The sequence below is a fragment of the Ochotona princeps genome, chromosome 17, assembly GCF_030435755.1.
Source record: "Ochotona princeps isolate mOchPri1 chromosome 17, mOchPri1.hap1, whole genome shotgun sequence".
Classification (NCBI taxonomy): Eukaryota; Metazoa; Chordata; class Mammalia; order Lagomorpha; family Ochotonidae; genus Ochotona; species Ochotona princeps.
In genome coordinates this window covers 736,936-804,501 of record NC_080848.1, presented here as the reverse complement: position 1 = coordinate 804,501, position 67,566 = coordinate 736,936, and the positions used below count along the sequence as shown (strand labels likewise).

At 65.0% G+C, this 67,566-nt stretch overlaps 2 protein-coding genes across 2 annotated transcripts; one reads left to right on the top strand and one right to left on the bottom strand.

The window, feature by feature from the left end:
* Positions 1-15,175: 15,175 nt before the first annotated feature.
* Positions 15,176-19,614, bottom strand: LOC131482340 (basic proline-rich protein-like). Its single transcript, XM_058675693.1, has 5 exons — positions 19,543-19,614; positions 19,146-19,352; positions 16,878-17,674; positions 15,500-16,076; positions 15,176-15,400 (listed from the first exon to the last, which is right to left on the bottom strand). The coding sequence occupies exons 1-5, from the start codon at positions 19,612-19,614 to the stop codon at positions 15,176-15,178; spliced, it is 1,878 nt and encodes a 625-aa protein (XP_058531676.1).
* On the top strand, positions 15,781-51,803 carry BAHCC1 (BAH domain and coiled-coil containing 1). Its single transcript, XM_058676718.1, has 28 exons — positions 15,781-16,184; positions 19,420-19,757; positions 31,290-31,469; positions 36,370-36,492; positions 38,199-39,923; positions 40,019-40,124; positions 40,201-40,391; positions 40,477-40,635; positions 40,728-40,894; positions 41,002-41,338; positions 41,837-42,583; positions 44,161-44,360; positions 44,448-44,584; positions 44,855-44,983; positions 46,088-46,199; positions 46,481-46,743; positions 46,950-47,110; positions 47,276-47,577; positions 47,687-47,788; positions 47,865-48,024; positions 48,134-48,248; positions 48,333-48,408; positions 48,496-48,604; positions 48,896-49,015; positions 49,112-49,285; positions 49,372-50,549; positions 50,834-51,070; positions 51,162-51,803. Exons 2-28 carry the CDS (start codon positions 19,613-19,615, stop codon positions 51,366-51,368), a joined length of 7,662 nt encoding a protein of 2,553 aa, XP_058532701.1. The 5' UTR covers positions 15,781-16,184; positions 19,420-19,612; the 3' UTR covers positions 51,369-51,803.
* The last annotated feature ends 15,763 nt before the right edge of the window (positions 51,804-67,566 follow it).

The following is a 67,566-nucleotide window of genomic DNA, read 5'->3' as shown; positions in this document are numbered from 1 at the left end:
AAGCGGGGACAGCTGGCTTGTACTGGGGAGAGATAAATGAGTTCACTTAAAGGACCCTAGACTACAGTCGTGCCCCCAAACACACACCTGCGCTTTTGATGGAAAAAAAGCGGCCCTTCCAGGGAACGGGGACGGGGGTCCCTGGGCGCACGTAGCTTCCTCCTGCCCCAAAATTACTATCCCCGGACTTCTTTTGTTCCAAGAGGGCTTGGGGGAGGGGAGGAGCTCGCTGCAGGGCGGCCAAGCGGCCTTCCCCGACCCCCGGAAAACAGCTCCTCGGCATCACCTCCGGAGAAGGGGCGCCGCCTGCCCAGCACGGGGTCGCGTCCTCCCTTTAAGCCCCCAAGCCTCACGCCCCCGCCGGGGTAGCGAGAACAAAGCGCGGGCGTGCCCGCCCTGAGGCCGAGGCTGGGAGCGCGGTCTCCGGAAAACAGCCCGGCAGACCCGGAGAGTGAAAAGGGCCGGCTGCTTGCCCGGGCCTCCACGGCGAGCCCCGAGGATGGCTGGACGAGGGCCCCGGTGGGAGCCCCCGCGCCCCGACAAAAAACTCGTGTGCAGCGAAAGGCACTTACACACCAGCCGGGTTTCCTCCCGCTCCCGCCCCGGGCGCGCAGCGAAGGAGCAAAACACACCTGCCTGGCGGTGTCCGCTGGCGAGGAGCCCCCAGAAGCCCTCCCCGCCCGGGTGCTCGTCCCGTGCTGACCCTCCCTCCTTCCCCGGTGGCGCACCCGCCGAGCCGGCCGAGCCGACTGTCCGGCGAGCGCGGGCTGCCGGGACCCGGCCAGGATTTCCCTGCGCTGCGACCATCCTGTAGCGCCAGGGCCGGTGCCTCCCTCCGTGTCAGCGGTCCGTGCACAGGCTCCCCACAGCCAGCCACGTCCGGGGAGGCTCCGAGGCCCTAAGCGACGGCGCCTCCGGTCGCGGAGCTTCGGTGCCGGCCTCAGGTCCGGTCTCCAGCGCGTCCTGCGAGGCACGGGCTGCGGCATCCCCGGTGGCCAGCCGTGCCGCGGAGACGCGCGCGGAGCCCTCGGGGAAGACGCGGCGGCGGCCCGCGTGGGCAGGAGTCCCGGGGCGGGAGGGGTGCCGGGCTTCCCGCGCCCCGCGGCCGTCGCCCTCCGGGGGCCCCGGGCCCCACCCACGCGGAGCCCCCAGGCCCGCCCGCCCCCGTCGCGCCGACCCCTCCCCGCCGGGCCTCCAGCCCCGCCCCGTCGCCGCCCGCCGCGGCCGCTGCCTTTGTCTGGACCGCCGACGCGGGCCAATGGAGGCCCACGGAGCCCGGGCGGCCGGCGGCTTGGCCAATGGTGCCCAGGGGCGTGGCGGGCGCTGGGCGGGCGCGCGCGGGGCCGGACGGGGCGCGCGGGGCCGGGGACTCCCCAGCTCCACCGTGCGCTCTCTGCGCCGAGACGGGCTGACCCGGGCTGACCCGGGTGTCCGGTTCCCACTCGGTTACCAGGAAAGCGGGAGGACGGGAGAGAGGTGCGGCACGGCGGCCCGGCGCGCGCTCCTGCCGGGCCCTGGCGCAGCCCGGGGCTCCGTGCACACTGCCTCGCTGCGGGGAGCCGGCGCCCGGCCGTGTGCCCGCGCCCCTTCCCGCCGTCCCCTGGCGGCGAGGGGCACCGCGCGCCCTCGGCCGAGACCCAGGGGCGGCGGCTGGGCAGGAGCCCTGGTCACCCCAGGGCAGAGGACGGGCGCTGAGCGTGTGTCCGGGCGGCAGAGCAGGCCCGCGTGGGGAACTGTCCCAAGTCTCTGACGCCGGGGGCGGCGGTTGCCCCCAGCTTCCCTCGGTTTCCAAACTTGGCCGGAAAGTGAAATCAGAAAGCAAGCAGGGTGGGGAGAGGAGCGGGCGGTGCCCCTCTCACCGACTCCCTTCCTCCTGGGTCGTTCCCAGGCTGCCTCACAGGGCACGGCCGCTATCAGGGAAGGCCCCACTTGTTGAGGCTGGCACGCCAGGACAGTCCAGCTCGTGGTCAGCAGCTGCTCCCCGGAGAAATGACTGGCACCCGCCCCCTAGCCTCGGCTACCTGCTGGGTGGCAGCAGATGGAAGGTGGGCAGCACCCAGGGTGCGGCAGCCTGGTCAGCCTTGCCCAGCAGGATGCAGGGCCCCGGGGCTCACTGGGCGGGAGCGGAGCCGCTGGGCCGAGGACAGGCCCAGGCAGAAGGCAGCCGGCTCTGCGTCCAGAGCGCTGTAGCGGGAGGGCAGGGTGGCTTCCGTGTGGCTGCGTGTGAGTGTGCGGGGCAGGGAGGGACGAAGCCACTGTGCGGGGCAGTGAGACCACGCTGGCCCAGGACACCGAAACGCCTGGTGCTGGGTGGGTGATGGGGAAGCACCCACACACAGGGATCCCGCCTGGCGCAGCACACACAGGGACACAGTGACCTCACCTAGCCCAGCAACCCCCCACACACAGGGACCCCGCCTGGCCCAGCACCCCCCACACACACACAGGGACCCCGCCTGGCCCAGCAACCCCCCCCACACACAGGGACCCCGCCTGGCCCAGCACCCCCCCCACACACACACAGGGACCTGGCCCAGCACCCCGCCCACAGGGACCTGGCCCAGCACCCCCCACACACACAGGGACCCTGCCTGGCCCAGCACCCCCCACACACAGGGACTCCAGCTGGCCCAGCACCCCCACACACAGGGCCATGGGCTGGTCAGAGGCAGAAGCCCCCCGTCTTGGCAGGGTGCTGGCTGGGGTCTCCCTCCAGGTCCTGCTTGTGCTGACCTCTGTGGAGGTCAGGCTGTCCGGGTCTACTGGTGACCTCCCCAGTCGTCCATACCCCCTTATCTGGAGGGGTACAAGCGCCCAGCCCAGTGGATTCCCAGTCGCCCCCTTGACACTATTATTCAGATGTTATGATACAGTATGAATATGTTCAAGAAAAATCACAAAACTATGTTCGTGTTACAAACAAGTCAAAAAAATGCTTTCCAAGAGTCCGCTATGCATCTTGGGAAACAGAGAACTGGCATGCTCAGGGCAGCGCTAGGGGTGCCAGGGGCCCACATCCCCTCAGTACCAGGGACAAGGACACGTCCAGGGGCGGCAGTGTTGGGTGGCTGCCCCCCTGGCCACTCACAGCCCTTGCCTAGTGCCCGCATGTGAGTCCCGGCCCCCATCCAGGAGACCCTGAGGAAGCTCCTGGCTCCTGTGGCTGGCCTGGCCCAGCCCTGGCTGGTGCTAGCATTTGTGATCTCTCTGTCACTCTGCTTTTCAAACATTCTGTTAAACACATTTTTTTAGAAGTTTGGGGAGGGGCCAGCACTGTAGCCTAGTGGCTAAAGTCCTTGCCTTACTGGCACTTCCATGTGGGTGTTGGTTCGTATCCCAGCTGCTCCACTTCCCTTCCAGCTCCCTGCTTGGGACCCTGCGCCCAGAGGAGGCTCCTGCCTCCTGGCTTCAGACTGGCTCAGCTGCAGCCGTTGCAGACACTTGAGGAGTGAACAAGCAGATGCAAGCTCTTTCTCTTTGGGTCTCTGTAAATCTGCCTTAATAAAGTGGACTGCTGGGGTGGGGACCATGGCATTCTGGGACACAACAGTATGAGAAAGGAGAGGGGTCTGAGGTCAGGCATGGGCAGCAGGGGGCACGCAGGCCCTGGAGGGAGGACGCCTGTGCCGGGGCGGGGAGGTGGGAGAATGGGAAATGCGGACCCCGAGGAAGGGGGCAGGGAGGAGCTCGGGCTCCAGGATACAGAACGGGTCAGGGCACAGAGCAGGCAGCAAGCAGGAAGGGCCGGCTCCCAGGGCGAGGTCGGGACCCAGGACCTGCTGCCTGCCACACCGGAGGTGTGAGTGTCCCATGAGGCATCCAGCCACGCCCGAGTGAGCAGCATGGGTCACACCCGTGGCCGTTCCACACGCAGACGTGGTCTCCTGACGTAACAGCAGTCCTAAGCCAGGAATATGTGTGTAGTATACATGTGTGTGTAGTATGCATTTTCATTTGAAAGGGTTACATTGAGGCCAAAGGCCTTTGATCCACTGGGTCACTCCACAAATGATAGCAGCGGTCGGACCTGGGCCAGTCTGAAGTCGGGAGCCAGGAGCTTCTTCTGGTCTCCCCTGTGGGTGCAGGGTCCCAAGGCTTTGGGCCGTCCTCCACTGCCTTCCCAGACCACAGGCAGGGAGCTGGATGGGAAGTGGAACATCCGGGACTTGAACTGGCATCTATATGGGATGCCAGTACTGCGGACAGTGGCTTTGTCTGCTATGCCGTGGCACCGGCACCCTGTGCCCCGAGGGTGAGAGCCCACGGGACTGCACAAACCGCTGCTCTAATGTGTTTCCTAGCCCAGAAGCTAGCTGGGCTCTCAGGGAGGCTACAGGCCAAATTTCTGTCTCCGTCCATTCTACACGTGGGCTGACAGGAGGGTCACAGGTTAGTATGCAGGTGGGGACGCTGCGCCCACAAGGCCTGAGGCTCGCTCCGGGCTGCCAGCCAGTCAGCAGAGGGGTTCTCCCGGCTGCCCCAGGCTGTACCCCATATTGTAGCTCCTTGGCTCCAACTAAAGGAAGGGAAGGGGGTGTGCCTGAAGGTGGTGGGCCAGTGCTGGGCTTCGCATAGTTCCAGGGGACATGTGTCATGTCAGCCCTACCTCCACCCCTTCCTCCCTGTGAACCCCCTCTTTCAAGAGGCCACCAGCCCTGGGGGACCAGCCCCCGATTCCGGCTCCGGGTCAGTGGCCGGCGTGGCCACAGCGGGCTGGTGGCACTGGCAAAAACGGTACTTCTGAACACATCCTTTGGAGTGACAGCCAGCACCAGGCTGCATGGCTTCCCGGCCCTTGCTCTGACTTCAACAACCATGTGGCTCTGGCGAGTTGGGGACCGCATGTTGGCCAAGGGGGTGAGTGGGGTGGTTCAGCTGCAGGGTCAGCTCCAATCTACACACTGAAGGGGCCGGGTGGGGCTCAGTGCCATTGCCTTGACCAGGCCTCCATGCTCAGGGACCCCCATTCTGCAGGCCTGCCAACGCCTAGACGTGCCACTCCAGGGGGCTGCTGGAGCTGAGGTCGGCAACAAGGGAGAACTCAGGGCTGGCACACGGCCCAGTGGTCACTGCGGTGTCCCCTATCTCGGGGCCTGGGTTCAAGTGACCACTCTGCTCCTCACCCAGCTTCCTGTGAATACACAAGAGGTGGCTGGATCCCGACTCACGGGCAGAAGTGCTGGGTGTAGCTCTGGGTCCTGGCTGTCACAGGCTGGGGGACGGTGGACCAGCCTCGGAGGTTGGGCCAGCACTGGACGTGACTTTGGCTGTGGGGGCTGAAGCCACCTCACTGGGAACCTCTGCAGAGCGCGGGAGGCTGGGAGCACGTGGCCCTGGGAGCACTGGGGTTCATTTGTTTGATGGATTTGTCATAACTTGAAAGGCCCTGGTTTATTCACCGACTTCCTGTTCCAGTTCTGTTGCCAACATAACCGCAGGCAGGTTAATTGCATGTCCATCAAGTGCCCGGGAGCAGCCGGACCCGCCCGCCTGGCCCTGGGCAGGCAGCACTCCTCTGGTCCCTGGCAGGAGGTGGCCTGGGTGGGGCTGGCGGGGGTGTGGAGGAAGCGGGGTTCCCTTGGGGGTCGTGGGACAAGAGCGCTCCTGTGGGGGTGGAGACACGTGGGCACAGGCCGGGCACCATGCCAGGGCAGGGGCAAGGAGAGGAGGTGGACAGCCGCGGAGGACTAGGCAGCCCCGAGAGGAGGGCTGGCGCAGGGGTCTGCCGGAGAAGCCGTGGGTGTGCGAGCAGGTGCGCCACAGTCCCTGCTCATTCTCGCAGGTACCCCAGGCCTCTGGCTCGCCTTCCTCTGGGAGAAGGCTTAGTGCCTGCTGCACATCTCCACTCACTGGTGACTTCAAGCCACAAACATGTTTTTTTTTCTCTCTCTCTTTAAATTATTTATTAGAATGTTCGAGTAACAGAGAGCAGGAGCACCAGGCTCTTCCACTCCACTTCACTCCCAGATGGCCATGATGGCCATGGCTACACCAGGCCAAAGCCAGGAGTCAGAAGCTTCTGCTGGGTCTCCCCTGTGGATGTGGGGATGTGCTTTCCCACGGCACTGGCAGTGGGGGCCACAAGTCCTGTGGCCGGTGTCCGAGGGGCTGGCCACTCCCGCTTCCAGCTTCTGGGGGCAGGGTATCCCTCGTCTGTGGCTGCATCCACCAGTCTGGTCTGTCTTCTGAGGCTTCTCCCCTCACTTGTTTCTAAAATCTCGCTCTCCTCTCTCTTAACAGAGGTATACATCTGTTGGGTCTGGAGCCAAGATGGGATGGCACTGACATCCCATCTGGGCATCAGTTCAAGTCCCAGCTGCTCCACTTCCCATCTAGCTCCCTGCTTGTGGCCAGAGAAAGCAGCTGAGGACGGCCCAGAGCCCCTGCACCCCCACGTGGGAGACCCCACGGCCCAGGCTGCGGTGGGCACCAGCAGAGCCTGCACCAGCAGAAGGAAGGTGGGTGTCGCTCCCTGCCTCTCCAGCACAATGAAAGAAATATTCTGCCATAAAAAGAATTCACGCAGAGCTGACTCGAGCTCCCCCAGTAGCATGCAGTCACAGCCGTGTCCCCCCCTGCCCGCCCTGGAGAGGGCCTCTGGAACATGGCTGCCTACCCTGCGCTTCCTGCCCTCCACCCAACCAAGGGACCCTGGCCCCTTTCCCTCCCAGATGTCTCAGGGCCCTGCACTCTTAGCCCTGGGCTCCGAAGGGCAGTGCACACACCACCGGACTGGCAGGGCCCTTTGGCGGTCTCTGGCTCGTCCCCACACCCCCTAACCCGGCCTCCTCAGCTTCTGGATGCACTGGGCATCCTCAGCAGCACTGTGCCCTGGACTCTGGGCCCTGGGCCACCTGCTGCCCTCCCAGCTGTGCTCAGCTCTGCTGGGCAGGTCATGTGGAGGAGGGGCAGCCACCTCTGGCAGGGAGCAGCCAGCCAAGTGGACGCCTGGGGAGGTGGGGGGCAGGGAGCCAGCTCAGCCTCGTGGCTGGGCCAGGCAGGCTGCAGCCAGCAGAGCCACAATGATTGGCAGCTGAAGTCTTACAGAGCAAGGGAGGGGGGAGCCAGGAGACCACCCCTCCCCCAGGCCTGGTCGCTAACAAAGGCCACCGCAGTCAGATGTCGACAGACGCTCCGGCCCCGCTCCCCCCACCCTCCATCACGCCACACACACCGACGCATCAGAAGTGGATCAGGGACCAAAACGTGAAAGATAAACCCCGGAACTTGTAGCGTAAAGCCCTGGAGACAAAGGCCCCGCCAGGCAGAGGCTGTGGAGGAGGCGTCCGAAATGAGAGCTCCCAGACCTCATCAGGGCGGCTGAAGCTAAGCGAAGGACCCCCTGCACCTGCGGGTCTCCCTGGGCCCCCCAGCTCTGTGGGTCAGGAGGGCCGGGCCCATGGGCACAGGGCACTTCCTCTGGTGAGGCCTGGCCCAAGCCCTGGACGGGAGCAGCAGATGGAAGACAGCCTGTCCCCAGGAGCCCGGCCAGGTGTGAGCCCAGACTCCAGGCTGCAGTCAGACGCCTGCTCCCTAACTTGGTCTCTTAACTCCATTTTCCCAGGAATTTTTTTTTTTTAAAGATTTGCTTTTAGGGCTCGGTGCAATAGTGTAGCAGTGAAAGTCCTCGCCTTGAACACACCAGGAGCCCATATGGGCACTGGTTCTAACCTCAGTGGCCCCACTTACGATCCAGCTCCCTGCCTGTGGCCTGGGAAAGCAGTGGACGGCCCAAAGCCTTGGGACCCTGCACCCGCGGGGAAGACCTGGAAGAGGCTCCTGGCTTCAGATCGGCTCAGCTCCAGCTGTTGCAGCGGCTTGGGGAGTGAACCATTGGATGGAAGATCTTCCTCTCTGTCTCTCTGCCTCTTCCGGTCTCCCACGCAGGAGCAGGGTCCCAGGGCTCTGGGCCGTCCTCGACTGCCTTCCCAGGCCATCAGCGGGGAGCTGGATGCGAATGTGGAGCAGCCAGGACTCAAACCGGCTCCCATATGGGATGCCTGGGTCATATGGGGAGGCGTGGCGTGCTATGCCACAGCGCTGGCCCGTCCCAGAACTTCTCACCATGCCTTGGTCCGACAACCAGGGAGGACAGCTTATGTCGCAGACGCGGGAGTGACACACACAGCCTCCTGCTTCCTACACTGTTACTGTGCTGGCACCACCGTAACCAACCTGCCTCTGCCTCGGCTGGGAACTGCTTCTCCCAGCCCAGAGCCACAGCCAGCTGTGGGCTGCCTCCCTGGGCAACCACCCTGCCCTGCCTCCCAGCCAGCCCCCAGGGCAGTGACCACCCAGCCTCCCCACCTCCACAGAAATCCTCCTCCAGTGGCTGGGGCACCAGCAGCTCCCAAGGTTTGTGTAAAATAAAAGACAAAGGACAGGAAGGCCCCTGGGGCAGCAGGCAGAGTGAGGGGGGTTTGGCAGAGAGTGCGGAGCACAGAGGGGCTCTACAGGCCTGGGCAGCCGATGACCCCACTGTGTGAAGGCAAGCACATACACCTGGGCCCTCAACATCCTTTATAGTCTGAAGCAGGGCTTCCGGTACCCAGCTGGGGTGACCCCAGGGGCCTGGTTGGGAGGGCTCAGGTCCCCTGGGGTCTGTACTACAGGGCCTCTCATCTGCCTAGCACTCCATAGGACCCTGCTATAGAAAGCAGAGCTGGGGCCTCATCACCCCACAGGCAGCCTGCCACACTCCCCTTGGGATGCTGGATCTCTCGGGGATAAGACCCCGTGGGGGATATCACCCTTAGGGAGTCATGTTGAAGAACCTGGATGTTTTCTGCTTTTGTGATTCTGCCTTAATGGCTTGGCTGCGGGCTGTGTGAACTCCAGGCCTGACAGTCTATGTGACACCCGGCAGGACACCTGGCAGGTCACGTAGGCAGACCACTCCTCAGCAAAGAGGTACCTGGTGTTTGATAAGATCCACCACCCTATAGCTCATCGATTTGTACTTTTTGATAGTTGCTTGCTTCAAACCCACCAATAGAAGCCTGCTAAATCATGACTGTATAATTAATAGCCTGAAATGTAGAAGAACTGGGGGGCTTGGGCTCTCCCTGTGGCTGCCCCTCCCCTGCCCAGCCATGCTGGGGAGGTGGCTGGGAGACCTAGGTTAACCTAAATAAACCACCTTTATGCCTTAGCACCGACTCCAGACTTGATTATCTGGGGATTTCAAAATCCGGCACAACAATGCGAGGAGCTGGGGGAGCCCCTGGGCCACATCACCAAGCAGCCAGATCCTGTCCCCTCCAAGGTCCTCCGAGGCCCACCAGGCGTCCCCAGCAGGCCTCGGGAGCCTTGTACCACCCAGCCCCTGGGAGTGCTCAGCACTGGGCAGCCAGGGCCTTGGGCAGCTGCAGGAAGGGCCACACTTCAGGTCCCAGCTGCATGGCTTTCCACCTCCCTCTCACGGAGCCTCAGCTTGTCCTTGCTGGGGACACACCTCTGGGGCCAGCTTCGTCCCTCTCATGAGGATCTTGTCCTGTGTTTAGGGCTTACCCAGGGGACCCGGAGGGGCCTCATCAGTTACGCCTGCCAGACTCCTCCAGAAAGGGCTCCCTAGAATGTAGCTTTGGGGGTGCCACCTGCCCACTGCAGTGGGTTCCCAGGGGCCTGTCTGGGCAGCAGGTGGAGAGAGGCAGAGGCCGGCCCAGGCTGGTGCTGCTCTGATGAACACAGGAAGTGAGAGCACCAGGGCCTCCGGGCAACCCCTGCCCCCGACACCCGCGGCAGGGACTTTGCCCGCAATCATGGGATGCAGTTGAGGGACCTGGACCTCGTTGGCCCTAGGACCCAGCTTCCACCTGCATGGGGCCAAGGCAGGAGCTCCTCACTCTGGGCGGCACAGTCATCCCCAGGGTTGGGTGCCTCGGGCATGTGGAGGTGGGCAGGGTCCCAGGTGGCAAGCAGGTGTGCAGCACAGGGTCCCTCCTCCCAACCCTGTTGACCCCACCTGGTTGACCTTTGTCCCTCGGACTTTAGCTGCGGGAGGACTCAGCAGCTGGTCAGGTCATCTGCTTGTCTGTGGCATGGGGGCCTCTGCGCCTCCTACTCAGCGTGGGACCCCACCCCCAGGCCTCCCAGGTGAGGGTGGTGGGCAGGGTCCAACCTCAGAGACACAGAGCTGGAGCCTGGAGGGCCTGGTGGAGGCCCCACTCCCAGCTGCCCCAATCAGGATCTTGGGGCTCTTCTCCCTGCCCCAGGTGGCACCCAGCTTTGGCCATCAGCCTGCAAGGGGAGGGGACCAACACCCAGGGAGACCCTGCTGGGAACTCTCCTGCTTCTCCCACCCCTCCCTGCCTGAGGGCCCCAGGCCACCTGTAGCACCCCCTGGAGTACAGAGGTCACCTTGTTCTCTGCTTGGGGTCCAGGGCCAGGGAGGGGATGAGAAGCCCACAGCGCCCCTGGCCAGGGGTCCAGGTGTGCCCCCCAGGGGCGGCGTGTCAGAGCTTGCCTGCCCTTCCTCAGGCACCTCCAGGGACTGTAGGGCTGCCTCACTGCCAAGCCAGCTCACCTTGCTACTGCTGGCAGCTGCACCCGGCATGTGTGGGGGAGGGGGTGCAGAAGGCCCAGGACAGGACCCCTACACTGTGCTGTCCGCCCTGCTGCCCACAGACAGCCCTGGCCATAGCCTCTGCCCATCCCCTCCTCCTCCAGCAAGCCTGCCTGGATTGCTCTCAAGTTTCCGCCAGGCTCCCAGCCTCCCAGCCGCCATTCACCCCCCCCCACCAAGGATCACAGTTGGGGTCTCCTGTTGTGGGGGAGGGGGCTTGAGGGGGCAGCTGACAGTGGGGCCTGGCAGATCTCACAGTACTCTCTCCTCTCCCCAACTGGCCTTCCTCTCGGCCAGCGCCCAACACTCCTGTAAGGGTTAATCGGAGCCAAAAAGCCCCTCTTGTTCCGACGGCCCTGGTCCCATGGTCACCACGGGGTGTGGGTGCGGACAAAGCCGTGTTGACCCGACCCAGGGCCGGAGGACAGCGGTACAAGGACCCCATTCTCCGTGGCCCAGCTGCATCCCCTCCCCCCGCGCGGCTGACATCAGAGGCGCCGGGTCAGCCAGCGGGGAGTCCCCACCCTAGGGGGCCTGCTTAGCCGCTGGCCGGGTCACCTGGGGCCTGCCCCTGCTGGGGCCGTGCACACAGCTGCAGCTCTGGGCCTGGGGCCGCCAAGCTTGGGACCTGATGCACAGCCCACTCCCAGGGGCTGCCTGAGGCCACCAGCTCCTGGCCATCCGCTCGCGCCCAGGAGCCGCCGCCTGGCCTGGTCTCTGGGTGACACAGCACACCGGTGGTCCCCAACACTCAAGCGCTGGCTCGGGAGGCCCGTGTGGTCAGCCCGGTCTCAACAGTGAGCATCTGCAGCAGGCCCCCAGACCAAGCCCACAGACCCTGGGGGCAGGGAGGGGGCCGACGAGGGCGCCACGCTCACGCCAGAAGAGCCGGGGTCCCCAGACACGCGCGGGATGGGGTGAGGCGCCGGGCTCGCGCTCCCGACCCCCTCCGCCGGGCAGGGTCGCGGCCCCGAGACCCTCCCCGCGGCGCGGACAAAGGCCGGCAGAGCGGGCGGCGCCTTTAAGGACGCGGTGCGGCGGGCTCGGTGCCAGGAGGCGCCGGGTGCGCCCCGGGGAGCCAGGGCGGCGCAGGGCTCGCCCCGGGCGGACGGGGAGCCGCGAGAGCGCGCGGCCGCCACCCCCCTTCGAGAAGAGCGCGAGGAGCCTGGGGTGGGGGGAGATTCGGGTTCCGCTCGTCCCCCATTAATTTTCTGTTTAATGTCAGCGGGCCCCATTGTGGGAGAGGGAAGCGCGTCGCCCGAGCCGTGAATTTGTGATCACGGTGCCTCCGGCGAGCAGGTGGGGCCGCGGGGCTGGGCCTTCTCCGGACGCGGGTCCTCCGCAGAGCGCACCCGCTGCGCCTTTGTCCCGGGCTGCGACCCAGGGGCGTTTCATTTATCTCACACTTGCCTCGGGAGGATCCCCGACCCCCAGGGAAGAGCCCTACTTCAGCAGAGAGCGGGAGAACCAAGCCGCACGCCCGGGAACCAGCCCTGCGCCAGAGGCCGGGTGGGCGTCTGCGCTCCGGGGGTCGCTTGGCCCACGGCCGGCTCAGGGTCTCTCTGCGGGACAAGTCCTCTGGACTTGGGTGGAATTTGCATTCGTGGAGGTCAAAAGGAAACAGATCTATTGAACGATTTTAACTTAATGGACCAACTGTCCTATTGACAAAAGAGACCAGGCAGTGGTGGCCAGCGGTCAGGGGACGCTGCCCACCTCGTGGCTTCTGGTTCTGGGGGAGGGGGCTGAGCCCAGAGGCCCCTTGGACCGCGATTTTTGGTCTGTAAATGGTGTAGGCAACCAGGCCAAGGACTGAGTCCCCCAGAAACACCGGGCAAAGGTGCCCAGCTCCCACCGTCCCGCTGCCCTGGAGAGACCATCTCACGGGCTGTGGAGGACCTTGGCACGGGCGTGGGGCCTGCCAGCTACCAGTCAGTTGCGACTCTGGGCTGTGTGGGCAGTGTGGGACTGCAGGCTGGCCAAGGCCCCAGTCAGACACACTGGGAACACGCCAGATGCAGGTGTCTCGGACAGGAGGCCTGTGGCCAGCTCTACGCGAGGACACACACGCAGAGGCCTGCACGTCTGGCCTTGGCGTTCTGGGCTCTGTCCACTCCATCTACAGGGGTCCCACATAGGTGAGCCTCTGGCAAGAGGACCACATAGCTCCCACACTGGGACCCCCAAGGCCAGCCCTGGTAGCTCTGGCCCCTACAGGAGTAGATTCCCAGTGGGCCACTGAGGGTGGAAGGGGCTGGAGCCCAGGGCCGGCCCCCCCCAGGGCAGGGCCAGCCAGGCAGTGGGTGCTGCCGCTGTTTTATGAAACCCACCTTAATTCACTCCAGATGGGGCCCCTCCTGGAAAACTCACAGGAGGAGCACCCTGAATTATGCGTGCAGTGTGAACACATGGGGTTATATTTAGCCACAAATTACGGAGGCTGTGTTTACCAAGCACCTTGGCCAGCTGGGGGAGGGGGGCTGGGCAGCCTGCTGACCTGGTTGGACAGAACCAGCAACAACACACATTAAACTCGCTCCAAGGAGGGAGGAGGGACGCTGTCTCGGCTGCTCTGACTTGTAAAACCAACTCCCAGATCCTCCTGCCTGCCTGGAGCGTGTCCACAGCCTGCAGGCCGCGCGGTCCGGCCACCTGCACTGGGCGCTGGCTCCCTCCTGGCGAGTCCCCCTGGGCAGTGCAGGCCTCCCCAGGGAGGTGTGACCAAGCTGAGGCTTGGCGAGAGCTGCCAAGGGCAGTCTGGCGGTGGTGGGGGCAGGCCCCAGGGCGGGGGCCATCTCCACAACCAGCCCACAGCCCTGGACCCATGAGCCCCCTCCGCCTCTGGCAGCAAGAATTAAGACACAATTTTTGTCGTCAAGAAATTACTTCTAATTTGCCCTTTGAGTAACGACTCGGGGCACAATGGTGGGACACCCTGTTCTCAGCGGTCACAGGGAGCGCGCGGACCACAATGCCCACACCCCCACACCTCGCATCAAAATACGATTATTTACTGGATGGTGTTGGAGCAGGCCCTCCCCCCTCTGTGCCATCCTCCTGGGGCTGCGTGGCGCGTTACCCACCTGCCGGTGAGTGTGGACGCGAGGGTGCTGTGTGTGCCCGCCCGTGAGCGCAGGGGACACGGCTGTCCTGGAATGTCCCTTTACCTTCCCAGGCCAGGGGGATGCCAGGGGCTTCCCGTCGCCACGCACCAGCCAGAAGCCCGTGCCAAGGCCCACGCGGGGCGGTCAGCGCGCCCCCTCTGGGAGTGGGCGAGGCCGGAAGCAGCCGCTGGGGCCCTGAGGTCCGGTTGTGCTCTCCTGGGCCGGGGGCCTCTCCCGGCGGAAGGCGGCTGCAGGTCTCCACACCACGCTGCTCTGAAATTAAAACCATTTGTTAGCTGAGGACAGCGGGAGGAGCCGATCCAGGAAACCAGGCTGGCTTCCTCCGCGCCCCCGGGGCACCCGGCCTTCCGAAGGGAACGCCGAGCTGCCGAGGGCCAGCCGCCCATGCTGGGCAGCTGCCAGCCGCCCGCTGCCTCCAGCGCGCTCGGCCGTCGCTCCGCGCCCCAACGACTGTTTGCAGGCAGTACTGGGGGGGGAAGCCAACTCCCCAGGTTTGTTTTCAGTGCAGGCCGGAAAAGGCGCGGGAAGGGAGGCAAGGGGCAGGGCGGGCGCACGCAGCCCACGGGCAGGGAGCAGCGCGAGTGGGGGTGGAAGGCAGGGCTCCGCGGAAAGCAGGGACCGGCCGGAGCCCACGCGGGGGTCCTGGCGCACACGCCCCCTTGGAACGTACACGCCCTTGTCTGCCTTCAAGCTGCTTTTGGGGAAGGGGAAGCGAAGGGCCCGGGACAGAACGCGCGGCTTCTCCCGAGCGGGGTCGGGCGCGGATGCGTGGGAAGCGGGCATAAACCCGGTTCCTCCGACGCGCGGCGGGGCCGCCGCCGCTCCCGGAGCCCAGGGCGTGGGCCGTGCGCTCCGCGGGCCTCCCGCCCCCGCGCCTAATCCAGTCGCCCGGGGCGTAGGGAATAGCCGCGTGCTAATCGGATCTCCGGGCGCTCGCTGGGATGGGCGCGCCCGCGCGCAGGGTCCCGCCGAGTCAGGATCGCGGCGCAGCACGCGCACCCGGGGCCTGCGCCCCTTGCAGGGCCGGGCGGGCCGCGGATCCCCGGCGCTTACCTGCGAGCCCGGCGCGTCCCGGAGGCCCCCCGGCCCGGGTCCCGGAGCCTCCGCCCGCCTCCCCCGTCCTCTCCCGAGTCCTTTGATCCGCGGGGCTCTCCGCCGCACCTCGGCTCCCGGGCTGCCCGGGGTCGGCCCGCGGGGACCCTCGAAACCGTCCCAGCTTATCTCCTTTCATCGAGCGGCCCCGGGCCGCCTTGAAACCGCGGAGCCAGTAATTGCTTTTTTCGGGAGGCCCAGTGCGGACTGGACAGCGGCCAATCAGCGCCTTGTTTACACCCGGTGACTGACAGCGCCCTGGCGCCGCGCCCGCCAATGCGCGCGGCCGGGAGCGGGAGGTGGGGCCGCCGGCTTAACTCCATCGTGTCCCCGCCGGAGCGAGGCCACGCGTGGGCCGGGCGTCGCTGGGCTTCTGCCTGGTTGGATTTCCTCATCAGGACGGGGAATAGAAGTCCGGCCCCCTTCGCCTCCCGGGCTGGACCTGCACGGCCCGGCGCCGCGGAGGAGCGGACACCCGCTTGTGAGCCACAGTCCGCAGCCCGTCCGCGGAGCGCGCTGCCCGTCCGGCGGACCGGGAGGCGCGGCCGGTGGCGCGAGCGTGCAGGAGCGCGGCGTGGGGGAAGGCCACGCGCGTTTTTACCGCCACGGCGGTTCCCGCCTAGTACGCAGGTGCCGACGGAGAGGGCATCCCTTCCCTGAACCCTGCGGTTCGTCCGGGCGGGCTGGACGGCCTGCGAGCCCACGGCCGGGCACGCGCGAGCCGCTCTGCCCGGGGTGGTCCGCGGGGCCGTGGGGCAGCAGCGGCCCAGAAGCCTGCGCCCGGGGAGCAGCCGGGGCCGCCCCGGGGGCGCTGGGAGGGGAGCTCTGCCCGCTCCCGCCACCTGCCAGAGGCATCCCCATAAAACAAAAACCAGGCGTGTGCCGCGTCCGGGGGAGCGTGCGCCCGCGGCGGGACGGTCAGCGCGCCGGACTCGGGCAGGGCCCGGGCGCGCGCGCGCCCCCGCCCCGCGCCGGCCCCGCACCGAGGTGCGCAGAGCAGCTGCGCAGTGGCGCGGCTTGAATTCGGCGCCACCGGGCCCGGGAGTCGCCCCGCGGCGGCCTGATTGGCAGCTGGCTGGCCGCGCGCCCGCCTATGGCGAGGCCTGTTTACGCCGAGCGAGCGGCACGAGCGCCCGGGCGCCCAGGGCGGCGCGGCCAATGAGCGCGCGGGCTGCGCGGGGCCGAGTGGCACGAGCTGATTAGTATGCGGGGCCCGCGGCCGGCCGCGCTGGGCTGCAGGTTTGCGCGCGGCCCCGGACGGGGCGGGCTCGAGTCGCCTCCGCCGCCGCGGCGCGCTTACGGTGCGACAGTCAGCACGCCGCAAGTACCGATAGGAATACAAAACAAAGTCACATTTTCTGGGCCCTTTGTATTGCATTCAGTTGTCCAGGAAACAGCCTCCAGTAAGTAACTCAAATTGCTTTCATTTTTTAAATTATTTTTATGATCTCATTTTCTTTTTAAATTTTGGTTTTGGGGATTTACATTTTTTTAAGCAAGTGAAATTCAGGATTGTGATGTGAAGAGATAGCTATGTTCCCTTTTAACATTTTTTTTCCGTTATTATATCAAGGGCTTTTAAAAAAAGATGGACTATAAATGAGCGGTTTTTTTTCTTGAGAATGTGTATCGATCGGTTGCCGCTGCCCCCCACCCCCACCCCGTCATGCGTCCTGTTGGAGCGCTTGTTGTCTCGAGCGACACCGGCATTAAAAATAAAGAATGGAGAGAGGCCAAGGCCGGCCGGGCTGCGTCCCCGCGAGCCGCGCTGCTGCCGGCGGGGTCCGGGCGCGCCCAGGTCCCGGGGGACGGAGGGCGACCCCCTCGCTGCGCGCAGGGAACGGCCCGGGTCGTCCGCCCGAGCGAGGCTGCGAGGGGAGGGTTGGGCTTTAGCTTCGCACAGCCTAACTCGCGTTCGACCTTTTGGGAACATTTTCTTTTTTTTTTTTTGCCCGAGGAGTGTGTGTGGGGGTGGGAGGGGTAGCAGAGGGTGCCGAGCGGGGCCAGCGTAGCGGCCCGTTTTCGGGGGGCCCCTGCTCCCCAGCCTGCGCTGCGGCTCCGGCCCCTGCCCGCGTGGCGGGGCTCGGCTCGCGCACCGGGCGGCCGCGGCTCCGTTCCGCTGCCCGGTTTCGTAGGGAGCGGGTTCCGCGGCGCCCGGTGCGCGAGCCCGGTGCGCGCCTGCCTCGGGCTCGGCCGGCAGCTCGGTCGCCGCCCCCCAGCCGCGGAGGGGCCTGCGCTTGGGTAACGGAGGCGAGAGAGAACGCGTCGCGGGACTCGAACGCTGGGAACAAAGCCGGCCCGGGGCAGCTCCGCGCGGCCAGCGCGCCTCAGGCCGCGGAGGAGGCGGGGGTCGCGCCCCGGAGAGAGGCCTGAGCTGGGGGTCCGGCCCTTCTGGCACGCGCCCCTGGGCGGCTCTGGGGCCGGCGCGGGCCTCTGCCCGCCGCGGCGCTCGCTCCGCGTCCTGGCGCCGGCCGGCCTTGCCCGGGGCTGCGGCGCGGGGCGCGCCGGGGTGGGGGGCTTGGTGTGCGGCCGGCGCGCGGCGGGTGGCGACGCCGCAGCTCCGGGGCCTGCGGGACTCCGGGGCAGCTGGGGCGCCGTGGCCGCGCGTTCTCGTCTTCTGCGCGGCCGGCTCTGGTGTTCCAAGCACCGGGGGGCGGCCGCGGGGCGCAGCCTCTGCTCGGGCGAGGGCGAGGACAAAGGAAGGTGCCGGAGAATCCCGGCCGGCTGGCAGGGCCGCAGCCGTGCCCGCTGCGCGGGAAAGGCCCGGCGGGTGCCCGGGGGCCGCCGGCCGGCTGGGGCGGCCCGCAGGGGGCGGGAGATGACCGCGGAGCCGCAGAGCCCGCGTCCCAAGAATCTCCAGCGCCTTGCGCTTTCTGGACGACTTAGACGTCTCCTTCGGGCGGAAAAACAAACACAAAGCCAGGAAGAAATCCAGGCGCTGGGAACAAAAGCTGCGCGGCCCGGCCTCCCCTCGGAGGCCGCCGGAGCCCCGGCCGCTCGCGGCCCTCGGCGCCCTTTGAAGCCCCGGCCTCCCTGCCGCCCTCCCCTTCCTCCCCGCCTTTGTCTGCGCCGACCTGGGCAGCCCCTGCCGGGCCCTGGCGGCCTGGAGCGCGGCGCAGGCCCGAGCGGCTGCAAGCCGGGCTGTTTGTTGGATCCGGGGAGAGTCGGATCCCCAGAGCAAAGGGAGCCCCAAACCCCTTTGTATGCAGCCGCGAGACAAAGGGGACTCTGTGTTGGCCCGTTTATTTACAATGCAAAAAGCTCTCCGGATAAATATTAAAAAAGCTTATCGGCTGAGCAAATATGTATTCACTTAATACTTTATGTTTTCGGTTATAGATTAAATCAGACACAAAAAAGCCTTCAAATAAGATGTTGTAGGACCTGGAGCGTAACATGGAGCGATTTAACGTAGTGTCCGTCGCCGTGTCGGGGCGCTGGGAAGCGCGGCGAGGTCCTGGGTGAAGCTCCCGGGGACGGAGCCCGCCTGGCGTTGGAGGGGGATCCCCAGGAAGTGGGGAGACCCCGCGCCCCAGGCCCGGCGGGGCTTCCCGCAGGGCGGGGGTTGGGGTGGGTGCAACTGGCCATCCTGGCCGTGGTGCTCGGTGCTCGGCGCCCGCAGCGAGCCGGGCCCAGCTCCGCCTTCCGGGGACGCCGGTGGGGCGCGAGGGTCCCTTGCAGGCGGCCCTGTTGGGGCCCCGGGCGGTCTGCGGCTGCCAGGGGTGCTGGGGGTCCAGGCTCGGCTCCACGGCTGCAGGGCCGAGCCGGGGGTCGCGAAGGTCCAAGCCACGGGGCGACTGGCCACGGGAGAGATCCCCCCAGTGTCCGTGGCCTCTCGGAGAGGTGGAGAGAAGGTAGTTCCTGAGTGCCCCCCTCCCAGCAAGCCCCCAATTCGCAGAGGGAGATCTTGGGCGAATTTGCTTGGGGGGCGGGGTGAGTGTTGAGCCTCTCCAGGAAGCTCGGCGTGGGGACAGCGAGCCGGGCACTGCGGCGTGGCGGGCTCAGGTGATGCCGCGGGCGCGGGGCGCGGGGCCACCTTGTCCTGGCACGGGGTGGGGGGCAGCGGGCCTCTATGGTGGGGGGCGGCGGGTTCAAAGGAATGGGTCGAAAGACGCATGGGGGGATGGGAGAAGGGAGGAAAGGAAGGAAGGTTATTAAAAAAAAAACCTCTTTAAGTTGCAATCAATAAAATTACTCGCTTAATTAGCATGGTTCTTGGGTTAAGGCAGTAAAAGCCTGGACCTTGGCAGGGGCGGGGGAGGCGAGCGTGGCCCCCAGGCCTTTTCCTCCGAGACACCTCTGGGCAGCGGGGGAGGGGAGAGGGTGTGAGTGTGTGCGCGCGAGTGTGCGTGATGGCTTCGCACATTGGGGTTTTTCTCGCCCGGCGGAGCCTGCAGCCTCTTCGCCAGGGCGCCCTCAGCGGAGAGACGCGAAGGGGCAGCGGCGAGCGGCGCGGCCGCGGCTTGCTCGGCCCCTCGGGGCCCGCGTGGCTCGGACGGTGCGTGCGCACGCGGGCCCCCCAGCGCCGGGCGCTCGAGCCCCGCCGCGCAGCCCTGGCCCGCGGGTGGGGGCTGGGGCGGGGACCCCGGGGCGCGCCGAGCCCCCCAGTCACCGAGTCTCCTGTGCTTGCCTCCGCAGAGACCATGGACCCTCCCGGCGGCCTCCCGCTCGGTGCGCGGCCGCCCGCCGAGGACCCCAGCCCGCCCGCGTGCTGAGCGGCCCGCCGCCGACCCCCGGACGCCCCCCGCGCGCCGCCCGCACCCCGAGCCGCCCCCGGGCCCCGGCCGCGCTGCTCCGGGGAGGCGGCGGCGGGTCGGGGCCGGGGCCCGGCATGGATGGCCGCGACTTCGCGCCGCCGCAGCATCTCCTGTCGGACCGCGGCAGCCTGGGACACCGCGGAGCGGCCGCGCAGCCCCCGGCGCACTTCCAGCCGGGGAAGTATTTCCCGTCGCCGCTGCCCATGGCTTCGCACACAGGTCAGTGCCCGGCCGCGAACTGGGAAGGTCCGGGTGTCGGCGCGCGGCCCGCGGCTGCTTGGAGCGCGGCGGCTTCGGTTTCACTTCCCGCCCCGGCGCCGAGCGGCCCCGCGTCCTGCCAGGCGCGCCCCCCTGCGTCCCTCGCGCCCTGCTCCTGCCGGATCGTCGCGGGTCGGAGCGGCCTCTCCCGGGGTCCTCCGAGGTCTCAGGGGCAGCCGGGAGCCGGCTAAAAATAAAGCCCCGGGCCTCCGTGCCGCCCTCCCCCGCCGCTTCCTGCAGAAGAATTGAATTCCGCGGAAACCGACTTTTTCCCCCCCTTTTTGCATTCACCTCCTTAAGACGTCGGGGTGCCGGGACAAGGAGGCGCTTTCTGCGGGAACAGAACGCCCGTTGTGCCGGGGGGAGGGGGCCAGGCCTGGCGGATTAGGGAGGCGCGCGGCGGGCGGTCGTGGGGACTGCGGGTGTGAGACGAACAAATCTGTTTCTATATAAAGCCCCGAAGTGTCAGGGCGAGAATGGGTTTGCTGGGGATGCGGCTGCTTTCGCAGGCGCCTCTGGCATCCCGCGCCGCCGGCCCTGCGCCGGCCGCGTTTCGGTGCAGGCGAGTTTGCGCCCGCCTGGCGCAGGGGCTGCGCGCTCTGCAGAGCTGCGGGGTGCGGCGTGGCTTTGGGGTGCGGGGACGGCCAGGACGCGCGAGGGGCTGCGCTGAGCGGCCGCTCTCGCTTGCTCACAATTCGCTCCAAGCATGGGAAACCTTGTTTGTCCCCCCCCTCCCATCTTTTTTCCTCTTCTCCAGCTTGGCAGTAGCAGTTCTTACTGCTAGCTTGATGAACTGTGAATCCTAATAAAATTATATCTGCTTTAACGGGATTTCAATTAGTGCGTGGATTAACGCGGAGGGCACCGCCGGGTAGGAGGGAAACCCTCGCAGGGAGCCGCCCTGGACACGGCTTGGCCCCGGAGTGTGGGAGCAGGCTGCCGGCCGCCAGGCCCAGTCCCCGTCCTTGGGCGTCAGTTCGCTTTCTCCTCTTCAGATTTATAACTGGCGAGAAAGTACTGGCCTGAGCTGGCGGTGACTTAAAAATATCTCTCCCGCCGGCCCTGTGGTTATTAAGTGTGTCTTTCCTGCCTCGCCGGGGGCGACTCCCCTCCCCCAGCCGCCGCTCTGCGGGCGGGCGGGCAGGCGGTGGCCACGGGGACACTTCCCCAGCGCTCTGCCCCGGCCCTGTGGGGGTGGAGCGGCTGAGGCTGCAGGTTGGGGGCGGGGAAGGAGCTTGCACACTGCCCGCTCCGTCCGGTGGGTGGGTCACTGGCTGCGTTGAGAAGGGGTGCTCCCCCCAGGCCTCCTGAGCAGCCCCCCCAGCAGGTGGGGTCACTGCTGCCCGCCCAGGTCCCCCGAGCCTGCGTTTCCAGGCTGCACTGGGGCAGGGGGTCGCCCCCTGGGCCTTTGTCTTCCTTGCTGTGAGTGTGACCACGTGGTTTTGGCCATGAGGGTTGTGTGAAGGCTCCAGGCCTGTGTCCCGCCTGGCTGCTTCCTGACCCCGCAGCTGGCTGGCCCCCATGCAGGGGGGACTCGGGGAGCACTGGAGGGGGCTTCAGGGCCACGTGCCCCCATCCCTGGAGGCCCCACTGGGCCCCGGGACGCGGGAGCCCTATTGTGCCGCTGGGCCGTGAGAAGCCGGGAGTGGAATCCGATTTGGAAATCCGGCCTGGCGGGCTGGGAAGGACCCCAGGTCCTGTGCTGGGACCCGGATAGCCGTCCACACCCGCGCAGGATTTAGTGAAGGAGAAAGGGCTGGATGAAGCGAAGGGCTTTTGTTTGCTTTATGCATCTTGTGTGTGGATCTCCAAATGGCCCATGTGCCAACTTCGTTCCCATGCCCAGGGACGGCCTGGACAGTGGTGCTTCCCCTGTGCCAGCCAGTGCAGCGCGGCGCCGGGATCCAGCTCCCGGGGCCGAGGGGCTCCTGGTGGCCGCCCCTGCCGCCCTTCAGGTCCGCAGCCAGCATGTGCCTGCCTGCCACCAGCTTGCTCCCCCGGCTGTGGGGCTTGATGGTGATGGCACAGCGTCGTTCAGTAACCTTGTGGCCAAAAGGTGCTGGGAAGTGTTTGGCACCGTCTTCTGAGCCCAGCGTGAGATCCCTCTCTCCTGCAGATGGTCGGGAGGCAAAGCTGTGAACCTCGGGGAAGGGAGGAAACCCGGGGTTTGATCTGGAGGTGGCCCGGCCCCTCCCTCTCTTCCGGTCCTCCTGGGGTGTCCCCAGGGGCGAGCTCCAGCCAAGTGCTCTGCCGCCCTGCTCTGGATGGCTTGCTGCCCTTCCCCGTCCTGGAGTGTCCCCCAAGGCCTGCTGTTTGGGCTGCAGGTCTCTCCCTTGGTGGACAGCAGAGCAGACCACAGGACCCCTCGGAGGGGGAAGGACTTCCTGGTGTGGAAATGCCCCCTCAAAGCTCCCCAGTGGGATTTCTGTTTGCTGCTGGTGGTGGGGAGAGATGCGTTTTTGTAAATAGCTCATTAACTCCGTGAGGCAGCCTGCCCTCTGCAGCAGTTACCCACACTAAGTAGGTGTGAAAGAGCAACTTTCCCAGTGCCAGGGCCGTGCCCACCCTGCGCCAGAGTGAGTGGGGGAGCCGCACATCAAAGGCTGCGCCCGGTGTGGGCTTGGTGCTGCCACCATGGCTGACGGGCCCTCTGCTGCGGGGCGCTGGTTTCTATAGGAAGGAGTACCCAGGTCACGTGGCAGCCCCAGCACGTTAGGCGGTGCCGCGCCGGGGAGCGGCCCTGTGTGCCCGCGCACACCCCAGGCGCCGCCGCGGCCCCCCTCGCCAGGAGCCGGCGTTCAACAGCCCGCACAGGCAGGACAGGACGGAGAGGAGGCTGTTAGAATAACATGGGTGAAGCTAAAAATACCCCTCAGAAACACACATAAAAAAGCCAAATCCAACAACAGAACGAGCTAAAAATATTCCAGGCTTTGGCAAGGCGCACCGAGTTAAATAAATTATCCGAGAGCCATTCATGGGAGCGAGTTGACTTTCTCTCTTACGGGAACTTGGTTCAAGCTAATAAAAATAATAATTTACTAGCCACTGGGCTTTGCATGAGTTTAAATTTAATTGGTGGGGCTTCTGGCATTTGTCACTTCTTGGCGATTAGTGGGCTTGCCCTGGCCTGGGGCGGAGAGGAGGGGCGCCGAGGCGAGAGCCCCTGGCAGCGAGGGTCTCTGCCCCACGAGGCAGGTGGAGGCGGCTGTCGGGGGGCTGGTCGGGGCAGGCAGGAGGGGAGCGTGTGAGGCCGGCCTGTTTTAATTTGATGAATGATGGTGCACCTTGCCCAGTGTGTTTTAACAATCAAGATACACTCCAGCAACTTGATAGGATGTTCACTGTCAACTTGCATATGTCAGCGGCGCAGGCTGCAAGCATAAGTAACTGCCCGCGTGTGCACACACCGCTCGGCCTCTGCACGCCTTGGGGTGGGGCCCACAGGGGGCAGCAGTGAGGACCCCATGCTCCGGGGCCTTCCGGGTCTGCCCACCCAGGCCCAGCCTCCTTCCTGACCAAGGCCCACTTGGGAGTCGCCCCAGGCCAGGGCCTGGCCTCGGGGGTGGCCAGTAGGTAGGGGCCGCCACGGCCCTGGGATTCCATCCTTGACCTGGCATGGGGGTACAGGAAAACCACCTCTTGCACTTTGTCTCCCCAGGGCTGTTCGTGAGCCAGAAGCCCCTAAGCCCCAACAGGCCCTCTTGCCTGGTGGACGACTCCAGTTCTCAGAATGCCCCGGGCCTGCTCCGGGGTCTGAGCTGGGTCCCATCTGTCTCTCTGTCCATCACTGCCCCCCCCCCCAAGCCAGGTCCTGGGTGAAGGGCCTGGCTGTTCTTACCCTGAGTATCTGAGTACAGACCCTGATGAAGGGAGCCCCACAGCATCGTGTGTGTCCCCCAACTAACCCTAGCCAGACTCACTATCCCCAGCAGGCCCCGATCGGTTGGTGGGATTGACTGCTTTGTGAATGCACAGCCAGTGGCCACAGAGGCCCTGGGGGCTTCCCGCTCCTCCCTGTCCACTGGCCCTGGGGTAGGTGCCCCTGGCCCCGGGGTGTTGGCACAGCTGTGGTGTGACTGGCAGTCCCAGGCAGGACTCCGGCACCCCTCAGTCTGGTGAAGGGCCTCGACCGGGCTGTGCTGTCCGCTGACGTTTTTATGGGATAATATACCGTCTAGATCATGCAGGCCTATTTGTCAGTGGGCTGCCCCTGTTTGTGGTCATATATAATATTCCCGCCTCCCACGGCCCTGCTGGCCCTGCTGCCTGAGGAACACGGGCTGGTAGGTGTGGGCTCAGAGGTGGTGGCGGCAGCGGAGGGGGGCCCACACCCAGGCCTGGCCCTGAGGTGGGTGCCAGGCCGGCCAGAGCCTGACCCTGGGTGGGGGTGACTGGGGCTGGTCTTGTGAGCAGTAGAGGGGCAGCTAATGCGGCCTGCGTGGGGAGGGGGCTGGTCTCCCGCCCCGTCCTTCCCCCATGTTCACCCTGCAACCAGTGCAGAGTCTGGGGGACAACTGGCTGGGGGTGTCACTGCTCCCCATGTGCCCTGGGGGCTGTAAGTGGCCCCTCCCCACCCCTGTGCAGGGAGAAGCTTCTGGAAGTGGGGAAGCAGTGGAGGTGAATGTGTGATGCTGCCTTGGGGGGCCCCCGTCAGAACGGTCAGCAGCAGGGCGCAGGGGTGAGGTGCCGCTTTGCTCTCTGGCGCTTCAAGGACTTCCCTTCGACTTCTGCCGTGGCTCAGGGGTCGGGTCACTGGCCAGGCTGGACACGGCACCCCTAGTCTGGGAGCAGTGGTGCCGGAGACCCCGGGGGTGGGGGACTGTCCTGTGGGATCTCCTGGTGCTGTGGACACCTGAGCTGTGCCCCTGTCCTGGGCCAGTCAGTATTACGGGGGTCCTCCTTTCAACCCTGCTTGCATGGACCCTGGGGCCCACAGCTGGCCTCCCAAGACAGCTCCTCTGTCCAGGAAGCACCTGCCCACCTCCGCTTCTTGCCACCTGCTCTGTCCTTCAGCCGCCAGCTGCCAGCCCGAGGGAGTGGGCTCAGCCCCTTTCCCTCAGTGAATCCACTGACCTGTGCTGGGACCAGTTACAGGCCCTGCTGACCCAACCATGTGGACTCCAACACCACAGTCCACTTAGCACCCTCTCCCAGTACCTGCTGCAGACCTGGCCAGGTGACCCTGCCATCGTTGGAGTCCCGAGGTACTGAGCTGGGCCCCAGCTCTGGCGGCACCCGGGGTCATGCCCTTTCAGGGTCCCCCACTCAGGAGTCCGTGGCCCCTCCCCCAGAGCATGTCCCCTGGCCTGACCCTGCACCTTTGTGTGTTCACGGGGCTTCCTTGGACCTTCAGGCTGCCCTCTCAGTGCCCACCCCCGTCTGGGACAGCCTGGCAGCAGGCTGTCTTGGGGGTGTCTTGTATGCTCGTACCCCAGGCGGGGCCAGGATGGGGTGGCCCCGTGCATACCTGTGGGTGTGGGAGGCCCTGATGCTGTCCTGCAGGTCACCGCCACCCTGCTGGTAAGAGGTAGGCAGAGCTGAGGTGGGAAGGGGCAGAGCCAACCATGACTAGGAGCGGGGGTGTGGGGCAGGGAGGACTTGGGTCTCCCGCAGGGTCTTGAGGTGTCAGAGCTGAGCTGACCCCCAGGCCGTGCCCCTCTGGTGAGAGCCACACACAGCCATAGGCCATGGGGTCCACCATGGGTTTGGTGTGCACGGCTGCCTCGTCCTGAGCCACAGGAGGAGGTGGGGCACGACTGTGGCCCCCCAGGACACACTGGGTCTGCACAGGCGTGTCCAGCCAGTCGCTGCATGGGCACCTGTGGACAGTCTGCCTGGAAACCGGGCACTTTTTGAGCTTTTTACAACCCTTTGGGTATCCTAAAAATAACCTTTTAATTTACTTTAAATTAATGTTAGAATTAAATCTAAATTAAATTGCAACATATCCATAGACGAATCCTTAAAAGCCCCCAAGAAGTGTGAAGCCAGTGCAGGGCTCCGGCCGGGGTGGTGGCAAAGCTGCAGGAGCAGGGCAGCAGTGGGCTCTCCAGGCCTGGAATGGTCCAGGTGGCTCGGCGGGGCTCCAGAGCTCTGGGCCCTGACCCCCTGGTGGTTGGGGTATCCCTGGCGGCCGCCTCCCTGCAGGCTCCCTCCTCTCTGGGCCACCTGGCTCCCCGGGGTCCCCTCCCTGCCCTGTGCTCTGGTTGGGACAACCTCAGGGCTTTGCCCTAGCCCACTGCGGTCATGGAGCAGACGGGGAGCCACGGTGTGTGTGTCAGCCAGTGGGCTCTCGGGCCTTGGCTCCTGCTGGGTTCTGCTCCTTGGAGGAGGCCCGTCCTCACTCAGTGTGCAGTGGGCGCATAGGGCTTCTTGGAGCTGTCTCAAGCCCCAGCACAGGCACAGCTGCCCCTGCCCAGGTGCGGGAACACCCTGGGACCCAGCCACCACAGCCTGCTGTGAGGCCTGGCTCGGGTTCAAGGCTCATGGCAGCCACTGGTCCTCTGCCCTGGACACGTGACACTGGGCCCTCCCCATGCCCTCCTTCCCCGGTCGGATCACCTGCTAGCCTGGCTGCCAGGGAGTGGCTCACAGGACAGGGCCTGATGGAGCTGCCAGTCTTCCTGTGGGGTCGTCCGTCCCTGGCGCTGCTGCTGGGCCCCAGAAGCCCCTCCTGCTCAGGGGAGCTCAGGTCTCCTGCAGAGCCATCTTTGGAGACCAGCGGGAACAGGTGGCTCCACACTGCAGCCAGGCAGGCCCACTGCCCTCATTGCACAGGTGCGCTCTTGTTGGGCCCTGTCCCCCCGACCCCTAGGTGGGAAACACCTGTGCTGACAGACTGTCCCTGAGCCAAGCAGGCTGGCAGTGGGCAGTGCTGACCGGGGACGGGGAGTGAGGCATGATGGCCCCTTGCTTCTGGCTGTCCCATGTCTACCCTCCTCCCCGTCTCCCATGCACACCCTTGCGAGATCTGACACCTTGTCAGTCAGTCATGCAGTATAGGGCCACTGGATAGAGTGGAATTCTGGGACAGGGAGCTAGGCAGGAGAAGGGACTTGGCCACAGAGGCTTGGGGTGAGCCCTGTCCAGTGTGGTTGCTGGTCCTCAGGTCACAGCGCACCCCCACCAGCCCTGTTCCCAGACATAGTGCGGGGGCGGCCCAATGGCCAGCAGCGGTCCAGGCCGGAAGGGGCCTTTGTTCCCTGGGGGACTGGCTGTGGCCATTTGCAGAGGGAGCCGTCTTGGGCTGCAGGCCTGGACACGTGCGTTGGTGGGTCAATAGGCAACCGACCCACACCTGCCTCTGCTTCTTCGGCCCCATGGCCGCCACCCTCCCCAGGTCCTAGGAACCCCCCTCTTGTGCTGGGTGGGGTGGGGAAGGCTGGCAGAGTGAAGCACTGCCCCCACCCAGCTGCTCTGCCTGGGGTGCTGCCCCGCTCCACCCCTTTCCAGAGTCGTGTGTGTGTTCACAGTGTAGGCCCATCCTCCCGTGTCTGGACCAAGCTGGCACTGCAGCCTGGTGTCTGAGGTGCTGACGTGACAGCCCCACGGCCTGCAGTGCCTGCAAGTGTGTGACTACAGCGGCCCCACTTGCTGCCCCCACCCGAGGGAACCAGGCCCTTGTCCGACTCTCCTCTCCTTGTCTCAGTCCTGGGGTAGTGGTGGCTTGCCCGTGTCCTGTCCTCACTGCCGCCAGCGTTTCCACACTGGCTGGTCACACTTAGCCACAATTTTCTAATGGCTGGAATGGTGCTTCCTGTGGAACGTCAGGGTCTTCTGGAAGGTTCTCCAGGGTCAGCGCAGGGCTTCCCAGACTGCCCTTGTCCCTGGGCCAGGCCCTGCGGCTCCACATTCCTGGCCTCCCCTCCTGCCGTGCTGCAGTTCCTGTTCTGCCTCCCACCCCCTCTGCTTGTCCAGCTGCCTGCCCTGGCTCTGGACAGGGCTGGGCTTAGGCACCTCAGACACCCCCAGGGCCATGGTGACAGCCGCCTGCCCATGTCCAGCAAGGGCCTCGAGGGCAGAGCTGGACAGGCTGCTCAGGGCCGATGGGGGCCACAGGCCTGTGGGGACAGAGGGGGCTTGGTGGAGTCCCAGCACCCTGGACTCTTGGGGCCGAGTGGGCACGAAGGCCAGGGGCAGGCCAGTGAGGAGGGGAACCCGGGGTCTGGGTCTCCCCAGCAGCTCCCAAGCCCCGCCCCCTCGCAGGGCCAACCCCAGGTCAGCATCTTGCTGGAAGCCACAGTGGCGGGCCTGGCCGCGTCCTCCCTCCGGTTCCTGGGAATGAGAGGAATGTGGGTCGGGCCCTGGTGGGCTGGGACACTTCCTGCCGCCGCCTCTGCTGCTCAGCTCCCTCTGGGCACCCCCAGCCCTGCCGAGCCGGGCGTCCAGCTGTCCCTGCCCCGGCCGCCCCGTGTCCGTCTTCTGGGGAGGCTGCAGCCAGAGCTGGTGCTGAGGGAAGAGGGGAAGGAGGCTGGGAGCTGGCGCGGGTGGCAAATGCCGCACCAGCCGCGCAGCCAGGGAGCCGGTGCCAGCAGCCGTCAGCTGGGCTTCCGGAAGCAACAGGAGCAGCCTGGGAAGGGACTCGCTTCCCGGGAGCCTCGGCCGACGTCTCTACAAGGCTTTTTTTTTTTTTTTTTTTACAACCCATTTCACAGCTTCCAGAGGGGGAGGTCTCCGTGGCTCACTTAACTCAAAACAAATGCCTGTTGCTGTGGGAGCCAGCGCTGGCGTCCCCTCGTGGAGCGGGGCACCTGTGCGGCCCCTGCCAGAGACTGGGCCTCTCAGGGAGGGTCTCCTGGGAACAGGTGGCCAGGAGCAAGGGAGGACCCGCAGTTCCTTGTGCCCAGTTCCTGGACTAGAGCTTCCTCAGGTGGCACTGGGCTGCCCCACACCTGCGGGCCACCTATGGGCGAGCGCCAGGGCCCTGGCCTCCCTGGAGGGGAGCTGCACTCGCTGAGCCGCTCGCCCTGGTGGGGGGTGGTTGCCATGGTCCTCCTGGCATGCTGGCTTCCACGCAGGTTTTCTCAGCCAGACCAGCGCCTGGTCCAGGGCCCCACGATGTCCTGGGCAGAGCTGAGTGGCCTTGGAGCGCCCCGTCTCCAGAGCCTACAGGCCCTGGGGGCTGGTACCCAGCACAGAACAGCCTGTCCTATGGCAGCAGTGAGCTGCCCCCAGTCCCAGCATCAGGTACCTATCGTTGGGTGGCAAGCCCTGGGGGCATGGTGCACACTGGAGGGGCTCCCACCCAGCCTCTTGCTTCATCCCCTCTTTGTCAGCCTGGGGTCTTGACGGTGCCCTGCTGGGGGAATGCACCGGGACGTGCCTGGGGTTCCCAGGCTCTGGTTACCACAGCACCCAGCAGGCAAAGCCCACTGCCAAGAGGATAGAGCCTTCGGCCCAGTTCCCAGCTGGACTTGGCCCGCGTGGCTCTGCCCTGGCCAGGGCCCAGGCTGCACTTGGCTGGTGCAGGCTGTCCCTGCACTGGCTCCATCTGGGACTGGGACTTTGCAGGTACAGGTGAGCTCGTTCTGGGGGATTCCTGAGCCAGTGGACCCCTCCCCTGCTGCCCACTGAACTGCTACCCCCTTGGCAGGGCCCTGTGGATCTGGGACTCTGAGGGCCTGAACTAAGCTGGCAGCCCCCAAGGTGCCGACCAGGCAACTTAGTGAGCCTCGTGGGGTCTTGGCATGGCCGTGTGTGGCGTGAGGACGCTGCAGGGGCCTGTGGGCCTGTGCCCAGGATAGCACCATGTTGCCTGCGTGGGGTGGGCCTGGGCTTCCTGTGGCTTTGCTCATCGGTTCCCAGCAGGAGAGGCAGAACGTAGGGTAGCCCCCAAAGGCAGGGGTCCCCAGCGACCCTCAGAGGGTCCCGCAGGTCAGGAGGAGCAGGCGTGGATCAAGGCAGGGAGGGAAGACTGAAGCACCAGGTGGGATGGAGGGCCAGCTGGGGTCTTATACCCCCCAAGGCGAGGACTCTGGCGTGGGGGTGCTTCTGGGCCTCAGGCTGCCCCCATCCTGTGCCTCCGTCCCCCTGTTGGCCCTGCCTGTGGGAGCCCTGAAGGTGCAGAGTTCTCAGGCCGGCTGGTCGGTTGGGAAAATCGCTTCTGCAGACCGTCTCCTGGACTCAGCTGCTTCCCAGCGTCCCCAGGAGGAGCAGTCGGCGGGCGGGACTTCCCTGGGAGGGGCGTGGGCGGCAGCCCGGGGGACAGGGCGGGCCTGGGTGGGGCTCACACTGTGTCCAGCTCATCCCCCAGGCATGACCCCCAGGGGTTCCCGACCCTCCATCCCAGGCCCAGGCTCTCCTCCCCTGGCTGGACGCCTGCCGTCTGGAAAGTCCCTGGCTCCTGGGTGCCTTCCCTGAGTGCCGGGCCAGTGCCACACCCAGCCTGCCGGCCGACCAGCGGACCACTGCTTCCTCTTCCTACTGACGGCCCTGGCCAGCGCCCTGGCCCCTTTGTGGCTGTGGCTGGGAGAGAGCCCCCTGCTTGGGCCCACATTCCCACAGGCCGGGGTGGCGGGCTGGGAGCTGGCACAGCGCGGTGGCTGCTGCCAGAGTCCCCTGGGGTAGCCCCTCCCTGCCCGGCTTCCCTGGCCTTGCCACCTCCCTGCTGAGTCACCGCCTGTCTGGGAAGCTCCCGGGGCGGGCTGAATGAGGCCTCTCCCCTGAATCCCAAATGCAGGACTCCCTGGCGGGAACAGCTGCCCTGACTCACCTTGGGCTGGGCCCTCAGCCTCTGTCCTGCAAGCGTCCTGGGCTTTCTAATGGGGTGCCCTGGTGTGCAGCCCAGACCACCCACGGTGCACAGCTGGTCACCATGGCAACCCTGGAGGCTCTCGTGGCCTGGCCTTAGCTGCTGGCTTCGGGCACACAGCGGGCCGGTGGGCAGGCTCCTGTGCCACCAAGGAGGGATGACGAGAGCCCCAGCTGGGCCACGGAGGGATGAGCAGCTGCAGCTCGGGTCACTCTGGTCACTGGCCAGCCCTGCGGACACGCAGGCAGCAGGTCCACTTGGCTTGAGTGGCCATCCCCCACTTGCTTGGTCTGTGCCCCAGCTCAGTTGCACATGAGGGTCCCAGCTCGGAGAGGGTCCAGCCCTTCCCTGCTGAGTCCCAGTGGCATCCCCAGGCCATGGGGTGGGGATGTATACCTGAGGGCAATGCATGGCCGCCCCCTCGGCCTGGGGGTCAGGTGCTCTGTCTGCGAGGAGGAGGCCCACCGGCCCTGAGTGTTTGGCGAGTCGATGGTCATGGTTGGTGGTGGCTGAGTAATGCACTGGTGGTCATGGCTAGCAGAGACGGCACACCGGCTGCTGGCAGTGGCCTGGTCAGCGGTGTGGTTAGTGATGCGATGGTGGTTGTTGGTGGTGCCTTTTGTGCTGTTGCTCTTGGTTCTGCAGCAGCAGCAGGGAGGTGCAAGGGGCTCATGCCAGGGGTGTGAAGGGTTCAGGCTGGGGGCCGTGGCTTCCCGCTCACTCTGCCTCCATGTCCACAGCTGGCAGCCGTCTGATGGGAAGCTCTCCGGCATCCTCATTCATGGGCGGCTTCCTCACCGGCAGCCTGGGCGCCACGGCCTCCACGCACGCTAGCGGCCCCACCTCGTCCCCCCCGGAGCAAGCCTACCGTGGCCCCCACCCCACGCCCTCCCAGATCTGGTTCTCCCACCCCCACGAAGGTGAGTTGCTGGTTGGCCACAGTCCCGTCTGGGAGTCTCTGTGGGCTGTCTGCCTTCGGCGGGTGGGGTGGGAGTTGGTGGGAAATAGGGCAGGCTGGGCAAGGCAGTGGTCCGGGCCAGATGTGCACTCCAGATGGGCAGGCAGAAAAGGCCCGGGGAGGCCGGGAACTGTGCCGCACAGCTGGGCCACGCCCTCACCCCCAGACCCGGCAGGCAGGGGCTCCAGATGGGCCTCTGGGTGTGTGGTGGGTGTTGGGCTTGCGCAGCCCTGGGCCACTGGACCCTGCCAGACTCTGGGGAGGTAGCTGCTGCTAGGCTGTGTGGCCTGAGGAGGAGGAGGGAGGGCGAGCCCTGGGGCTTGGCTCCCTGCTGTGGGGGTCAGCACCTGGTGGCCCCTACCAGCTGGCATAAGGAGAGGTGATTCCAGTTGGCAGTGGGCACGCAGGGCGTCCTGTTCCTAGCACCTGGTGCTGCCTTAAGTCCCTGAGTGCTGCTGGCAGGCGCCTTAGAGAGATGACTGCCTGGGTCCCAGCGCTGCTGGGAGTCACAGGTGCTCGCTCTGTCCTCAAGGCCAACAGGTAATGGGCAGCAGGAACTGTTCAGACACTCAAACCGGGGTGGGGGGAGTGCCCCCTTGTGCAAATGGGGTCCCCAGCCTAGACCCGCCTGCACCCCTCAGAGCTCTCCTGGTGTGCTCCCTCCATCCCCAGCCAGCCCCTAGGTGTTCCATGGGGGCAGTGGGGGGTGGCCACCCAGCTGCAGGGCACAGGGACCCTGAGGCCCTTAGGCTTGTGCTGAGCCTGGGCAAGGCTGTGTCACTGCGTTCCCTGCTTCCTACCAACAAGGAGGGGGCTGTGGGTGGGTAGCACCAACTGCCCTGGAGCCCCTGCCCCGCCCCCACCCCTAGGGGTTCATGGGCAGAGTGGTGGCCCCTAGCCCATGTTTCCTGGGTGCCAGTGGCTGCCTTGGCAGGGTCGCTCACTGTTCCCTGAGGGTCTGTGGTTGACTGCTTCTGTCTTCCCCTCCAGCCCTGGGGCGCCCACCTGCTGTGGGTGAGGGCCACGCAGCCCTGGGTGCCTGCCTGCCTGCCGTGGGTGAGGGCCGAGCAGCCCTGGACTTCTGAGGGGTGGGGTGGGGGATGCCAAGGCCTGACCATGGCTCTCCCTGACTCAGCCCCCAGAGTTGCCCACAGGCCCTGGACTGTCCATGTGGAGTCCAGACCTAGAGCTTGCCTTGGAGGAGGCGGCAGTAGCAATAGCTAGGGGAGGCCCTGCCTGGCTGAGCCCCACCTGACGGTGTCACAACCTTGGCAACCAGGCACACTCAGTCCCTCAGTCCCATTTGGTAGTTGTGTCTTGGTTTACAGCTCCTACCGCCCTCCACGGGGCTCCCCCAGCTCCGCCCTCTGCTGTCTGCAGCCACGTGGTGCAGCCGGGCGGTGCGGCCAGTGGGGGGGCAGGCGAGCGGCGCAAGTGGCAGGCTGGCGGGCTGCCCTGGCACTGTGCCTGGCTGCTAGTTTGACTGGATGCCAGCTGGCTCCCGCGTGCCAGCGCCCGCTTCTGGGCTGTGTGTGTGTGCAGGATGAGGGGTGGGGTGGATGGGGGCACGCGACATGGCCTGAGAGGAAGCTGCAGGCATGGTGGGCTGCCTGGGCGTCCCCCTCCCAGGCCTGGCCCCTCTTGGCCCAGCCTCCTTCCACCACTGCCGCTCCACCCCCACCCACGCACAGCCCGCAGGAAGGCAGGTGTCCAAGGAGGCCAGCTTGCCTTCCTCCCAAAATTGAGGCAAGAGCAGGGGCCCTGGTTGGCGGGGGTAGGCCAGGTGACCCCAGCCCAGGCAGGGCCTCCCGCCAGTCGAAGAACCCCCTGGCCATGTGCAGGGTAGCCTCCAGGATGCCTCCTACAGCAGCTGAGGGTTCAGGGAGGGGTGCCAGACTGCCCGGAACATCTGTCCTGGGGCGGGGCCTGCCTGGCTGCCCAGCTCACACACGATGTGGAGTGGGCGGGGTGACCCACTGTCCGGCCAGCTCGGGTGGGGTCAGGCCTGGGTGTGGGCCCCTCCACCTCCTGCCCCAAGGTCCGGGCCTGGCTGAGACCACCCACAGGAACACTGAAAGGGGATTCTGTTCCTGGGGGGCTGGGGAGGGCAGGGCTGCTGAGCCCACAGCTGGGGCTCTTCCTCCTCCTCGTGGTCTCCTGTGCCACCCGGGGGAGCCGTGAGTGGCTGTGGGTGCACACGCCAGTGCTGGCTGTCACACCGCCTGCCCTTGTTATAGCCACACCCGCCTCAGGGCCTGGCCATCTTCCAGCGGGACAGGGGCTGCTGGCAAGAGTCCTGAGTGTCCCCTTGGTCCCTTCTGTCTGCCCCTTGGGACCAGCGGGAGCAGACTACGTCTGTGTGGCAGACAGGCCCTCCCCTTCAGACTTACCATGGTGGCAGCGGCTCAGGGTAGGGTTCCATCCTAACCACCAAGGGCTCAGTGCCCCGAGAGTCACGGGAATGAGCTGCCGGTGGCAGGGCCTGAGCCCTGGCCAGTGGGGACCCCAGGGCTGCAGACAGGACGCCAATGGCCCGGGCCTTGGTGGCCAGGCACCTGCAGCTAGGAGCTCACTCCTCCCCACCCACAGGCCACACTGCTTGGATTCAGAATGAATCACGTCAGGTGCCGCTGGCCCTGGTGAAGCTGCCCTCCCCTCCATGTTCCCTGTGGCCTCTGTCCCCTCGGAGGGCTGCTGGCCTCACTCCCGGGAGGGCGGAGCTGACCAGAGGCGGGGCACGGCTGCCTGTCCTGTGTACCTGACCCGAGCTGGTGGGGGTGTGGGCCCCTGGCACCAAGCCCCACGCTGTGTAGAAGTATTAGGGTCGCAGCTTGGTCACTCCTGGCAGTGCCAAGTTATGGGTGTTCAGTTGCTTTCCATGTCTGGAGCCTTGCAGTAGGCAGCAGAGCCCCACCCTCCTGGCCTCGACCAAGCCCTTTCCGGGCTGTGGGGGACTGTTCAGGGCCTGCCTGCTTCCTGGGCAGTTTACTGCTTTGCTTCCAGAGGTAGCTGGGGGAGTCTGCTTGGCCCTGTGGCTGAGGTGGCTTGGGATGAGCTATGGACAAGGAATGCCTGAGCCAGCGCACTGCAGGCCTGTGGGGTGACCTAAAACCTTGGGGACCCCCCTGGCCAGAGCACAGGTGGCCAGTCCTTGGAGCAGCACTTTGTAAGATCTATTTATTTGTAAGAACTGGAGGGAGAGACAGAGTCTTCCATGTACTGGTTTGTTCCCCGGATGGCTGCTGTGGCCATGGCCAGGAGCCCCACTCAAGTCTTACACGTGGGTGCAGGACTCCAAGCAGTTGGGTCAGCCTCTCCTGTCCTCCCAGACTGTTAACTGGAACTCCAACATGAGCCCATAGAGATGCTGAAGCCTGGGTGCTGGGAGCGGGGAAGGGTGGTGGACACTGCCACCTGCCCGCTGGGCTCAGACACAGGACATCCTGGGGGTCCCTCTCAGGGTCTCTTGAGTGCCTGTCCCAGGGTGAGGCTGCCCACTCACCCTGCGGCCTGCTGGCTCTTCTTGTCATGTCCAGTCTGCACTCTGCTCCCATCCTGCACATGGCCAGCAGAGGCGCTGGGCACGCCATGCTGACCACACCCCACGCTGACCACACCCCACACCCCCAGAGCTTGGGTAGTTTCCAGGGGCCTGTGGTCCCACCTTTTCGCCAGTCCAGGTCTGGGGTCCACTGCCTACAGGAGCCCAAGGCCCAGGCTTGAGCCTCCACCCTTCCACCCATCCCTCCCTTCATTCCTTGTCTGGGGGGTGGGCCATGTAGGAACTGGTGCCCAGCTGTCCCTCAAGGCCCTGGGCTGGCAAAGAGGAGTCTGTGACCCCAGCAGCTGCATGGGTGTCCCCCGCCTTGGGGCAGCCCTCCAGGAGCTGGGTCTACCCAGGGGCACGTCCCCCGGGGAGGCCTCTTCCTGAGGCCTGGGATCTGAGCTCTCATCCTTGTTCTCCGTGTGGCCCAGGGCCAGCTTCTCGGGGAGCACCTGAAGTCTCTGGGACACTCTGGACCGGCAGTCCAGCTTGGCCCCCACTCCGGCCTGTCATTCACTGGTGCCCCGTCCCGACTTGGCCACCAGTGGGCTGTTTTTTGTGGAGCCCTTAGCCACACACCTTGTTAAAGGACATCCCCTCAGCACGGCACCAGGGTTCCTGGGTGAAGAACTGTCTGCTGCAGCATTTGTCCACGAGGAAGGTGACGGGTTGTGACAAGACACGCCCTGGGGGTGGCCTGAGAAGCTGGGCCATGTCCAGGAACTTCCGGGGCAGGCCAGCAACTTCTGAGTCCTAGAGTTGATGCCCCAAGTGTCCCTCAGGGCTCCCTTTGAGACTCTGTCCTTGGCGCAGGGCCCTGACCCTTGAGGCACTCCAGCTGGGCCCATGGCCCCATGCACACTGCCCTGCCAGCCCAGCCTGGGTTCCGTATACTGCACTGGCCCCAATTCAGGGGAGCCCCCACCCCTGTTGGACAGACAGCATCAGAATCCAGCCAGCCCCCTCATTCTGGATCCCATTGCGGGGAGCAGTGGGGCTGGCTGGGGGCCTGTGGGAGGGACAGTGATGATGTGGTGGCCTGGGGGAGGGCCAGTCAGCACAGCCAGGGACCTGCCAGATGGTGCAGGAAGGCCTGGAGCTGGGCAGAGTGTCCATTCCATGGACCCTCCCAGACACTCAGGACCGCTTTGTGGTCCTGTCTGGATGCACCTTGCCCAGCAGCCACTAGTGCCGCTTGTCCGTCAGAATTCACGTGATGTGTCTGCAGGGTCGGTCTCCTACGGTGCCAAGTGCTCGGCGGGCTGGGGAGGCCCAGGCGTGGGGGTGCTGGTCTCTGCAGCTGGCTGCCTTTCTCCAGCTCCAGGGTACCCCAGGTTCTCGGGGAGTCTGGCGTCTTCCTTCCTACCCGTGAGCCACTTGGATCACCATGGAAACAGCAACGTTCTCTATGGGCAGCACCGTTTCTATGGAACCCAAAAAGGCAAGTGCCACGTGGGCACCATGGGGGCGGGGTCTGCACAGGTGTACGTGCCCCTGGAGACCCTGCCAGGCAGCCGGGGCAGCGGTGGCATGCTGCAAACAGTCAAGTGCAGGGGCATCCTGGATGTGGGGGAAGGCCCAAGAGACACTGCATCTCCTGGCTGGACCTGGGCTGTGTGAAGTCACAGTGCCCATGGCTGCCACTGGGGAGGGCTGAGGGCTGATGTCCCTAGGTAAGGGGTGCTGACTGGCAGGTGGAGCCAGGGACTGTGGGAGAGCGGAGGGCCAAGGGCCTTTAACCCTTCCCCTGATTGAGCTTCTTCCTTCTCTGCTTTTTAGGGAGCACTCCTGGGTCCCCCCGAGTCAGTGGTCATGGGGTACAGGTTGGGGGCAAGAAGGGACTGAGGGACTCAGGTGGCCCCTTGGCTGGGCCATGGGATGGGGGCACCTCAGGAGGAATGGGCTTCCTGCAGAGGTGGGGTTCCCAGGCATGTCTAGTGTAGGTGGTTACGTTTGCCACCCTGTGGAGGCATCCGGTGTGTGTGGTAAGGGAGGCATGGTAGCCCTGCCTTGACCCCCTTCCCCGTTCTCCCGGAAAGCTGGGTCCCCAGGAGTCATGGTGGGGTCCTCCACTATGTGCAAGCCCTTGTGTGGTCATGGTGACCCTGTGAGCGCCACTCAGCGGAGGGACTTTCAGGGGCTGCAGCCAGGGCTCCTGTCTGTCCTCTGCTCTTCTGCCTACTGGGTGTGCAGCCAGGCTGTGTCCTCGCCCTGCCCTGGGGTCCCTAGAGGACTGTGGCTTTTGCTGGCCCAGCCCCTGGGGTTGGGGGCCAGGACGCCCTGGATGGGGGCAGGTGGCTGACTGGTCCCAGCCCCAGAAACCCAACTCCGAAGCCGGGCCTGGGGCTCCCTCAAGGCAGTGCTGGCCAGCCTCTCGCCTCTCACAATATTGTGGTGCAGCCTTGTCCAAGAACATTATTTGGTTTTGGAAATTGAACTAATTAGGTTTCTCCTGGGCTACCCCTTCCCCTTGTTCCTAATTAGCAGGAAATTGACGAGGAATTTACATGACTGAGGACAGTTTTACAAGTTCCAAATGTTTCTTCTATGCCCACCCCACCCCAGCCCTGGCTGCCCACCCAGCTGGGGCGGGGAGAGGCGGGGAGCCCCTCGCCTGGGGGCCAGGGTGTCCCCGCCCGGGCTGGCTGGGGACTGGGACAGAGTGAGCAGCAGATGGAGCGAAGAGTTTGGCCACAACACCCAGAGCCTGCCCCCCGACAGGGGCAGCCCGGGAGCAGGGTGGAGGGCTGGCTGCCGTGTGCCAGGCACCGCTCCCCTCCCTGTTTGGCACTGTCCCCGAGGTTGTCAGGCTGTTGTCTGGGGCTTCCCCAGTGCGCCACACTCTCTCTGGGGGGTGGGGGCCATATCAGGAAGTGCAGGAGCACCCCTAAGGTCTGCCATGACCCTGAAACTCCATCGCCTGTTGGGACCCTCATGGGCACTGGACCCTCATGGGCACTGGACACCGGGCTAGGGCAGAAGGCAGGATATCATGCACCCCCACTTTCTCTGCACCACGTGCCTTATTGATGTTTCTGGTTTGTTTTTGGAGTGGACGCAACGGCTCCCTGCGTGATGACCCTCGGGTTAGGGGAGACGAGGGCACCCCCCCCAGACTGCTGCTCACCTCTGCTCTTTGGCACACAGATAACTTCTACCTGCGCAACCTGCCCCCCCAGCCCACGCTCCTGCCTGCCAACCACAGCTTTCCTGGCATGGCCCGGGCTGCACCCACCGCCCATCACGTTGGCTCCTGCAGCCGGGACCGGGGCGAGACCGGCTCTCTGCCGAAGGCCCCCAAGGAGTTCGACCGCTTCCTCATCGGCAAAGACAAGGCCAGCCAGGCAGCGGAAAGCAAGGATGAGGACGGTGGCAAGGAGCGGCACAAGCTGGTGTTGCCCGTGCCAGCCGACGGGCACTGCAAAGAGGGCAACACGATGCCCCGTGGGGCCTGTGAGGGCCGCCCCAAGCACCTCGCCTCCTGCCTGCTCAATGCCAAGGTGCTCAATGGCGAGGGAAGCAAAGCTGCGCTGCCCAACTGCGCAGCAGGGGCCATGCTGGGATGGCCAGGCACAGGTGCTGCGCCTTCAGGACGCTGTGCCAAGGAGGCAGCGGTGGTGGGTCCCACCGAGCCAGGGCCCGCCTTCAGCGAGTGCCTGGAGCGCCGGCAGATGCTACACCACGCTGTGTCCTACACGGTGCCCTCCGGCCTGCCCACTGGGCCACCACCTCCCCTCAGCACAGCTGCTGCGGGATCTTTCCCCTGCCTCCAGTTGCACGCTGGCCCAGATGGGCTCTGCCCACTGCAGGACAAAGCCTCCCGGGACCTGAAGGCCAGCGGGCCCACCTTCGTGCCTTCCGTAGGACATCTAACTGACAAGAGCCACCCCTTCCAAGCTGCCGAGGCCTGTGCCGTGGCCGGGGAGGGCAAGGACCGGCGCCCGGGGGGCACGATGGCCCCTGACCACACCACAACATACGGGGTCTCCTACGCCCACCTGAAGGCCGAGGGCAAGGGGGAAAGGCGGCCTGGGGGATTCGAGACCACCCTCAACCCACGGCTAAAGGGTCTGGAGTACCTTGGCGCAGGGGTCCCCGAGGCGGCCTTTCCTGGGCTCCCCAAGAGTGGGCAGGACAAGAGCGGCTACTTCGAGTGGTCTGCCCCCTCGCAGGACTGTGCCAGGTCCAGTCACCAGGACCCACTGGGCGGGAAGGCTGCCCAGGCCTGCTGCACTTTAGACAAGGTGGCCAAGGAGACCCCTGCTGGGGTCCAGAAGGTAGCCCGGATCCGGCATCAGCAGCACTTGGGAGCCCCCGAGGTGGAGCCGACGGCTGCTGGGTGTGAGGTGAAACGCAGGTCCCTGGAGCTGGCTTCGCTGGGCTACGGCGGCCCCCACCTGCCCCCATGGGGCGTGCAGGCCGCTCAGGCCCCTGCTGTGGCGGTGAGCGAGGAGCGCAAGGGCGGAGCCTACCTGGACCCCTTTGGCAGTGGCCTGCAACAGGCTGCCCTCCTGCCCCAGGAGTTGCCCGCCCCCACAGACGAGGTCTCAGCCATGAAGAACCTACTCCAGTATAGCAGTCAGGCCCTAGCCGTGGGCCAGAAGGCCCCCTTTGTAGGCCTGGGAGCCCTCAAGGCCAGCTGTGTCCAGCAGGAGGCCAAGTTCCCAGCCCCCAAGGGCTCTGGCCCAACCGACAGGCCCGACTGTGCCCGCAGCCGGGAGCACGATACCACGCATGGCGATGGGGAGGTGCGGCAGCCCCCAGTGGGGATTGCCGTGGCCCTGGCCCGGCAGAAGGACACCGCCAGCCGATCCGAGTCAGCCTACGGCACCAACACCGGGCGGCAGGGCCGGGCTGCCCCTGGCTTCAAAGGTATGGCCCCTGCCCTTGCCGACCCCACAGGTGCCCTCCCTTGGGGCATCAGCTGTCCAGGTGGGGTCACTGCTGGTCCTCTCGCCCCCATACAGCCGGTGGTGGACCCCGTACAACACACACACTAGACCTGGAAGCCGAGGAGGAAAGAGCACGGCTGTGTGACGACCGCCTGGGGCTGGCCAGCCGTGAGCTGCTGCAGTAAGGGCTGGGCTGGGCAGGGGCCCTGGTGGTGTGGTCTTCAAGCAGGCAGGGCTGAGACCCCTGATTCTTGCAGGGACAGCAAAGACCTTGTGGAATTCGCCCGGATCCACCCATCCAGCAGCTGCCCTGGGGACCTGGCCCCACACCTGCTGATGCAAAGCGGCCAGCTGAGTGGGGACCCAGCCCCCCACCCCCACCCTGCGCACCCACCTTGGCTGCCCCGTACCCGCAGTCCCTCCCTGTGGATGGGAGGACACTCCTATGGTCAGTGTCGGGCCCCTGGGAGCAGGTGCCCCAAAGTGCCCTGGGCCCTGCCCCCCGCCAACCTGCCGTCCTGTGTGCTCCTCAGGCCTGGGGCACCCTGCCCTGCATCAGAACCTGCCACCTGGCTTTCCTGCCTCCGTGCCCGGCTCGATGCCCTCTGTGTTCCCCCTCTCCCAGGACACCGCCACACAGCTGGTCATTCTACCCTCAGAGCCCACGCCCCATACCACGCCTCACACACTTGGTGAGGGCCTGCAAGAGGGGTGGAGAGGGAGGGGCAGACAGCCACTTGGAGCCAGGAGGGCTGACGGCTCATCTGCTCCCGCAATCCCACAGCCGATGTCATGGACCAGGCCTCGCTGTGGCCCTCCATGTATGGGGGCCGTGGCCCCACGTCCCACATGCAGCCGCCAGGCCAGCTGCCCGTCTACTCGAGGTCACAGCTGCTGCGGCAGCAGAGGGCGGCACAGGCGCTGGAGCTGCCGCGGGCCTCGCAACTCCAGGTACTGCGGCCGTGGGCACGCCCAGCCGAGACCCCTGCCTGCCTCCTGCCACGGGCACAGGGCACAGGGTGGGTGGAGCCGGCTAACCCTGTGCTCCCGCCTGACAGCGCAAGCCAGAAGATCAGCAGCACCCGGAGCCTGAGGGGCCGCCCCCAGAGAAGGCCCTCACATCCACCCACAAGCCAGTTGCCTTAACCCCCGCGGCCAAGGACGCCTCCTCGTCCACCACCTCCGCAGGCCTGGTCAAGCTGTCGCCCTGTTGCCACTCGCCCACCATGAAGCCCCCTGCTGGCTGCCCCACCCCACCCCCACAACCTGCTGCCCCGTGCACTTTATCTCTCTGCCCGGCCGGTAGCCCTGGGCCCAGCTCCCAGGTGCCTGGTGCCAAGGATAGGAGTGGCAGCAGTCAGCAGCCTGGGATGGACCTCACCACCTTGGAGCCAGGTAACCGTGGTGTGGAGCTGGGTGAGGAAGGACTTTCCACCCCACTGATCCCTGTGGCAAGGACCCTGGGGCAGGCTTCCTGTCCCAACTGCATTCCCAGGGGCACCTGCTGGGTGGGACAGGCGGTGGTAAGGTCCTGATCCCACCCATGGCAAAGGCTGGCTGCCAGCTGGACTCATTGTGGCCAGGCCCAGAGGGGCAGCCCATAATGGGGGGTCTTATCCAGCCCCTGCCCACCAGTTGGCCCCATAGTCCACTGTTCTTGCACACCAGGCTGCCCGCCCACGGGTGGGGTGAACACAAACCCAGCCCCAGACCTGCAGGACTGAGTCACCAGGCTGTTTTGTTGGAGGGTGGCTGTGACAACGCAGCCTGAGGTCCCTGCTCAGCCATTGACCCTGGGACCTCCTTGTCCTGAGCTGGATCAGGGTGGGGGCCCCTTCCTTTGGACTCACCGCCCAGCTGCCCGCTGCCCGCTGCCCGCCTCTTCCTTTGCAGACCTGCCTCCTGGATGTGTGCACCCTCCAACCAACACGGGCTTTGCCACCCTGCCCACAGACACACTCGCTTCTGACCTCGCAGACCCCAAAACTATGCAAACTCGGGCCCCACCTGAGCCACCACCACCGGGTTCCTGCTGCCCCAGGAGCCTGGAGGAGCCTGGACTGTGCTCGGGGGCCAAGGAGACCACCCAGGACCTCACCACCCCCTGTCCCGCCGAGCGGGGCACCCCGGGCAAGGCAGCAGACCCCGGCCCACTCAAGGGGCTGCCAGAACTGCGGGGCGGAGCCCTCCTCAAAGGAGGAGGCCCAGAGGCCGCTGGCCAGGCCCATTGTACTCAGGGAGAGGCACCGGAGGATCAGCCTGTGGAGCAGGTGTGGGAGGAAGGCCCACAAGGACCTGTGCCTGATGCCCACGCCCTGGCCCCGGAATCACAGGCGGTCAGCCCGAGCCCCCTGGAGGAAGATGAGGGGGCACCCCCAGCCCCTGAGGAGACTGAGCTGGAGGAAGGAAGCATAGAGGACTCAGAGGAGTACTGGGGGACACCTCCTGACAGCAGCCATTCAGCCAGGGCACTTCCCGGCCTGGACGCCCTGGTGGCTGCCACCATCAACCTGGGGGACCTGCCCAGCGTGGACCTGTCAGTCACTCAGCCCCGTGGCTCAGGGATGCCCGGCATTGCCCTGCTCAGCGAGCTGGCAGAGCTGGAGACCCAGCGGCAACAGAGTGAGCAGGCTGTGCAAGGTGAGCTGTAGGGGCTGTAGGTGCCAGCTGGTGGTCCCTGAAATGTATCCATCATTCCTGGATCCTCAGCTTGGGCAGTGGGGTCCAGGACAACAGTCCAATAGGTGATCACTGTCCCCACCCCCCATGCGATGTCTGGGAGATCACAGAAGCCTTGGGGCAGGAAGAGGGAGCTGTCCTGTCACAGCTTGGCCAGGCCCCAGGGGAGGAGACCAGACTGTAGTCCAGCCCCCCTTTCGCATGGGCCCCAGCTCCACTGCAAGTTGCTCGCCACCCGAGCAGCAGCTTTCCTCCGTCTGGGCCCGCTGTGGGCAGCATTCCAGCGGGGTGCCGTGTCCCCCCAGAGTCCTCTGGGCTGCATTTGCACACCTGCCACTCTCACTGCAGAGCGGGCTCACCAAGGCTCCTGCTGGGACCTGCAGGGCGGGATGGTCGGCAGAGCTGCTCTCTGAGAGGCCCTGCCAGAATGGGTACCCAGCCAGACCACAAGGACGCCTGGTCTAGGCACCGACCACTGGAAGGCTACGGCCACTCTGAGGCACCCACGTGGGTGCATGTGACACCTGGACTGGGGCCCATTTATTGAATAAACATGTGTAGACCACGTGTCTAGGGTGGAGGACCCATCCTGCTGTGTCCAGCATGAGACCAACTCCAAGCCTGCCCTCCCCCCAGCCCTGTCAGGCCCCCTGCAGCTGCTCCCAGTAGGTACAGTGGCACCTTGGGCCAGAGGCGAGCGGAAGAGGAGCAGGATTCACAGAATGGGCCCGTGGGGCAGAGTCCTGGGCTAGGGATAGCTGGACGTTGGCCTAAGCCTGAGCCCACAGGACTCTGAACACCTGGTGGCACCCCCCATAACATTGCCCTGCGTGAGGGCCAGCGTCTGCTAAGTAGGCCCTGGTTCTGGGCTTGCTGCGGCCTGTAGAGCCAGGAGCACCCTACACCCTCCCAGAGGGACAGCGTTGGGCCGGGTCAAGACAGGAACTCCATGCTCACAGCACGTGGCCCCGGGAATGCTCCCCCTTACTGTCAGTTTCTTCTGTCCCCTGGACCCCAGACTAGGCCTGGGGGAGCCCTTGCAGCCAGCTCCTGTGGGCTTCTGGCTTGGTCTCACCATCCTCCAGGCCCTGGTCAGCCCCCATTGCTGCCCCAGACACTGTGGCCTCCATTCTGCTTACCACCCCCAGACCCCCTGCTGGCTGGAACCCGTGTCCTGTGGAACAGACCCCTCCACATGGGTGGTGCCCATGGGCGCTGTGTCCAACCCAGGCCAGCAGGGTCTTAGGACTGGGACACGCTCAGCCTCATGGCCAGGGCTTCAGTGTCCCTCTTCCAGGGTGGCGGTCCATGGCACCGCCCATGTCCTCCAACCACAGGTGGTGGCTGTAGGGCTGTGAGGAGCCCTGCCGTCCTGTACTTGTTGAGTGGCCCCTTCTCCCGGACTGGAGCTGAGCAGGCTGCTGGACACCAGCACTTGCTGGTTCCTGTGGTCCTGGGCAGCTGCTGGGGTGGAGGCTGGTGCCAGTAGCCCCTTGCGGGAGGCACTGCCACCCATGCTGTCCCTTCTGTCCCCTCAGCCGCAGAAGACGTGCTGACCTTCAACCTCCAGCACCTGGCCACGCTGGCCACAGCCTGGTCTCTGGTGGAAGCCGCTGACCTGGACAGCCTGGCCACCTCAGCCCCGCCTCCAGCCGCTGACCCCAGCAGCAGCCCCAGGCTGACCGCTCGCATGCAGATCCTGCGGCGCAAGGACACCTGGACCCCCAAGGCCAAGCCTGTGAGTGGGGGACCGAGGGCTTGGGGGCGAGCTAGGGGAGGGAGGCCTCTGGCTCTGTCCTCAGCACCTGTGTGTCCCTGCCCTCAGGTGTGCCCCCTGAAGGTCGCTATTGAGCAGCTGGACACCCAGGAGGTGGAGCTGCGTGTGCGGCTGGCCGAGCTGCAGCGGCGCTACAAGGAGAAGCAGCGGGAGCTGGCGCGGCTGCAGCGCAGGCACGACCACGAGTACGGCAGGCGGGTAGCCTGGTGGTCCCCAGTCAGGAGGGCACCTGGATTCAGGTGCTGGGTTGGGCGGGAAGATGGCTGGTGGAGCCCCAGGTGGGGTAGGGCTGAGAAGAGGAGACCCTGGGCTACAGTTGGGGCAGTAGGAGCTCTATGTGGGGGCAGCCACATGCCTGGCTCCCTTCCCAGCCCCCAGAAGGCCCCTGTGATGGGCAGGCGCCTCAGTTGCCCCTGTTTCAGCCACAGGAGCTCTGACCTCCCTCCTGTCCGCAGGAGGGATGAGAGCTCCCGGAGCCCTGCACGACGGGGGCCTGGCCGGCCCAGGAAGCGCAAACACTCCAGCTCACTGCCCGCTCTGCGTCCTGGGGGCCAGCTGGCCAGGGGTGACAGCAAGAAAGTCAAGTGAGTCTAGGGACTGGCGGGAAGTGGCATGTGTCATCAACAGAGGGTGGTGGCGTATTGGCCATCCTTAGGTCCCCCTCCCAGCAGCGGTCCCCACCAGGTCCCAGTCTCCTGGCTGTGGCAAGGCCCCAGAGGAGGGGGGTGGAGCTGCTGGTCACGCCAGGCCACGGTGAGCATCGTTACCGCCCGGCGCACTCCTGGGCTGGGCATAATTGTCCTTCTCGGCTACAAATTGCCTCTCCCGGCAGGCCCATTTGCATAAATCCTCCGAGCGCCTCCAAACACGATTGGCGCACGCCTGGCGCCCCGCATCCATCCTGATGATTTGGTAATAATAGTTAAATCGGCACTAAACGGTTCCTTCAATTAACACAGAGGCAAAAATTAATCTCAGGGCTTTATGCCACAAGACGTTAGCGAATGCGGGGAAGGTGACGGGGAGGGGCATTCACGGTGTGGCAGGGCCTTCGCGGCTACCCATCTGCCCTGCCCGATGGGAACCCTGCGGGTGCTGGACAGGAGTGGAAACCAGCAGTGTCAGCCCACATTCTGTTGAACATACCCCTGCCAGGAAGCCCAGCCCACAGCTGCATCTCAGCCCCTTGGCACTCGGACTGGAGGCCAGGGCCTGCCTGGCAGCTTTAGGCCTGGGAACAGAACCACGTCCCTAGAGCAGGCCCCTGGCCTTGCCCTTCCCACTTCCGGGCAGGCTGGGTGCCTGTGGACCTGCTGCCGTGGGAAATGGGGGGCAGGTGTGTGTGCTGGTAGGACCCGTGGTGGCCTCCTGCCTGGCCGCTGAGGTCTGGCTGCCTCTCTGGACAGGAAGATAAAAACAGACGTGGCCTGAAGGCCAAGGTCAGGCCAGGGTAATTCTCACTCTGACACAAATGTTGCTGGTAGGGGGCGGGGTCAGCACACCAGAGGCCACAGGAAGTGATGTTGTTGGCTTGGGGTGCTGGGGGAGCCGAGTAGGGGTCAGCAGGATCTGGGAGTGCCTGAGGGGCTGCAGGCAGGCCTGATGCTCACCCAGCTCCCAGCCTGGAGGACGGGGCAGGGCCCTGGGGTGGGGGCTCTCAGGGACAAGAGGTCTGCCCTGTGTCCCAGGGCGGTGCGGGCCAGCCTGAGTCTGCTGTGTGCCGAACTGCGAGGTGCAGGAGAGCCCCCCAAGAAACGGAGCAGACTGGAGAAGAGCGTGTACACCAGCTTGCAGGCTGCGGTGAGTAAGTCCCAGGTGCACACGGAACCCTGCCAGCACTGGCCAGCAAGCAGGCTCCATGGCACTCCTCCCCAAAGTTGGGGGGCTCATCCTTGTTGGTCCAGCACCTGTAGCCCTCCTGAAGCTGACCCACACCACATCCATGGTGCTGGCACACCTGGACTGCAGTCCCCTAGATGGACACCCTGTCAGCCCCTTTGGAGGTGCCACTTCCTGGGTGACATGGGCAGTGGGTCTCAGACCCGAGGGGCTCTGTCGCAAAGCCGCTGCCTTGCTTGCAGGACAAGGTGCGATGCAGAAAGCACAGCGGCCAGGGTGAGCTGGCCTCAGCGGTGGCCCACCAGGTGTCCCAGCTGAGGCCGAAGGTCAGAAGCCAGGGACTGCCTGCCGGGCTGGGTCCCTTCCCGCGAAAGGAGGCCACCCCGGGTAGGCGCATCCGCAAAAAGCTCTCCCGGGCCAAGAAGGCCACGGCGCCCGGGGCCTCCCGACACCCACAGCCCGGCGGGGATGTGCCCGAGTCTCCAGCCCAGCCAGAGGCAGGCAAGTGTAAAGGGAGCTGCAGCTGGGGGAGGGGCAGGCAGACCCCCAGGGTCATCGGGTCAGCAGTGAACCTGAGAGCTTCCCTCGCTGGCCCGGTCCTCCCCCAAGAAGCCCCAGGGAAGTTGGAAGCAGAGTCTGGGGGCCCAGCCCCTCCCCAGAGGGCCACTGTGGGCCTCCTCAGTCTCTGGGCACCCTGACCCCCACAGGCAGCGGTTACGACAGTGAGGATGACCGAGCCGCTGCCCACGAGCCTGGGTTGCTGCTGCACGCAGGGGCCAGAATGGCGGTCCTGGGGCCGTCCCCCTCCTCCGTGGTCAAGATGGAAGCCAACCAGAAGGCCAAGAAAAAGAAGGAGAGACAGGGCCTGCTAGGTAATCAGCAACCCCAGCACCTCACACAGCTGGTTGGTAGTGGCCACCACAGTGGGACCCCGTGACGGCACCCCTTCCCCCAGAGGCCACAGTGGGACCCCGTGACGGCACCCCTCCCCCCAGAGGCCGCAGTGGGACCCCGTGACGGCCTCTCCTCCGCGCCAGGGCCCTGCCACCTATCCAGCCCTGAGGGTGAGGTCAAGATCAAGAGACGGACCAGCAAAGTCAAGGTGGGTGCCAAGCTGGAGCGGGCAGCAGGCCGGAGGCTCTCAGGTGCCTCTGGCAAGAAGAGAGCTAAGAACAAGGCCAGAGCCAGCCTGCGGGCGGAGCCAGGGGCCACCCCTGGCAGGGACGCTCTCCTCGGACCCACACGGGCCTTCCCCTGCCGTGCCGAGGGCAACAAGCTGGCCAGTGAGCGCCTCAAGAGAGCAACGCGCAAGAGTGCAGTGCTGCCGGCTGCCCTGCGGGTGAGGCCCCCTCAGCCCCACCCCCCAGATACAGTCCGGGCCCCAGATGGGTGGTGGGCTGCGAGGCTGAGACTGCATGGCCCTCAGTCCCCTCCCTACCCACCCTCAGCGGAAGAACGGGGCGCTGTCCATCACCCTGTCAGCCCGCAATGCCAAAGCCATCCTGGGGAAGGGCAGGAAACCAGGCAAGGTGAAGACCACCGGCAAGCAGGTAGCAGCCCCCCCCCCCGGGCACCTGGCCAGGCCCACATTCTTCCCCCTGCCTGAGCCCTGCGTCCCCCCACCAGGGCCAGGGCTGTGCCGTGAACCGGCTGCTGGAGAGCTTCGCTGGCGAGGCTGAGTTGGAGATGGATGACAACAGCAGCTTTGAGGACGAGGACGAAGAGGAGGAAGAAAGAGCAGGGTCTGCCAGGGGGGCTCTGAGTGCGGAGCAGAGTGCAACCCTGGGTGAGCAGCAGGAAGGCTGTGGGCTCTGTGGGCGGGGCCTCTGTGGGCGGGGCCTGCAGGCCTGTGTGGGGATGGGGACGATGCACTGACCCCTGGTCATTTGCCCCAGCGCGCTCCTGCACCATCCACAAGGAGGACCTGCAGGATGGACTGCCCGTGCTCATCCCCAAGGAGGATAGCCTGCTGTATGCGGGCAGCGTGAGGACACTGCACCCGCCAGACATGTGAGGCTGCCCGCAGGCCCAGGCCCCACGCTCCTCCCCTGGCCTCACACGCGTCCCCCACCCTCACATTGCCCCCTCCTCCAGCTACAGCATCGTCATTGAGGGCGAAAGAGGCAACCGCCAGCGCATCTACTCGCTGGAGCAGCTGCTGCAGGAGGCGGTAAGAGTGGCTCCTGGCCGGCCGGCTAGGGAGGGCCGAAGTCAAGGCCTGCCCGCTCATGGCAGCCACGCGTGCCCTTCCCTACAGGTTCTCGACGTCCGACCACAGTCCAGCCGCTACCTCCCACCTGGCACACGGGTCTGTGCCTACTGGAGCCAGAAGTCTCGGTGCCTATACCCTGGCAACGTGATCCGAGGTGAGCCTCAGTCATCCCTGCTGAGCTGGGCACAGAACCAGCTTCCCTGGGAGCCCGGTGTGTCGGGGTATCTAGCACACAGGAGCCAGCTGCCCTGGTCCAGGCTCCCACCCCAAGGCTGGGGTGCCCCCAAGGCTGGGGCTGCCTGCATGCCTCCAGCTGTCCTCACACACGCGTGTGTGCGCATATGCCCATGTGCTAGGGAGGCTGGCCTGCAGTGGCCCTAATGTTCAGTCATGACACTCAAGGCCACGTTAGCCTTGGGGCCCATCTGGCCATCGCTGTGTGCAGGAGCCTCGAGTGACGAGGAGGAGGACCCGGACTCCGTGGTGGTGGAGTTCGACGATGGTGACACGGGCCACATTGCCGTTTCCAACATCAGGCTGCTGCCCCCTGACTTCAAGATCCAGTGTGAGCCCCCATAGCCCTCCAGCGGCCCCTGGCCATCCGGCAGTCTGTCCATCCCCACGGACACGGCCCCGAGCCTCTCACCCACTCTACCCACAGGCACGGAACCCTCTCCAGCCCTGCTGGTGTCCACTAGCTGCCGCAGGACCAAGAAGGCATCCAGTGAGGCACCCTTGCCCAGTGAAGCCCCCACCCCCAGCCTGTCGCCCAAAGTGCAGGACAGCTCTGAATCCAAGACCCCTGGGAAGAAATCTGTTGGCAAGGACAAGACTGGTACCTGCCAGGACCGGTGAGGGGGTCGTATGGGTGGTGCTGTGAGTGAGCCCAGCGACCCCACCCCACCTCCTTTCTCCCCACAGGCAAAGCCGAACTCCTCAGCTCAGGTGCCAAAGCCCCACCGGGGGCCTCGGACCACTTCCTGGGACGCCGCTGCAGCCCCCTGCTGAGCTGGTCGGCTGTGGCGCAGACCAAGCGGAAGGCGGCTGCTGGCAAAGGCCCCGGGCTGCTGCAGAACCTCTTCCCGCTCAGCGGTAGCACCAGGAGGCTGCGGGCCCGCGAGGCCCTGTTCCCTGTGCACAGCATGTCCGCACCGGTCTTCGGCAACAGCTTCCGCGCCGACTCCTTCAGCAGCCTGGCCAACTCCTATGCACCCTTCCTGGGCAGTGGGGCAGGCCCCGGGCTGCCCGGGGGAGCCCACAGGCTGCTGCGGGCCAAAAAGGCAGAGCGGGCGGAGGCTGAGCGGGCTGGCGGGCGGCGGCGGGCGAGCAGCGAGTTCCTGGTCAAGCTGGACCACGAGGGTGTCACCTCCCCTAAGAACAAGACCTGCAAGGCACTGCTGGTGGGTGACAAAGACTTCGGCCCCAAGCTGGCACGGCCTCTGCCCAGCCCCAGCTATGCACACCCGGCCCTGGCCGGCAAGGACAAGAAGGGCCGGGCACCTGTCCACTCGCTGCCTGTGGGGCTGGCACTGCGCAAGTACACGGGCCAGGCTGAGTTCACCCTGCCCTGTGACAGCGACTGCCACAGCTCCTACTCGGACGACGATGAGGACAGTCCGGGACTGGCGGCCAGCGTGCCACCCCGCTTCCTTACCCGCCTGCCCACCTCCTCCTCCTCGTCCGGCTCATCCACCTCCTCCTCCTCGGGTTCCATGTCCACATCCAGCCTCTGCTCCTCGGAGAACGAGGACTCCTCCTACAGCTCAGACGATGAGGACCCGGCCCTGCTGCTGCAGACCCGCCTGGCGCAGCCGGTGCCCGCCCTGCTGGCCCCACCCGAGGCCCTGCACTCCAAGGGAGGCGGCCCCCACACCCACACCCCCCGCTGCTTCCTATCCAGGGCAACGGTGGCCGGCATGGGCACTGGCACAGGGCCTGGCAGTGGCAGGAACAAGCTCAAACACAAGGAGACCCTGGGCTTCTCCAAAGCCAAAGAGCTCTCCCGGAGGCAGCGGCTGCCGTCCACGGAGAGCCGGCCAAAGATGGCGGCCTTCCTGCCCGCCCGGCAGCTGTGGGAGTGGTCAGGAAACCCCACGCAGGTAGGGGCCCCTTCCCCTTCTCTCACACATACGCAGTGCAGTGAAGACGAGCACAGAAGGCCTCCACACGCCCCTCTGCCCACAGCCAGGCAGCTGCCTCCCCCGCAGTCGGGGGCAGGCAGGGTGCCAGGGCTTCTGTTTTAGCATCTGATGAGCTGTGCTCATGTGGGTCAAGCATGTCCCATATGCCCATCTTGGCCCCTCAGCAGCCCCTGCCCACCTGCCACCCCCCGCCCACCTGCCACGCCCTCAGCACCCCTTGGCCCTGGCTGTGTGCCCTGCAGAGGCGTGGCATGAAAGGGAAGGCCAGGAAGCTGTTCTACAAGGCCATCGTCCGAGGCAGCGAGACTCTCCGTGTCGGGGACTGTGCCGTGTTCCTGTCGGCTGGGAGGCCTAACCTGCCCTACATCGGCCGCATTGAGAGCATGTGGGAGTCGTGGGGCAGCAACATGGTGGTGCGCGTCAAGTGGTTCTACCACCCTGAGGAGACCTCGCTGGGGAAGCGGCAGAGTGACGGCAAGGTGAGGGCCCGGCAGGTGCCCAGCCCCTGCCCTCGGGGTTGCCAGCCCAGGGCAGCCTCGCAGAGCAGCTGTGTCCCCACCCGTCCTGCAGAATGCGCTGTACCAGTCCCACCACGAGGACGAGAATGACGTGCAGACCATCTCCCACAAGTGCCAGGTGGTGAGCCGTGAGCAGTACCAGCAGCTGAGCGACGGGCGGCGCGGCCAGGACCGGCACGACCTCTACTACCTGGCCGGCACCTACGACCCCACCACAGGACGCCTGGTGACCGCCGAGGGCGTGCCAGTGCTCTGCTGAGCGCCGAGAGGAGCCAGGCCCCGGGGCTGTCCCTGGAGGAGAGCACCCCAGTCGCCCCCTGTTTTCCCGCGTTGGCAGTTCATGAGAGATTCGAATCCAAGCCATATTTCCCTAGTACCTCCGCTGTCTCCCGCCAGGGAAAGCAGAAATCAGGTGTGTTGTCTATTTATTTCTCTCTGTAAATACGGTGTTTCAGGGGTGGGGGGTGTTTATGGACAAAGTGGACCGGGATGTCCCCCATCCTCGTGATGAGGATGTGTGTGTGTGTGTGTGTGCGCGCGCGTGTAGGGATTTTGTTCTGGGGTTTTCTTTGGAAATGCACTGTTCTCAGCCTCGACAAGTCCCCACGGAGGCGTCTCTGCCCACAGAGCTGAGGGGGGCGGCGCCCTCCCAGCCCCTCACCCCAGGGGCAACGGTGTGGGCAGGATGTGGCTGGGGAAGTTCCAGTCGTGTGTAGGAAAAAGGTACTGGGGTGGAGGGGCAATGACAGCCCCAAGGAGAGAAGCTTCTAGAAGCAGCAGTGGCAGGGTGCCCCCCCAAGCACCCAAACCTCCATGCGACGGCAGCCACTCGGGTCTTACCTCTATTTCACATGACAAAAACGAACAAATACTTTAGAAGTATCGACAAGAAAACGTGATGCTCTGACTTTATTTCCTGAAGATTCCAAGTGTTTCTAAGTTCCGTTCCATGGCCAGTTGCTCGGTGGGACGGGAGCCGGCTCCTGCCCCTCTGTCCCTCTCTGCTGTCCTTCCCTGTGTGCGGAGCAGCACTCGCGAAGCCCCTTCCTCTAAGGAGCAGCCAGCCGCGGTGGGAGCGGCTGACGAGGGACACCCCTCTCCCCTGCCCACCTGCAGGGCTCCCCACCCCATCCCTGCAGCTCTGCTCCCTGGCTTCCCAAGCCCAACCCCAAGTCTCCCTGGGAGCGGCAGAAGCAGCTGGGCGTGGACAGCCTGGAGAGCGCAGGTGGAGGTGGACGCCCAGCCCGCCCGGAGCCCACCCTGCCCTCCCCCAGAGCCAGCCTTGAGGCCCCAGGGAGTGGTGGGTGCGTGGGGGCCCTGCCTCCCTCTCTGCTCGAGTGCAATATTCATTCCTGGGGAGACACCCCGTGAGGGAGGCCACGACCCCCGCCTGCCTCCGTCTCCGTCCTATTTCCTCCTTGCTGTGGGCCCCAACCGTGGCTGGACAAGCGAAGGCACGACTTGTAAATGTGTAAACTAAGAGAACGGTTGGATTTTTTTTTTCATTGTAAACACTAAAACAAGACACAAAGGTTTTATGAACAGCAAACTATGTAAAGGCATTTTAGTATTAAATTTTTTATTGATAACTTGCTTCAGAATAAATCCATGTGCGATTGGCCAGATACTGCCTCAGCGCCCTGCGCCCGGCAGCTGGCTCAGAGCCCAGGACCCCAGCCCCGAGGCGGCTGTGCCTGGCAACTCCTCTCCTGCCCACCCCCCGTGTACCTATACGCCTTCCCCCGGGACTGACCGCCCAAGGTTCAGAAGCCCGGGGGGCTTGCTGCTCCCTCAGCCCCCTCGCCTGGGCACGGCCCACCTTCCCCTCATTTGACTCGGTCTCAGGCCGTGGACTCTGCCCTTGGAGTCCCCCAGCCAGTACCCTATGGTGTGCCCTCCACGCTGCATCCCTGAGCCTGAAGGGTGCCTGCAGCCCTGACTGCCCAAGGGCTGGGGGCCTGTGGGCAGCTGGGCAGACCTGCTGGCTCTTGGCTTCAGGGACCTCCCATTGAGGGGAGGGCAGCCCGAGTCTCCCTGGGCTCGGGAGATCTGAGATGCTTGCAAGGGCAGGGCAGCCTCGCAGTTGGCGCTCCTGGACCTGGGGCACTGCACGGGGCTTGCAGTGAGTAACCCGCCTGGCCTGGGCAGACCAAGCAGGCTTCCTGGAGGAGCTGGACAAGGGGACGACCTGAGGACACAGCAGAGGAACGAGCCTGGGAATTAGGGCTGCAGGTGCGGCAGGTGGGCTTGGCTGAGGTCCCAACCTTGGGGTTCCGGTCCCCTTCAGCTCTGCAAGGCCCAGAGGGAGCCCCAAGACCAGCCCTGAAGGGCTGCAGACGTGAAATGATCTAGCCTGCTGACCAGGCTGAGGGGACCACTCGCATGATTGCTAAGCTCCAGGGTACAAGCAGTGTTGACTGTCCCGGGAGCAGGTGAGGTTGCTGGGACTGCCCAGGCTGGCTCAAGGAGGGTCCTGCTCCAAGGAACCCAGCAGCTGCCGGAAGCAGCCACCCGCAACGGTGTACCACCCTAGGACCATGACTCCAGTGGGCCTCCCGCCAAGCCCAGCCAGGAAGCAGACTGCTCTGCCCCCACGCACCCTGTGCTGCTGCCATGACTTCTCCAGGGTCCCAAGGACAAGGCCAGCTCCTTCTGAGCCGCAGGACCCGGCCTGAATTGCATCAAGCCCACCTGCCTTCCAGGTGGATGGTTGGGCTTCTGGCAGCATTGGGAAGGAGTGGAGTCCAGCTGCTGACCAGCCATGCTCCACAGCTACTTTCCTGGGGGTAAGTAAGCTGGGGGTGCACAGTACAGACCCACGCTTGGTATACCAGGCTGCTGCCAGGAGGGGGTGTCTGGCAGGGTCTCCCAGAAGTCCAGGGCTTGTGTCCGTCCACAGGGGAGCCTGCAGGGACATATGGGGGCTGCTAAAGTAGCCCTGGGGAGGGTGGACCACAAGCCAGCCAGAAGCAGAGGCAGCACTGTGCCCCCAAATGAGACATCAGGCACCTCTGCCCCTCCCCGACACCCAGCTACTTCCCCGGGGGGGTGGACCTGGAAGACTCCCACAGGGACCCAACCCTGGGCAGCATGCGGTTGAAGGGAGGTGCTGTGGAGCCTCCTGGGCAGTCACCCCCGAGCCATGAACCAGGCCATCTCAGGGCTCCAGGCAACTCAGGTCTCACCTGGCCCTGCCCTGCCATTCCAATTCCTCACCGACATCGGCATCTAGGCCCACACCAAGGGGCCTGTGGGGGCAGAAGGAAGGGCAGGACCAGCCTCTGGGCCACCCCGTGTCGCCGCAGCGAGCTCACATCAGGGCACTGGGGTCCATCCTGCAGGCCACACACTTGGCCCACTGGATCCCTGAAGAGCAGGTGAAGCCAGACTGCGGGCGTCATCCCAGGGCTGGGAAGCATCTGTGGTGTACACGTCACATGGCCATGGGCGCTGGCCACTGGGAAAGTGGCAAGGCACTCCTGCCCGCCTAACATGTCCATCCAACAGCCCCACCGCCCCCAGCGGAGCGGGTCAGCCCTCGTACTGAGAGTGGCCTGTGGCATCCTGTCACAGCAGGACCTGGCACTGCACACACTCGCTCAGCTCTCACTACCAGACCCAGCTCAAGTGTGTAGTCCACAGGAAACACACTTGGTCCGGGGCAGAAGTGAGGCAGGTGTGGAAGCCCCCATGACTCCAGGGTGCCCTGCCAGGCACAGTGCAACTACCCACGGTCAGCAACATCCTGTCATGTTCCCGTGGGCAGGGGCAAGGGTCAGGCCACAGGGCTGCAGCTGTGGAGGAAAAGAGGACAAACTCCCCTTCGGGCCCTCCTGTTGGGGACACCCCAGGCAAGATCGCAGCTGGCCAGGTTGGTGTGAGGTGGCCTGGTGCTGGGGTTGTGTCCTGCCCTACCCCTGCGTGCAGCAGGTCTGTTTCCAGGGGCAGACAGGGCCCTAGGTCGGTGATGGGGTCTGAGAGAAGACACCTCTCGGAAGGACTGACATGACTCCCTGCCCTGCAGGACATGTGGACGTTCTGGCAAGTTGTCAGCCAGCGCTGCCCCCACCCCCTGTTCGGGGCTGAACTCTGCTCTGTTTTCAGACACGGAGGCAGAAGGGTGGGGTAGCAGCGTTCCCACTTGCTGACTGCAGCTGGGGACACAGGCTCTGCCTGGCAGCCCCGGGGAGCCCCTGCACACCCAGGAGGGTGACCCCACATGCTGGCACACAGCTGTGCAGGGGTGTAAGTGGCAGGGAGCCCAGAGCCCAGCCTGCCCTCAGGCCCTGACCTGCAGACAACCCAGATGGCTGTTCCCAGCACCCCGTGTCCACAGGGGCTCCAGGACCTGGGGACGCAGCCGTTCTTCCTCGGCAGTGGCCACCCAGGGACCAGGCCATGGGCCTGCACACATCAGCCAGCGGCACTGACCCCGTGTCGGCCTGGGCTCGCAGCGTAGTCCAGTCCTGGCCCGGGTGCTCCCTTGCACTGTCCTGCCAGGGCACAATCTGGGCTCCCTGCTGTTGTTCCAAGCCCTGCTACTCATCACTCCTCACCCCCAGCTTCTGTCCACTGACAGATGCCACTCTGCCCAGTCTGGCCTTGAGTGGAGCACCAGCTGACCCTGACCCCTAAGCCAAGTGCTGCTCCCCTCCCACTGGCCAGGCCTCCTTCCCCCGTGAGCCAGGCTGGGTGGAAGGGCACCCGAAGCCGAGCTGCCTGCTCTGATGCCAGGTGGTGGAATCCCACTGTTCAGTGCCGGAGGGGGCAGGGTGCTATCCGGGATCCTCCGCTAATTCAGTGGTGACTGGCCAGGGGGGCTGCCAGAAGAGTGCGAAACCACTGCCGGCCCGTGGCAGCAGTGAGCACGTGCCAGGGCCAGCCTCACCGGAACCCCACTGCCCTACACGCGGGCAGCTGGCATCCGTACACCCATCACCACCTCCCTAACTATAGCAATGGCCTCTTTCTTGCATTTTTTCTTAGCAAATGGCTTCTTAAAAGAAAATTTCTTTACTATTTCTTTGTAAGAGTTGCAATGACACAGGGAGAGATCTTCTACCTGCTGGTTCACTCCCCGCATGGCCACAACAGTCAGAGTAGAGCCAGACCAAAGCCAGCAGCTTCATCCAAGTTTCCGGCGCGGGTGTGGGGGCCCAAGGACTTGGGTCATCCCCCGCTGAACCACAATGGGGACAGCCAGGACAGGAACTGATGTCCACGCGTGGTTTTGCCCACCACACCACAGCACCAGCCCCTACAGTAAATGATTTGAGCACAAGTCCCACATGTGTGTTGATCCTGTGCTGAGCTGCACGGCACACACACACCCCTCAGCCTGTCAACAGCTTGTTCTCTACCCTGCAAGGGGGGGCAGCTGCCAGGCCCACACTGCCCCCTTGGGACCCCCGGGACCACCGCCCTGCCCTTCCTGTCCTTCTCCCCCTCACCCCTGCCCAGGCCGTGGTGGGGCCTGGCCTGCCTGTAAAGGTTTGCTTGATGACCAGCCGCCTGCACCCTGAGGCCCTGGTCCCAGGCAGACGGGCATCCAGCTACCCTCCCAGGGAGACTGGCAGTGGGGCCTACTAAGGTGGGCAAGCCAGCGCTCATGCAGTTGGAGCCTGCAGGAGGCCCACCTGAGGGAGGGGACACTTGGTGTTTCCCACCCTCAGTGACCACCCGCTTCCCCCAGGATCTGGGGAGGTAGGGTCCCTGTGAGACCCCACACCCTCAGGGGAGCCCCCCAACCAAGCCGGGTGACTTCCTATGACACTTTCGTTGACCATCCAGAATGAACACTGGACAAGCCCTATCCTGTGCCCCTGCGCCCCACACGTGGTAGCAGATGGGGTACCCAGGAGGCTTCCCCCACTGCTGCCGCCACCCCACCTGCACCTGGGTTGAGAGAAGCTGTCTCTCACCAGGCTGCACTGAGCCAGGCACTACGTCCCCTCGTCAAGGTCACAGCTCCCTTGGCCACTGGTCCAGTATCCTGCACACCTTCCGCTGCGGCCCAGACTGAATGAGGACCACTGTGCCCACCCAGCCTCCTCACATCGCCCCGTGCCCACTGGCACCCCTCTCCTCAGACACCCCCCCTGAAGCCCCCCGCGTGCCCCTCTCCTCAGGCCCCGGCCAGGACGCCAGCAGAGGCCCCGCCGCGGAGCGGCCAGCCTGTCGGAGCGGGGCCGGGTGACAGGAGCCCCGGCGGCGGGGACGCTGGGCGCCCGGCTGCCTGAGGCCCCGCCCCCTCCCCACGTGGGCCCACGCCGGCTCGCCGGCCCGGCGCCCCATTGGTCGCCGTGCAGCCAATCGAAGAGCCTTGGCGGCGACCGCCGGCCCCGGTTGGCCGCGCGGGCTGGCCTAGGAGGCGGGGCTCCCTTTTGTTCTCCGGCCGTCCGCGTGCGCCGCCCCTCCCCCAGGCGGCCGTGGGTGCCCCGTCCTCGGGCTCGGAGCCGGTTCTCCCCGTCACCCCGCGGGCGGCCGTGGGTGCCCCGTCCTCGGGCTCGGAGCCGGTTCTCCCCGTCACCCCGCGGGCGGCCGTGGGTGCCCCGTCCTCGGGCTCGGAGCCGGTTCTCCCCGTCACCCCGGGGGCCTCTGCCTGAGACGGGGCCGTGTGTGCTGGTGTCCGCAGGCCAGCTGTGCACACCTGCCCTAAATCATCCGCCCTCAGCCGCCCGCCCTTTCATCAGCGGCGGTGGCCCCGGGGGCCAGCGGCCCTGGCAGGGACAAGGCTCTGAGTGGCGGCAGGTACCCACACAGTCCACCTGGGAAACGCTGGCCCAGGGCTGGTGGAGAAGATGGAGACCCCACCAAGCCCCAGGCCTGGGCTGGCCACTGCCCACAACGGTGCCAGCATAGGAAGCACCCAGATTCCCTAAGAATGCCCCCTGCGAGGGCCAGCCAGAGCTGTGGCGGGGGGCCGGTCCTCAGAGTGGCCCTGGCTCTGTCCACCCGTGGCCACTGCCTCTGGCTCACTCACATGGTGTGCAGTGCTGCAGCATGGCAAAGGGTACCGCAGGCTGGCATCGGTGGCCCCCGGAAGGACTCCCAGCCCCGGGGGCAGTGGCAGGTGTCTGGGGATCCCCAGGGACCCAGTTCTGGGAGGCCGACATCTGTGGAGTGCTTTTACTGTTGAACAAATTGAATCAATTAAGCCAGTCAGGGTGGCGGACAGGAAGGGGGAGCAGCTTGGAGGTCCCTCAACACCCCCCCTGTGTTGACCGGGTTGGGGGTGTGCTCATCTCTGGCACCTGCTTGGCTTGCCACCCTCCACCCCATTGGGGTGCCCTCAGAACACCCCATCCAGTCCCAGAGAAGCTTGTTGGCTCCCACATGGAAGCCTCCGGAAGCCAGTAGGCCCCACCCAGGAGCAGGGAGGCTGGGGGGGAAGAGGAAACAGATTGTGGGGGTGATAGCCAGGACCAGGGTCACCCACCTGGGCCGGAAGCCTCCCCTCGGGCAGGCCCTGCATGAGGTCGGCGCCGGCTGCTTGGTGACCCAGGCCCGGTTCTGGGCGCGCCTGCCTCCGGAGACGCTTCTCCCGGGAGGCAGAGCAGGCGGCAGCTCCTTGGACTGCCGTTCTGCTCGGGCCAGCAGGCTGACGCGAGGGCGCTTGGCAGACTGCCACACCTGGCACGGGCACTCACCAAGGTACCACTGCCGGGCGGCAGTGACCTCACCATGCTGTGGCCAGCCAGACCACGTGCATCCCGTAGTGTCCAGTGACCGTTACTGGGCCACCGAGGGTGCAGGTGAGTGTCTCAGAGGGCTCGCTCCTAAGCAGCCAGATCTGGGGGTGGGTTGGGGTGTCTGTCCTTGGAACTGGGGAGGCCGGGGAAGGACAGTGGCCAGTGAGGGGGCTGGGAAGCTTCAGGGGGAGTGCTGCTCCCTGGGGGAACCAGGAAATAGGCAGGGACCAGGGCTTGAGAGTGTGCCCTCTGCCCTTGCCCACGACAGGGCCTGGGGGACCTGTGCCAACCACCCCTCTGGTTCTTGGCCAAATGTTGGATCCCACCTCTGTCCTTGGATACAAGGAGTGCAGAAGCCAACCTGGGTCCTGGCAGGCTACTGCTGTGCCCAGCCTGGGATGGCCTCAGCTGTCCCCAGAGAGACACAAGTGGTGGACACTTAGGCAAAATTCTCACACGCAGACGTCCACTGCTGTGCCCAGCCTGGGATGGCCTCAGCTGTCCCCAGAGGCAGGAGGGGTGGACACTTAGCCAAAATTCACACACACACAAACACACGCACGCACTACCGGAAGAGCTGCTGTGGCGATCCAGGCGTGCTTACACTGCTCAGCTGCCTGCACGGCCTCCCGCTCCCAGCGGGCGGTCCAGGAGACCCTGGTCCTGCAGCCCGGGCACCGCGACCTCCCTTGGGCCGGGCGACAGGAGTGGTGCAGGGGCTCCGCCCAGCGGCCACGTCCGGGACGGCGGCAGTGTCCAGGGTCCCAGCCGGACTGAGCACAGCGGCGCCGCGAGAAGTTGGGGGTCCGGGCGGGCACGGGCGCCCCGGAGTGGGGGAGGGACGTGATCGGTAGGTCGCAGCGGCTACGCTGATGGGGAGACAGCGGCTCCTGCGGGAACGGAAGGAGGGCACTGCGTGAAGCCGGGAAGCTGGGGCACAGGTTGGGGGGTGGCGGAGGGGTCCCTGGGACACCGGGCCAGGGGGTGATTGGAGGATCCCTGGGCATTAAGTTAGGGAGTGCCTGGAGGAGCCGGCGGGGACGTGGAGTAGGGGTGTCCGGGCAGGGGACACGACCCGGAGCCGCGGGCCTCGCCCCCACCCCTCTCCCTGCGGTGAGTGAGCCGCACTGAGACCTGGGGGGTCACTGCGGGACCTCCCCCACCCCAAGGCGGAAGCTGCCCTGCGCTCTCGGGCTTCCGCGCCCCGCCGCCTGCGGAGCACCGGGGCCTGCCCTGGGGACGCACGCACACGTCCGGCTGTGGCGCACGTGTGGGAGCCTGACACGACGGGACGGGCTGCGGGAGGGTGCGGGGCGCGCCGCCCGAGACCCCCCGACGCCCCTCGGCCCGAGCCCGAGCTGTCCCGAGGGCGCAGCTGCAGGCAGGAACATACCGGGGCCTGTCGGGAGGCCACCTCAGGTCTCTGCTGCCTGTTGCTGTAAGGTCACCCTCGCGGGCCTGCACATGGGCCCCCCGGAGCTGCCCACGGGTGGAACCGGCACCCCATGGCCTGGCAGAGGCGCGCAGACCCCAGCTCGAGGACCTGGGTGGAGGACTAACAGGTGAGCCAGGCGGCCTGCCCTCTTGGCTGCGTCCACCTGCCCCTGCGCTTCCTGCCCGGCCCCTGGCAGGCCGCGTTGGGAGATGTGCTGACCATGCAGCAGTGGGCACGAATCCACCATAACACTGGACCTGTGTGCGCAGGCTGGGCAGGAATGTGTCACACGTGTAACGTGTCCAGCTCCAGCACATGTGTGCGCAATGGCCTCAGGCTCCACCAACGTGCGAACACCTTGCTAGGGGGCCTGAGTGACGTGGGGGTGCAGCCTGCAGGTTGGGAGGTGGGGGCTGCCAGGTTCCCATCAGCCTTGCTGTGGCCGACCCCTCAGCGGCCCCCATCTCTGCTTGCCCTCCTGGGGCAGCCGGCAGGAACCTGGCCGTGCAGCACCTGTGGGAAGTCATGGGGAGCACAGAGCAGCCGCAGAGCCGGTACCCCACAGCCCCCTCAGCCCTCGCAGCACCGCTCCCCACCATGGCTGACATTCCTGATGTTGATGTATTAGATTTGTCTTTAAAATCAGGCTAGCCTGCCTGTTTGAGTTCCACAGGGGCAGAGAGCACCACTGCCTGTGCTGGCCCAGGCGACTGGGCGTGGCCTGGCAGGGAACAGCATTGTGGCTGTCTCTCCCCGCCCTCCCCCCCCCAGGCCCTGCTTCCGGGCTCTGGCCAGGGTCCCGCCGAGACAGACTAGATTGGGGAACAGGACGGAAGGAGTCTGGTCTGAGGGTCAGCACTGTGAATAGAGACAGGAAGGGGAAGTGGCCCGGAGAGTCCTTTGTGCACAAGGGGCAGTGGAGGGCTCGGCTCCCAGCACCTCCTGAGCAGGGCCCCGAGGAGCCAGAGGGTTCTCCAGCTGTGAGCTCCTGTGGCCCAGCTGCACCGCGGGCTCACACTGTGTACACGCAGTAGAATCAAGGAGCAGCAGGTGGGCCAGGGCAGGTCCATGTGACCACAAGAGCAGGCACTGCCATCCCTGGAGCCAGCCTGCACGTGGGTCCTGCCACCTGGTCACATCTTCAGCCGCACTGGACCACCCGGCCAGCAGCCTTCCAACACTCGGGCCTCCTGGGAGCTGGTAGGTAGATCGCTCTGTCCATGGAGGCAGTCGGCTCAGGGCCGACTGAAGGACTGTATGGACTAAGCTAAAAGGGACAGAGGATACAGGACTGTGACCTTGCTAGCCTGATGGGGCAGCAGAAGCTCTGAGCCAAGGTGCTCTCTGTCCACATCCCCCAACACCTCTCCACTTTGCCACTGGCCAGTTACACGTCCCCCTGTGTCCCTCTCCAACCTCTGGCTACAGTGTGGCTCAGCTGGGAAGCCCATGCTGTTCCTTTAACCTACAACATTCATGGCATCCCCTTGCCAAGCTGCCCAAACAGAAGTCACCTCCAAGCAGGAGTGCAGACGCCCCTGCGAAGGAACCAGTAAGCAAACCTCAGCACCCAGTTAACCACCAGAACTCTCTCCTGTGCACACCTGGGGCTGAGCACACGTGTGTTCACGTTCCCTGGGCACACCTGGGGCTGAGCACACACGTGTTCATGTTCCCCGTGCACACCTGGGGCTGAGCACACACGTGTTCACTCTCCCTGCACTCACCTGGTGCTGAGCACACGTGTGTTCACGTTCCCTGTGCACACCTAGGGCTGAGCACACGTGTGTTCACGTTCCCCGTGCACACCTGGGGCTGAGCACACATGTGTTCATGTTCCCTGTGCACACCTGGGGCTGAGCACACACGTGTTCATGTTCCCTGTGCACACCTGGGGCTGAGCACATGTGTGCTGACTCAGGTTCCATGTCCTGTGTTTCAATGCTTGGATGGCACCTGTCATTCCATGTACTCAGGTGTCCAGGTGAGTGCCCCCTCGCGCCAGGAGGAAGTCTCCCCAACACTCCTGTCCTTCCCATCCCTCAAGTAGCCCTGAGGCCCGAGGGGGAGGTGAGACGCCTCACTGAACAGCACAGCTGCTGCGTGGTAGAGCCTGGATCCCAGTCCCCAGGCTGGCCTGGGTCCCACACTGCCTCCCTCATGCCTGCAGGCAGCCACTGTGCATTTGCTGGGCACTATGTCCCCAAGACGGCCACCAACCAAGCCCTGCCGCCTCTACAATCCTTAGTCCAGGCACCCCAGACTTCACCAGTGAGGATACAGTTCTCTGCTCTTCCACACCTGTGTGAAGTTGCTTGGGCACCAAGAGGGCCATGGGCACAGCTGAGAGCTGTGAGGCCTGGATGGAATGAGGGAGGGGCTGAGGGAGGAGCTGAGGGATGAGGGAGGAGCTGGAGCTGAGGGCGAGGCTGAGGGAGGAGCTGAGGGAGGAGCTGGAGCTGAGGGAGGAGCTGAGGAAGGGGCTGAGGGAGGAGCTGAGAGAGGAGCTGGAGCTGAGGGAGGAGTTGAGGGAGGAGCTGGAGCTGAGGGAGGGGCTGAGGGAGGAGCTGGGGCTGAGGGAGGAGCTGAGGGAGGAGCTGGAGCTGAGGGAGGAGTTGAGGGAGGAGCTGGAGCTGAGGGAGGGGCTGAGGGAGGAGCTGGGGCTGAGGGAGGAGCTGAGGGAGGAGCTGGGGCTGAGGGAGGAGCTGAGGCAGGGGCTGAGGAAGGAGCTGGGGCTGAGGGAGGAGCTGAGGAAGGGGCTGAGGGATGAGGGAGGAGCTGAGAGATGAGGGAGGCTGGGGCTGGCCCTTCCCACTGATGCCCAGTGAGCTCAAGGGGGTGCGAACAGCCTTAGGAGAGCGGCCCCACTGAGGCCTGGTGCCCCCAGACAGCAGCCATCACTCAGGGGTTCCTGGGAGGCCTGCAGGGGCTGAGGGAGCCCTGGGCGCCCAGCAGCAGGGCCAAGCCAAGAGCTCTGCCGGCCACCCTGGGCGCTGGTCCACGTTCCTTGTCTTTAGCTTGATGGATGCACACACAGTTACAGAGGGAGAGGGAGAGAGCGAAGGGGAGCCTCCGTGTGCTGGCTCACTTCCCAATGGCTGATCCAAAGCCAGGAGCCAGCAGCTGCGTCTGGGTCCCCCACAAGAACCCAGGGCCCCAAGCACCTGGGTCTTTTTCCAGTCACATGAGCAGGGGACTGGAGGGGAGTGGCAGTAGGCAGGACTTGAACCAGCGTCAATGTGGGATGCCACAGCAGATCACCAAGCCTTTTCCTCCCACCCCCCGCACGTGGGCCATCTGCTGGCTGGGTTTTAAATTCTTTCCAGTTTTTATTTTTGAGATTTATTTATTTTTCACTGAAAAGTCAGATCTACAGAGAGAAGGAGAGACACTCCCAGGTGGCCACAACAGCCGGAGCTGAGCTGATCTGAAGCCAGGAGCTAGGAGCTTCTTCTGGGTCTGTCATGCAAGTGCAGGATCTCAAGACTTTGGGTCATGCTCAACTGCTTTCCCAGGCCACAAGCAGGGAGTTGGATGGGAAGTGGAACAACTGAGATTAGAACTGGCACCCATATAGGCTCCCGGCATGTGCAAAGTAAGGACTATAGCACTAGGCTACTGCACCGGGCCCTTAAGGAACTTTTGAAGCACCCTGGGACATAGCCTTTGCCTGATGAGCCTCAGCCAAGGGGAGTCAGCCAGTTGGGCCCTGGTTCACTCCAGACACAGGCAGCAGAGCCCCCAGGGCCAGGGGCCTCCATGCCCAGGGCTTAGGGCCTCACACGGGCATGATGGGGGTCCACAGGCCCAGCCCCCACAGCTGCATCCAGGGGCAAAGCGGAATGTGCGTGTTATAATGGCTCACTCCAGGCTGGGCTGGCGCTGTGGCATAGCAGGGAAAGCCGCCACACAGCACCAGCATCCAGTATGTGTGCCAGTTCAAATCCGGGCTGCTCTGCTTCCAGCCCAGCTCCCTGCTAATGGCCTGGGAAAGCCGCAGAGGACCCAAGTTCCTGGGCTGCTGCCCCCGTGTGGAAGATCCGAATGGAGCTCTGGCTTTGGTCTAGCAGCCATTGCATAACTCTGCTTTTCACATAAATAGATCTTTAAAAAAACAAGAAGAGCCATCTGGCCGGCAATTCCACTTGTGAACAGAAAAGCTCAGAGCCCAGGAAGCAGCGGCTGCAGGGGCGAGCCGCACGCCTGCGCTCAGTGGACGAGACCCAGTGACCACCAGCCACAGTAGGGCAGCAGGTGTGGTCACTCGGGATGCCCTTGTTCCAGGCCAGGGTGCAGGACACACCCTCTGGAAGTAGCAGGGGACACCCTGAGGGACTGGGGCCCCCAGTTGCATGGGAACTGCAGCAAGTTCCTGTTTCCTGAGTTCATCCCAGCCAACTTCTGGCTATCGTAACCGTTACAGAGTGGACTGGGGAATGGGTCTCTCTCTCTTTCTTTCATTGTGTCTTTCTGCCTTTCAAATGAAATTTCAATAAACATTTTCTTTAAAGATTTCTTTATTATTATTTTTATTACAAAGTCAGATATACAGAGAGGAGGAGAGACAGAGAGGAAGATCTTCCGTCCGATGATTCACTCCCCAAGTGAGCCGCAACGGCCAGTGAGCGCTGATCCGAAGCCGGGAACCAGGAACCTCTTCCAGGTCTCCCACGCGGGTGCAGGGTCCCAATGCATTGGGCCGTCCTCGACTGCTTTCCCAGGCCACAGGCAGGGAGCTGGATGGGAAGTGGAGCTGCCGGGATTAGAACCGGCGCCCATATGGGATCCCAGTGTATTCAAGGCGAGGACTTTAGCCACTAGGCCACCCCGCTGAGCCCACAATAAACATTTTTTTTAAAGATTTTATTTTTATTGGAAAGCCGGATATACAGAGAGGAGAGACAGAGAGGAAGATCTTGCAACCGATGTTTCACTCCCCAAGTGAGCCGCAACCGGCCAATGCGCGCCGATCCGATGCCGGGAACCTGGAACCTCTTCCGGGTCTCCCACGCGGGTGCAGGGTCCCAAAGCTTTGGGCCGTCCTCGACTGCTTTCCCAGGCCACAAGCAGGGAGCTGGATGGGAAGTGGAGCTGCCGGGACTAGAACCGGCGCCCATATGGGATCCCGAGGCGTTCAAGGCGAGGACTTTAGCCATTAGGCCACGCCGCCGGGCCCAATAAACATTTCAAAAAAAAAAAGATTTGGGGCCCAGCATAGTAGCCTAGTAGATCTTTGTCTCTCCGTAAATCTGACATTTAAATAAAAACAAACAGGGGGCCTGGTGGCGTTGCCTAGTGGTTAAAGTCCTCACCTTGAAAACGCCGAGATCCCATATGGGCGCCGGTTCTAATCCCGGCTGCTCCACTTCCCATCCACCTCTCTGCTTGTGGCCTAGGAGAGCAATCGAGGACAGCCCAAAGCCTTGGGACCCTGCACTTGCGTGGGAGACCCAGAAGAGCTCCTGGCTCCTGGCTTTGGATCAGTGCAGCACCGGCCATCGCAGTCACCTGGGAGTGGATTGGCAGATGAAGGATCTCACTGTCTCTCCTCCTCTCTGTATATCTGACTTTACAATACAAATAAATAAATCTTTTAAAACCCAAACAAATAAATAGTAAAGATTTAGTTTATTGATTTGAGTTAAAGAGAGAGATTCCAGCCATAGGTTCACTCCCCAAACGGTTGCAACAGCCAGTGCTAAGCGGACTTGAAGCCAGGAGCCAGGAGCTGCATGCGGGCTCCTGTGCGGGTGCAGGGCCCTAGGCCGTGGGCCGCCACCTCCTGCTTTCCCAGGCACATTAGCAAGGAGTTGAGTTGGAACCAGAGAGATCAGGACATGAACTGGGCTCCCACATGCCATGCTGGCGCTGCAGGTGGCCTTACCCACTATGCCACTGTGTCAGCCCCAGTTGTAAAAATTTTTACGGGAAGGTGCTCCTGAGCCAACACCAAAGCCTGGCTGAGTCCTAGCGCGTGCTGCCAGGCTGCAAGCTGCGCCACGGCATTCATGTGGCACTGGGGGAAGGCAAAGCATAGGCGGTAAACAGACGGCGGCTGCCAGGGGCTCAGCGGCAGGGTGGCACAGCGCCTGGCGACTCCAGCAGAAAACGCATCCACTGGGGAGCTGGGACTGAGGGCCTCCAGCCCCAGTCAGCCCACAGATTTGGCCTGGCCTGGCATGTGCACACGCACACTCCCGGGCTGTGGTGGGTCCGTGTGCGGAGTTCAGGACTGCAAATAATTCCTGGTTCTCTCAGCTGCAGGCCACCCTGCGCTGTGGGGCTCTGCCAGCGCCCATATGAGCATCTCTGACCATAGCATCCTCCCGTGATGGGCACCAGGGCTCTGGGGAGAAGCGGGTTTCCAGGCTGCGGGGAGCAGGCTGGCAGAGCAAGGAACCGCTAAGCCTGGGAATGTGACACCATGTCCAAGGCCGAGGAGCCGATGGAAGGCTCCCAGGGCAGCACTGGTCAGCCTGAGGCTGGATGGGAACCAGAGAAACACGAACCCGCCATGTGGGAACAGAGTGGGGCAAAGCAGGGGCCAGCATGCTGGACCAGCAGTTAGGTCAGCAGAGTCCAAAGCAGCGTTGGGTCTAGTTCCAGGGGCCAGCCCCGGCCTCCGCCTGGTACGGCAGTAGAGGACACCCCCGCCCAGCCCAGCCCTGGCTGTGGTGGCCATTCGTGAAGTCAATCAAACTGCAAGATCTCTGCCACTCTCCAAATGAAGGAATGAGTTATGAAGAAAAGGAAAGAGGAAGAAAGTAATGAGAGAAGGCGAGAGAGAGAAGGGAGGGAGGGAGGGAGGGAGGGAGGGAGGGAGGGAGGGAGGGGGGAGGGAGGGAGGGAGGGAGGGAGGGAGGGAGGGGGGAGGGGGGAGGGAGGGAGGGAGGGGGGAGGGAGGGAGGGAGGGGGGAGGGAGGGAGGGAGGGGGGAGGGAGGGAGGGAGGTGGCAGGTAAGAAGGTAGCAGGGCGGCTAATGCTTAATGTGACTCCTCCTGGCTGGCACAGTCTTGCTTCAGCAGGGGTTCTCCTCTGGGCCAGAGCTGGACCCCGGTGGCATTGGTCAGCTGGCTCCCGGGTGCAGACCCAGGGTTGCTCCAGCCTGCAGGCCGACACTTCCCGGCTTTCGGGCGCCAGCAGGACCAGGGAGCAGGACCAGGTCGGGGAGCTGCGTCCTCCGGGCTCGCTACCGAAGGAGGGCGTTCGTGCGCCGGCGGGAGGGTCCGCTCCAGCCCGGGAGCCCTACCCGGTCACTGCTGCCCCGGGAGCAGGCCTGGGGTCCTGCAGGGAGAGGGGCGGGGCCAGCCGGGAGGGCGGGGCAACAGAAG

Excerpts from the sequence above, each read along its gene's own strand:
- LOC131482340 (XM_058675693.1), bottom strand. The coding sequence starts at position 19,614 with ATGCCGGGCCCCGGCCCCGACCCGCCGCCGCCTCCCCGGAGCAGCGCG. Across the intron at positions 19,353-19,542 it reads GGGCCCGGGGGCGGCTCGGG|CCCCCACCCGCGGGCCAGGG; the intron begins GTGCGGGCGGCG and ends TCCCCGCCCCAG. Across the intron at positions 17,675-19,145 it reads CGGGCGAGAAAAACCCCAAT|GAGACGTCTAAGTCGTCCAG; the intron begins GTGCGAAGCCAT and ends TTCCGCCCGAAG.
- BAHCC1 (XM_058676718.1), top strand. The coding sequence starts at position 19,613 with ATGGATGGCCGCGACTTCGCGCCGCCGCAGCATCTCCTGTCGGACCGC. Across the intron at positions 40,125-40,200 it reads GCCAGCCGTGAGCTGCTGCA|GGACAGCAAAGACCTTGTGG; the intron begins GTAAGGGCTGGG and ends TGATTCTTGCAG. Across the intron at positions 47,111-47,275 it reads GGAGAGACAGGGCCTGCTAG|GGCCCTGCCACCTATCCAGC; the intron begins GTAATCAGCAAC and ends CCTCCGCGCCAG.